The sequence below is a fragment of the Labeo rohita genome, chromosome 19, assembly GCF_022985175.1.
Source record: "Labeo rohita strain BAU-BD-2019 chromosome 19, IGBB_LRoh.1.0, whole genome shotgun sequence".
In the NCBI taxonomy this organism is placed as follows: Eukaryota; Metazoa; Chordata; class Actinopteri; order Cypriniformes; family Cyprinidae; genus Labeo; species Labeo rohita.
In genome coordinates, this window is record NC_066887.1 from 9386117 (window position 1) to 9458205 (window position 72089).

The 72089-nt window shown below is 35.0% G+C and overlaps 1 long non-coding RNA gene across 1 annotated transcript; it reads right to left on the bottom strand.

Moving 5' to 3' along the window:
- Positions 1-6019: 6019 nt before the first annotated feature.
- On the bottom strand, positions 6020-10110 carry LOC127181344 (uncharacterized). The gene is made up of 6 exons (XR_007829764.1): positions 9838-10110; positions 9326-9421; positions 9176-9249; positions 8311-8471; positions 6527-6584; positions 6020-6408 (listed from the first exon to the last, which is right to left on the bottom strand). It is a non-coding gene; the product is annotated as an uncharacterized LOC127181344 (long non-coding RNA).
- Positions 10111-72089: the final 61979 nt, after the last annotated feature.

Consider the following 72089-nt stretch of genomic DNA (forward strand, 5'->3'; position numbering starts at 1 on the left):
CAGAACCTAATAGGATGTTGCGCATGCGCGACTGAACGAATCACTCCCCGAGACGACTCGTTCTTCCCGAGTCACATTAAAGATTCGTTCAAAATAAAAGAATCGTTCAAGAACGACCCATTATTAATTCGTAGCATCGTGGATGCGCATCCCAGAGCCTGTGCTACACGAGCTTTTGTGCTTAAAAAAAAGTATATACATTTTTATTTTTTAAAAAAAATGACATTTTGCTAGATAAGACCCTTCTTCCTCAGCTGGGATCGTTTAGAGCCCTTTGAAGCTGCATTTAAATTACATTTTGGAAGTTCAAAATTGGGGCACCAATGAAGTCCATTATATGGAGAAAAATCTTGAAATGCTTTCCTCAAAAACCATAATTTCTTTACGACTGAAGACAGAAAGACATGAACATCTTGGATGACGGGGGGGGGAATTATTTGTAAATTGTTGTTCTGGAGTTCTGCACTGTGAACTAATATAAGCAAACTATGAACGACTGTATTTTTATTAACTAACATTAACAAAGATTAATAAACAGTGTAATGAATGTATTGTTCATTGTTCGTCATGTTAGTTCACACATTAACTAATGTTAACAAATGACACGTTATTGTAAAATGTTACCAGTAAATTTAAAACTTATCTGAGATACTGTTCTATTGATTGCTTAAAAACTCCAGTCCTAACTCCTCATAACTGCATGGAAAAGACTGACCAGCACATTCATCAAAATATCTCTTTTTGAAATAAAATCATACATGTTTGGAATAATATGAAGATGAGTACAAAATCCTTGGTCAACCAGCTTCAATGATGAAATCAACATGGCCAAGCTTGTAAAAACCTGTAACAAGCAGCATAAACTAGCCTGAAAATCCATCCTGGTCTTTTTGGCAGGATTACCATTAGGTTAAAGTGAAAAAGAGAGGCAGAGGAGGCAAATGTGGCCCATGCTTCAAACAATCACCATCAAATTGACTCCTAAAGACTGCCTGTCATCTATCCAAACCACAACTTGGTTTTAACCTTTCCACAAAAACATTATGCTCCCACCAACGAAAAACATGTTTGTTCTTGTTTAAAGAAGGACTAAAAAAAAGCAGAAGCGCTGATATCAATCTCTAGACTCGCTGCTCCAGTGAGTAAGCAGTGTACGATGGTAAACACACACTTAAATAACCAACTAATGTTACCTAACGGTTATGAGTGTATCCCTAAGGTAAGGCCAGCTTTTGTTTGTCACAGAAAGCACGAGGGTGGGTCATCTCTGGTGTCAACTGTCCATTAGCAGGGTGGAGGACAGACAAAAAGAAGTACAGGTGCTTGTGTGCATGACTCTCAAGCATGTGCTTCTGGGGTACAGCAGGGATATAAGGAGACAGAAGGACTCAGAAACCGATCCAGGCTGCAGGGAGCTGACTCACCCTCTCAAATGGCAGTGGGCTTGGTCTCTCTGATAACCGAGCCGAGCGAGCTTTGTGAGGCTGTGAGAGGAACAACACATGTCGCTCACCTGATAAGCATTGGGGAACTTTACTGCAGGACACAAACACCGACGAAACACCTCCTCTCCGCCTGTTCAGCAACCTGACACGGTTGGGATCGGTACTGTACTTGAAACGTCAGACTGGTGGTTCACTCACACTGACGTATCAAGCTTTCCAAGAATGCACCAGTATCTGAAAAATTAATTTGTTCTCAACCATTTGATTTGAGTATCAACACTGTTTCAGCTGTTTCTCTGAAAATTTGTAGGAAGAAATAAAAATAGACACAAATGAGACAACCGTTGACATAAAGTAAGAGTACAGAGCAATGACATTTTAATGTGGATCACATAGTTCAGATAATTCAGTCTTGGAAGAATTTTATGAGACATGATTGAGTTCAAAATGAGATCTTGGACTTTTAATTGTAAACTTTCAAAAAGATCTATGACATTTTTGTCAAGAGAAACATTTGATAAGGAGGTCATTTCAAAAAGTCTCAGTGTGCTCTCCATTTATTCTAATGGCTCTCTGTGAGAAACATTTGAGATATTAAAGCTCTCATTTGTGATTGGCTTTTCTTCAGGTTGGTATATTGGCATTCCAAGTATATTTTGAGACTTTGCTGAGATTTCTTCTTTACTGTGTCCTTGTTGAATAAAAGCATTTATTAATAAAATAAAATAAAATGTTTGATTTTAACATTAATTAAAATAAAATGTCTATTTTAATGATTTTAATGCTATACACAATCCCTATATACCTGTATATCACACACACTACAGGTCAAAGGTTTTTAATGTATTTTAAACAAGTGTTTCTGCTCACCAAGGCTGCAGTAATAGTAATATTGAAAATGAATAGAAAGTTCAAAATAACAGCATTTACTTCAAATAAAAATCTTTTGTGACATTATAAATGTTTTACTGACACTCTGAATCGATTGTGTCCTTGCTGAATAAAAGTGTTTATAAAATAAAATAATATAAAATAACACAACATGAATAAAATAATAAAACAACATAAAATAAAATATAAAATAATAAATAAAAAAATAATATAACAAAATAAAATTAATTAAAATAACAACAGAACAAAATAAAATAACAAAATAAAATAACATAAAACAACATGAAATAAAAAATAACATAACATAAAAGAAAGTGAAAATAATATAACATTAAATAAAATAACAATATAAAATGACATGAAATAACACAAAATAAATAAAATCTAAAATAATAAATACAATAACATAAAAACATTTAACAAATTAAAATTACAAAATAATATAAAAAATAAAATAACATAACATAAAATGACAATATAAAATAAGAAAATAAGAAATAACATCAAATATAAAATAATAAAATAAAATAAAACAACATAATATAAAATAACATAAAATAAAACAACATAATATAAAATACAATACAATAACAAAACAATAAAACATAATAAATAACATTAAATAAAATAACAAAATAATATAACATAAAATAACAAAATAAAATAACATAATATAAAATGACATGAAATAACACTACATGAAATAAAATAAAATATAAAATAAAAAAAAATACAATAAAATAGCAACATTTAATAATATAACAAAATAAAAAAATAAAAAAACACAACATAAAATAAAATGACATAACAAAATAAAATAAAATGACAAAATAACAAAAATAACATAACATCACAACAAAATAAATAAAATAAAATAAGAAGAGAGCTAATAATTTGAGATCTAGCTTTTCATTAGGTAAGTATATTGGCAAACCTGAACACAGTTCGAGATTTTGTTAAAATCAAATCTGAAACTAGTTTCTTATTGTCAAAAGAAACATCTGAGAAGCAGACAGAAGTCTCAATCTGTTCTTCATTTAATCGTGTGGCTGTTTATGAGAAACAACTGAGCTATTAAAGAGATCTTACTTGTAAATAGTCTTTGGGTTGGCACTGTAGGTTGGCAGCCCTAAACCCAGTTTGTGTCACTGCTGAAATCTCTTCTGAAACACACAAGATCGCTGCAAACTTTTTCTCAAAAGAAATATATGAGAAGCAAAATAACTTCAAAAGTCTCTTGATTTAATCTCATTGATCTGTAGGAAAAACAACTGAAATTAAAGTAATTCATTTGTGACTTTCCTATGTTTGTCCTGTACAAATGAAGACAAACAACTACGAGGAAAAAAATGAAAATGGAAAAAGAGTGCATGGGGACAAAACAAAAACACCAGTGTCGCTTTTCAATGACAACAGATTAATTCCTCGTGGTTTGTTGTTATATTGAACCTCGTGTGATTCACACTCAGCAAAAAAAAAAACACTGCATTAGTACACTACAATTAATAAGCAGGCTGTTTGCGGCAACACCTACATAATTATTTTCTCTGTTTATTATTTTAATAGACTCAGATAAGGTGATAATTTTCATTTGGCTGAGCATGATGAGAGCCTGGACGGATACAGTGGAGGTGGCTAAAAGGCCCAGAAATACATGCTGCAATACCTTTCTTTTAGGGTGAAAACAGAGGAGGTGTGCTTCTCTCTCCCAGGGGCGTTATAGCCTTTCATCAGCACTGGGGCACAGGCTTCACTTCAAGTATAGAAACGTACCCTTATTTTCAAGGGGGGTCCAGGGCCATGGTCCCATGTGAGATTTATTTTCTGCAAAAACAGCACAAAAGCAGTATGAATCCCGGTGACTTTGGAAGCATCATTTTTTACACTTTCTTCAGTACTGTTGTGTCACACAATACTGTAACTATGGGTTACGGAGGATTTCACTAGTTCAGTGTCTTAGATGTAACTTAAATATAATTTTAAAAAGCCATTACCATACAGATAGACACTAGAGTTTGATTTTGACACATCTACACTGCAGATGATATCTGTTTTCAACAATGATAACAATAATAAATGTTTTTTGAGCAGTAAATCAGCATTAGAATAATTTCTGAAGGATCATGTGACACTTAAGACTAGAGTAATGCTGAAAATTCACCTTTGCATCACAGAAATAAATTACATCTTAAAATATGTAAGGAATAATTGACTCCGCTTTGCCTCATGGCTGCATCACCACCTCGGGTGTGCATTATTTGCTAAGGATTCAATGGACCTAAGTCAGTTATTCCTCTTATACTATAGTTAACGTTACCACACCTCAAGACATCAAGCACATGATATATTTCAAGGCATTCATCCGGTTTTAGTCCTCAAAATGCTATTGTGAGCAGGATTAATTTCTTACTCATCTCATCCAGCGCCTCTGTTGCTAATTCCAAAACATCATTTTAGACCTAGTAATGACTCTTGAGCCATTGATAGCAGACTAATGCAGGTAATAATAAAGTTTGGACAGACAGGCAGACAAGTTCAAGTTAAGTTCAAGTTAAGTTCATTTTCTTCAGAAACAGCGCCGTTGTTAACTCGCTTGTGAGAAATGTCATGCAGTTTTTAAGTTGTTAATCAAGCAGCGCTAACAACATTAGCGCGTATGCTAACATGTGCAAACTGCATGTGTGTGCGTCTGTAAAGGACAGAGAGTGGGAAAAATAGAGTATGTGATTTCCGTTCACAATACAACGCAATTCTGTGGCACAACCATGGAAATAACCCGTCATTTTTATCCTATTGTTTACTGTATTTATTTATTTGGCCAGTGTCATGTGGCGAAGTGATATAGAGATGTACTGCGGTCAAGAGCTGACTGGAACTATGTTCGCCGTGCGTTTCCTAGTGTTGCCAAGTCCGCGGTTTTACAGCAAAATTGGGCTACTTTAACCAGGGTTGCCAGGTTTTCACAACAAAACCCGCCAAATTGCTACTCAAAACTAGCCCAAAAGTAGCCCAATCACATTCCAGGGGGTAAAATACATGTTTTGTGGTGGGTAGGGTGACCACCTGGCAATAGGGCTGTTGCAGGACATAGTTGTGATTTTGCGGGGCACATGTGAGACTGATACATTTTCTACTGTTATGTAAATACTGATTACATCCGTTGTCATATGCGCTGATCTGTGTTTCTGAGTGCGCACAGACAAACGAGAGAAAGCGCGTCTTGTTTATGAAAGTGAAGAGAATCCACCTGCACTCAAAAAAATGATTCTTTAAACCTACTTAATTCAATTATGGACAGTGGTTCCACACAACCAAATTGTTTTTGATGAACATGAATGGAATTTTTTGAATCTATGCAAACTCTTTGTGTTGTGACAACACAGCTGAATGAGGAAGAATTTATGTGAAATAGTAATGTCCAACCAACTCAATTTATTCACTTCCCTGTAACTTAAACCGGTTAAGTTTAGTGAACATGTTTTGGTTTATTAAAAACTGGCTAAATATGTTTCACTTTATCAACATAAGGAAGTTTGTTTCAGACAACTCATTTAAATTATGGACAGCGGTTCCATCCAATTGGTTCTAGTTACTTTAACTAAATGATTTCAAGTTAAAGTTACTCCCTTCAACGAAGCATTTTTTGTGTGATTATTTTGCAATGAATCACAAAAGACAAGATGTCACAAATTATCAAGTGTATTTGTTAAACAAGAGCAACAATTACAGTTACAACCACATTACAAAATTACAGAAATATTAAACTACTGTCATTTTCTAATTGGCATATAAAGGTAACCAATCAAACCTTAATCCAGGAACAGGAACTGGCTCCAGAAATAACTTCTGCAATACTCCAAATGTGTACCTGATTTCAGGAGTTCAAGTTTAGTCCATATATCAGTCCCAGCAACATGTTTTTTCATAGGGTTTACTGCTAAGGTCCTGAAGAACTTTATCTTCCAACACTCCAACATCTGCTGTGCTGTCTTCAATGTCTGCACCTTCAAATCGTATGACATAGATTCCCATGATTCCTCTGGATCACCTGAGTGCTGCCAACGTCTGTATCCTAGAGAGGATATTTAAAAGAATGGAGTACTCAAATTCTTGCGTATTAAATTTACCTTACCATTTATCATCCTTGAAAATACCAATAAATAAATAAATTAATCAATAAAACAACTTACCATATACTCCATAATAACACTGCTAGTGTCTTCATTTGGGTACTTCAACGTCATTAGTCTAAAGATGCAGACAACAACAAAATTCATGAGATTTAGCCTTTACATTTTTCTAAAAAAAAAAAAAAAAACATTTGAAAAATGTCATTATTATTCTGTCTGATCATTTCCTTACGGGAAATACAGGCAAGCAGTTCAGATGGAATTCTAACTAACATTACAGTGGAAAATGAAACTATAACAGTACTGGACCAGATCAGCACAGAAAGTCACTGTCCTGCAGAGTTTAGCAATATTCCCAATTAAAGGGATAGTTCACCCAAAAATGAAAATTCTGTCATTAATTACTCACCCTCATGTCGTTCCAAACCCACAAGTCCTTCATTCATCTTCGGAACACAAATAAAGATATTTTTGATGAAATCTGAGAGCTTTCTGACCCGGCATAGACAGTAATGCAACTGAAATGCTCCCAGACCCAGAAACGTAGTAAGGACACCAGTAAAACAGTGTAAAAATCAGTGGTTCAACCATAATTTTACAAAGCAGTGAGAATACTTTTTGTGTGCAAAGAAAACAAAAATATTGACTTTATTCAACAATTCTTCTCTAAATTGCGTCTTCTTCCATTATCGAGAGTACCTCTTTGCATAACGCATGCGTGTGGTTCTGCTGACGTAGAACATGTATACGCTGGGCCTTGTTTGCTTGCAGAGGAAAGCAATGTGCATGCATCGTGATACTCTCCATAATGGCAAAATATGTGATTTGGAGGAGAAGAATTGTTGAATAAAGTAGTTATTTTGTTTTCTTTACCCATAAAAAGTATTCTTGTAGCTTTGTAAAATGGTTGAACCACTGATGTCACATGGATATTATATCAAAGTCCTTACTACGTTTCGGGGCTTGGGAATATTTCAGTTGTGTTGGTGTCTATGCAGGGTCAGAAAGCTCTCTGATTTTATCAAAAATATCTTAATTTGTATTTTGAAGATGAACAAAGGTCTTACAGGTTTGCTAATCAAAGTTTTACTAAAAGTTCCAGGCAGGGGTGTTGGAGCTAAACTCCAGAACACTGGCTCTCCAAGAGCAGGTTTGACACGCCTGCCTTGCTTTAGAATGTATTGTTTTTGGGAAGATAATGTATTCGCAATATCTGTCAGTTTACAGTAATACCATATATTTTAGATTTACTATATTAATAATCCAATTCTTATTATATCTGTCTTTTTTGTTAATGCCTATGACCATAACCCTAAAACTCAGTGGCTGGTGAAACAATGTTTTAAAGGGGTCATCTGATGCAAAACTCACTTTTACATGTTGTTTGAACATATATGCATGTTGGCAGAATGTGTACACAACCACCCTATGATGATAAAAATCCACCCAGTGGTATTTTTTAATCATTATAAGTAATATGCCCTTTTTCAAATCAGGTCATTCTCAGCTTCTAGTTGGTGTGACGTCACACCGATCAAGGCTGCTCCCACAATAGTTGATTTACATGAACGTCTTATCTTAGACCTGCCCTAAATGAGCCGAGTGAGAGCTGAGAACAGTCTGACCACCATTACTGTATTTAAAGGAACATGCAACAGAATGGCCCACTCTGAAAAGGGCTGATTTTGATATGGTAAAATGGGTGTTTTTTACACTACCACTGAGAAATTTTAACAAAAGTATGCTATGGACTTCTCATTTAGACTCTAAGAATCATATCAACAGCATCTGATGACCCCTTTAACATGATTACAAAAGTTTTTGTTGAGTGTAGCTGTTCTTACCTGTGTAGTGGGGACCAAGAGGGTTTAATGCTTTGTCCAAGGACTGTTCTTCGGTTTGCAATCATCTTCATAAGTTTTGCAGTGTGGATCCACCCATTGGCAAAGACAGTTGACACTAATGGGCCTATGGTTATTCTGCCTGTCTCATATTCTGCACAAATCTGTAAACACATGAAGTACAATTTGTTACAAGAGCACCCATATATAGTTTAACAGCAAAGACAAATTCAGTGATCAAAACATTTGTGTGATTATTGTCATGTATATTATTCCAAAAGGGTGGACATGATCTGGAGTATATTTAAAGTCATAAAATGACTGTAAAAAGCATGATTTATAGTTCAGGCACAGCTTTTCACAAAAACATTGAGTTTATAAAATGATAAACATTACATTTCTGCCTTCAAACCATTTTTAAGAAAAGGAATGAGTCAAAAGTACCCATTAAATACACACACACACACACACACACACACACACACACACACAAACAAACATATACATATGAAGAGTTCATTTGCAAAAACAAATAAATCCGTTTTTATTAATATTTATCAATATTTAATATTCATAAACATGTTTTTTTATTGTGTGTGTGTGTGTTGTTGTTTTTTTTGTTTGTTTGTTTGTTTTTTGTGTTTTATTGTGTTAGTTAGCTGTATTTTTGAGCTATTAATATTCATTCAAAATAAACCAACCACAGTTTGATTGATATTACTTGGAATGGAGAATAATTATTTAAAAAAAAAAAAAAAAATTAACTCTTAATATATACAAATATACACATGAACTCTTCATATATACACACACACAAATACATGCATACATAAATTTATTAACATATCAATATATCTTAGTGTCTTACTTGTTTAGATTTCTAGAAGACACATCAGCTTCTTAACCATCCACCAGTTCACATTTACAACTGCGTGCATTCCTCTAAAACAGAAAATGCAAAATACCCTTATTACTTTTGTTTATAAAGGATGAAAAGGCAATACAGCGGTTCACTTACCTTAGCCAAAACTTTTTTTCTCCGTCAGTAAAGTTGTGACATTCCTTCATTTCGCCAAAATTAGGCAGCGATGAAGAAACCAGTGATCAATGTATGCTGTTATAAAAACGAATAGCAAATAAAATGTTAAAAGTATGCAGCAGTCGAATGTGGCATTATTTGTACTTGCTTTCGTGCTTTAGCTAACGCTAATTTTACTTGGACTTGAGTAGCCTAGAAAGAGCACAGGAAGGTTTTATTTAACTGCCTATATATCATTAATAAGACGGAAAAGCTCTAATTTTAATATTTCGCTAATTTTAATATTTCGCCGCATCCTCTGTTCCACAAGCACACGTACAAATACACTACAGTCCATATGCGCGTTCACATCCCAACCGCACGAAATTATCTATTAACGGCGCAATATACCAGTTACACTCGTCTGCAAAACAACACTAAAAGCAGACTAAAACACTTACAGAAATAAAAATTTTTTGACTTAACACAAAGAAGTCTTTAGATTTTCTTACCTGACTGGTACTTCTAGCTCCGACGCCATGATACACCTCCTTCGCGCCGTCTTCATAAAATGCGTTGGAAACGTCATATCCGGTTTTTTGAACGGCGAAATTAAACCGTTTACGTTAGTTTAACGATTGATAATCAAGTAAAATGGAAACTTAAACAGTTTAAATTAATAGAGCACAATACAATAGTGTTTTGGTGGAAAAAGAAATACACTTGTGTTGTTTTAACAATAAATACCTGGGTAAAATGAACAGTGGCACAAAACCATTTTTTTGAGTGTGCGAGAGAAGAGATTGGTGCTTGCGCATTTTGATGCATTACAATAATGCGCTGCAGACATTTGCCATTAAATCAGCGCTATAGAAACCGCCTCAGACGAACTATTAAAATAAGAGGAAAGTCACGTCTGAAAGCTGCATTGATTTTTTTTTTAATTGGTTAAAATTAATGGAGAATATCTTGTTTTTCCGTGTGTGCTCGACCATTTTTCGTCGGTGGTTCTAGATCACTTAATGAGATCCGCAAATCCTATGCTGCAAAAAGAATAAATAAAAAGCTTTCTTAAAAAGGCAAAAGAACACATGGACGTTTTCTTAATATGATCATTAAAAACCAAAAGACTGATGAAAATGCGGGACATTTTCTCAATATGCGACGTGTGGGACAAAGGGTGAAAATGCTGTGCGGTACAATGCAAAGCGGGACAGGTGGTCACCCTAGTGGTGTGGTTCCTCTGGTAAAATGAGCATTCCAGGGGGTAAATATTACATTATTGGGGTCGCTTCAACTTGCGGACATGAAAAATCAACAACCAATGGCAACAGTATGAAAGTAGCCCAATTCCAGTGTAAAACCGCAGACTTGGCAACACTGACTTTATCACTGTTGCCGCGGGTTAAAGCGACCCCAATAACGTAATATTTATTCCCTGGAATGCTCATTTTATCAAGGGAACCCAGTCAAAAAAACGTGTATTTTACCCCCCAGAACGCAATTTTTAACAGGGAACCCCCTCAGAATGCCTTTGGGCTACTTTTGGGCTGGTTTTGAATAGCAATTGGGCAGGTTTTGTCGTGAAAACCTGGCAACACTTTCCCTGAAAATTATGCATACCTTTAGAACGTTTGTCAGCCAATCATATTCAAGCATTCAACTGCCTGTAGTATAAAATAAATTAGAAAAAGTTGGTCTAAATTGTAATATTTCACTATTTTACTCTTTGTACTGTATTTTTAATCAAATGCAGCCTTTTTCTTTCAAAAACATTTAAAAAAATCTTACTAAACCCAAGGGAAAGCTAAAGAGAATAGAGGTGATTGTTTATATGACTGTATCTGTTAATTTGCAGAAATGTTCACCTCATGTTCAAATATATGTAAGGTCAGACTGTGCCTGTCCTTTATATATTCTCTATTTACCCATTTATCCTTATCTGACTCCACTCCCACCCTGCCCTGGATGACTTTGATCCAGCTGTTGTTTTGGAAACCCTCGCCAACTCTATGGTTTGGATAGAACGAGAGTGAGAAGGAGCGAGGGAGGGGGTGAAGCACGGAGAAAAGTAATAAAGAGGGAGTTCACTTCAGTTCAGCGTTGTTGTTTTTTTTTTTTTGTTTTTTTTTGAGACACGAAGCCTCTGTGAGAAAATGAGTCAGCGTTGAAGTGAGTGAGTGGGATAGAGAGAGAGAACAGTGAGAGAAAGCCGAAAGGAGGTGGTGAAAAAGAGAAAGTGGCATTTCAGAAGTGACAGATCTGCTGAAGCTGATTGGCACATGCTGTTAGCAGCCGCAACGATGGTCCGCTCTCACTCGGCAGACGTGTAACTGCTCATATTAAAAGCCTTACACAGTGGAAAAACTGCTGAGGGCTGACGGTGCACGAGTTGTCCTCAAGTGACTCTGTAAACATTCACTTCCTCTCATTACCTACAGACATTACAAATTAGCGAAAGACCTGGAATATTTTAAGATTACCAAAAGGTCATGGACTTGAAAATATCATTGTATAAATGGAGGAAGCTAAACATGGCATGTTTACATACGGATTTATGGCCTTTATTGTGTCTCAGTCTTGCAAAAGGGCCAGCCACAGTCCATTCTGATGCCAGATGCACAAAAAAGCACTTAAAATATGATATGATCTGTTTTTACAATATGTTTTTACACAGACTGTTAAAACTGCACATTAATGTCATCAGATCTGATTTTTTTTTTTTTTCTGTTAAAGGGATAGTTCACCAAAAAATGAAGATTATGATTTACTCAAGCCATCTCATGTGTATATGTCTTTCACCTTTCAGATGAATTGAGTTATATTAAATAAATATCCTGCTCTTTCAAGCTTTATAAGGGCAGTGAATGGGTGTTGAGATTTTTAAGCCCAAAAAAGTGCATCCATCCATCATAATAAGAGCTCCACATGGCTCCAGGGGGTTAATAAATGCCTTCTGAAGTGAATCAGTGCATTTGTGTTAGAAAAATATCCATATTTAAAATGTAATAAACCGTAATCTCTAGCTTTTGCTTACTGTCGTATACACGTTCATGAGAGAGTAGTGTTCCACGTAGGACGTACTCACCCCCTTGTTTAGAAAATTACTGACTAGACCCTTCTTCCTTGGCTGGGATCATTTAGAGCACTTTGAAGCTGCATTTAAACTGCATTTTGGTAGTTCAAACTTGGGGGCACCATAGAAGTCCACTATATGGAGTGAAATCCTGAAATGTTTTCCTCAAAAAACATAATTTCTTTAGAACTGAAGAAAGAAACACATGAACATCTTGGATGACAAGGGGGTGAGTAAATTGTCTGTAAATTAATTTTTGCTTTTGGAAGTGAACTTCCCCTTTAACATATATGTCAGACAACAGCGTAAAAAATGTGAACATGAAAGCTCATTTTACAAATTAGAATTAAAAAAAAAAAAGTATACATTGACGACTTATTAGTTTTACCTATATTTTTCTGATATTTAAGCATTTATCTTTAATTGGATGTTTTTTTTAACGTCAGATCCACCAATAAATGCCTCAGGAATTTCACACTAGACTGGCATTACAGCACTGTAGGTGGGGTAAAATGATAGTGTTCATAGGCGCAGTAACTTAGTTTGCTTCATTTATTAAACTTTATTCAACTGCCATTCATACTCAAATGAAACGTGTTATATAAATGATTGATATGTAGTTTAAGCATGACGCTTGACTGAGCAAACACACTGAGTCACATAGTGTAAATCAAATCTGTCAAAGAAACAGAGGCAAATTCACAGAGTCACATATTGGAAATCAAATCCGTCAAGGTCCTAAAGACTAACTTTACTTTACACTGATGAAATAAAAGAGCCATGGATGAGTGCATATTGGAAATAAAAGAGTTTAATTCAATTCTGTCTGTTGCCTACACTCATTAGTCTGGTAAAGCTGCACTGCTATGCTGCCATTCACCAGGTTCACCATGTCAGGGATCTTGGCCTCAACAGAATGGCCTGCCTGTGTGCTTTTAAGATCTACTCATTTAAACGTTCCTAAATAATATCAACATTTACTATTTATTTCACTGTAATTCATGACGTGTACTTACACCTCTGTGAAAATGAGCTCTGTCATCTCTGTGAGTGACTGCAATGACGTTCAAGTAAAGATTCTCACAAAAGCTTGCACAAAAATATTCTTGTAGCTTCATAAAATTAAAGTTGAACCACTGATGTCATATGGACTGTTTTATCAATGTCCCTACTACCTTTCTGTTTCAGTAGAATTGTTGTCTGTCAGAAAATCAGAAAGCTCTCGGATATCATCAAAAATATAGCTATTAACAATCGATCCTCGCACACCTGAAGACAATGGGTAGGTGTGTAGGAGACAAAGACCAACAACGGTCAAAACCAAAAAACAAAGAAAAATCCTGCACAATACCAATACTTACAAAAGTATAAAAAAGTTTTATTTACAGCATTTCAGTCTTATGACCTTCATCAGGTATATTTAAATTATATTTTAAAATATATATTCAAAATATATATATAAAAAAAGCAATTAACAGTTTTCCTTTAGGCTTTATGGGATTTTGGGTCAATTTGTACAGGCCCCTCTTCTAAACAACCGCATTATAGCCTCTAAAAAGGTGATTTTTCAACATTTTTTGATAATTATTGACCTAGAGAGTTTAGAGAATTGTACTGCAGTGTTTTTTTTCTTTTTTCTTTTTTTTCTTTTTTTTTTTCAAGACTGAGCAAAAAACCTATAGGACTGATTTGCAAAAGTAGGTTTTTGACATCTTCTCAATCATTTACCAAATGATTTGATTGACAGCAGTGGTTCTAGAGGCAAAGTTGTCCGGAATGAGGAGTTCTATCATATGATGCAAATATCTTGTGTATGTGCGAAAAACCAAGCAACATACAATTGTTTACGCACTGGTCTCAAACTCCATTCCTGGAAGGCCACAGCTCTGCACAGTTTAGCTCCAACCCTAATCAAACACACCTGATCCAGCTAATCAAGGTCTTCAGGATTGCTAGAAACTTAAGCAGGTGTGATCTGGAGCTGGTTGGAGCTAAACTCTTTAGAGCTGCGGCCCTCCAGGAATTGAGTTTAAGACCACTGGTTTACGCCCTTGAAAAATGTGATATCAAATGTGATATCAAGTGGCTGATTTATTTATTTCAAATTTCTCTCAGACCTTTGGAGCTGTGAGTCAAACAGGCCCACTGAGTTTCATTTTGATTAGCCTCCATTAACCTTGACTAACAGGTGATCAAATTTCATTGGTCAATGGCAGCCATGTTTTTTGAGATACACAAATGTCCTTATAGACACTTGTGGCACTTCGGACCAAGACCGTGCAAACCAATCTTCATGCTGAAAGGACAAATGGTTGCGCAGTTATAGCCATTTTTATGTTTTTTCCCCCAAATAGCACCACCAAGTGGCCAAGTGCCACATTTTTTCTCTGTGACCTCAGATTGAGCTCTAACATAAATGTTTTGAGTTTTGCGAAAATGTGTGCGGAAAACCACACAGCGTACAATCATTTACGCCCTTGGAAAATGCAATATCGCCCCCCAGTGTCTGATTTTATTTCAAATTTCTTTCAGACTTTTGGGGCTGTGTGTTGAACAGGCCCACCGAGTTTTGTTACGATTGGCTTCCGTTACCCTTGTTTAACAGGTGCTCAAAATTCGGCCAATGGTGGCCATGTTTTTGGAGATACGCAAATGTCCTTATAGACACTTGTGGCAGTTTGGACCAAGACCATGCACACTGATTTTCATGTTGAAAGGACAAATGGTTGTGTCAATAATTAAAAAAAAAAAAAAACTTCCATTTTCAAATTTCTCTCAGACCTTTAAGGTCATGAGTCGAACAGGCCCAGTGGGTTTCATTCCGATCAACCTTGTTTAACAGGTGTTCAAAATTCATCGGCCAATGGTGGCCATGTTTTTGAGATACGCAAATGTCCTTATAGACACATGTGGACCAAGGATGTACACATCAATTTTCATGTTAAAAGGACAAATGGTTCTGCAGTTATAGCCATTTTTTTCTGTAATAGCACCACCAAGTGGCCAAGCTCCCCCTGTGTCTTCAGATTGAGCTCTTACATAAGTGTTCTGAGTTTGGCGAAGGTATCTCATTCCGTTCAGGAGTTATAGACATTTTACTAAAAGTGGAAGTTCAACTTTTTTTATAATTATTGATATTCACTCTCCAGAGATTCGTCCTGGACTGGTTTGGTTTCGATCGGACGAAAAACCTAATACTAGCTAGTTCGTACTAGTACATATTTACATCTTGCTGCGGTTGACATAAAATACGTTCTCCTAATGTCCATTCATGTTTTTTTCGTGCTTTAAGTAAAGAAGCAAAGACGTTCCATTCATGTGTCATTGAGTTTTTGTGAAGGGTCAAGGTTCAAGCGTTATACCCCTTAATATCTTAAGTTGTGTTCCAAAGATAAATGAAGGTCTCACAGGTTTGGAACGACAAGAGGGTGAGTAATTAATAACAGAATTTTCATTTTTGGGTGAACTATCCCTTTAATTCAATATCCAGATCTATTTCAGATAAACCCACCCCTAAACAACACTTAAAACCAAAACAAACCATAGATAGCTGCTTTACATGTCAGTCAGCCAGTCTGTTCCTGTCTAACTGGGAAGTTCATGGCCAGAACGAGGTGCAGTATAGTCTATGTTTGTCTATGTGAGACAAATGGCCTTTCGTAAGTGTCTCACACCACGACTACCACATGTTTATAATGCTGTGTCAAGTTAAAAGTACTTCAGTCTGTTGCTCTCCGTCTGGCTGCATTTAAATGCAACAATGCCTCCAACACAAGACTATGCAAGGCCTCCTAATGTTACTGAAGCACAACAAACTCAATGACTCCAATAAAGTCCCACCACAACAGCCGTGTTTACGCCCCTCCGTCCCCCTGATCTCTGGCAAATCCTCTCATGACCCATATCTGTGGAGTCAACATCCTCAGAAGCCCAATTGCCCTCTCTCCAGCTCAAGAGCAACAGAGAACTGCCCCCATCGCCACCCCGCCGTGGCCTCCAAACACCAATCTGGAAAAAGCCTGGGGATCCGTTCCAAACACACGCTGCTTTGGGAATGTCCCCTCTGGTTAGTGGAGGGACAGGAAGACCTTCAGGACCGGTTTTCGAGCGAGAGGAGTGGGGGGTAATGGACAAGCGTATCGAGACGAGATGGGGACGGTTGGGGTTCAAAGGGCGTTTTCATGAGGGACGGATATCCTTTTAAAATAAGCCACCGGAACGTACATGAACGCTGCTGGAGTGGCTTACGGGTAGCATGGAAGACGTGTGGTTTGTTTACAACCTAGACATTTCTGCGACAGATAAAATCTAAAGAGGGCACGTGACTCGCTATGATATCTGACTGGGTTTTTAAGGTCCTGCCAGTGGTTTGAGCGATGGTCTTGGAGGCTAAGTAGCCGTCCTCTCATACGCCTGAGGGCAAACATCTGGATCCAAATCTGAGACCTGACACACTTTAGATGGAGAGGAATCAGGTCACGGTGACCCACGCAGGGCACAGATCCAAATAAATAAATTAGTAGAGCAACAAGGCCACAAGACTAAACCAATGTAACCACTGACCTGCTTGAGATAAAAATGGTTTTTGAATCTACCGAGACGTGGATGAAGATCTGATTTCTCAGAAGTAAAGAATACAGTGCATTTAATTTCAGGCCAGACTCTCTTGTAACCGTATAACCGCAGAGCATGCGATTCTTACGCCATAGTTAGACCCAGCCAGACCCAATTAATGGTCTTATTGTATTAGCCTGCGTGCTGCGCTGTCCATCCCAATCAGCCCAGAGTGCATGTAATCTGATATTCTCTTTACATGCATGGTGCACGCTGTGCGCCCGCCACTTTTTAGCATCGCTAAACAAAGCTCACTCTACTACCGAAACGTCACAAGGGGTTACGTCAATCAACGCCGCAGCGTGGCAGGTAACGTGGAATAATTCATACCCGCACACTGATATTCCACAGAGAAAGCTCTCACACACACATGCATGGTGCGCAGATGTACAGCTCCAATACACAAATCTCAACTTGGAGAAGCAACAACAGTCGACATCTGTCACTATTATAGGACAAGCAGTGTGGGGGAATAACTAACTAAAAGTAGTTTCAGTATAGAGTGACACTAGCTCAGCTGTTTTGAAAACAGTAAGTTTTCAGTAACAAGCTACTTTTTTTCCAATGAGTAGTGGAGTAGTGTGACAATGCTACATTTCTATTTTTGTAATATTGCATACACATATTTTCAGTAGAGCAAACTGAGGTGATATTCAAACACGCATGCATAAAATGGTGACTGTCTTGCATATGAATTAAAAAGTTAAATTATTTTAAGGCAATTGATTTAAGACAAGTTGCCATTTTTTTGTGGATTAAAGGTTCTGTAAATACTTAATAAATATAAAATAAATATTATATATTATATAATTTATTGCTGTTATTGTTGTTTATAATTTATAGCACATTTGCAATTTATATAAATATAATTTATAACATATTTTCTATATACAGTCCAACTAAAAGTGCTTTACAATTTTTTACAAAATTCTAAATATAATAGTAATAATAATAATAATAATAATTATTATTATTATTATTATTACTGTTGTTGTTGTATATACAAAATGTGCTATAAATATATAAATATAATATAATGTAATAACAATTATTATAACAATTATTAACAATTATTATAATGTTGTTACTGTTATTATTACTTTCATATTGTAAAATACAATTTTTAATAATAATAATAACAATAACAACAACAATAATAATACTACTAATAATTATTATTATTATTAATATTATTATTACAAATGTGCTATAAATATATACATAAAATACAAAGTAATAATAATTATTATTATTGTTGTCGTTACTGTTATTATTTTCATATTGTATATAAAACGTTCTGTAAATATATACATAAAATACAATTGAATAATAACATCAATAATAATAATAATAATAATAATTATTATTATTATTATAATTATTATTATTATTATTATTATTATTATTATTATCATTATATTTTATGGAAAATGTGCTATAAATATATAAATAAAATACAATTTACTACTAATAATAATTATTGTTACTATTTTTATATTGTATACAGAAAATGTGCTAAAATATATAAAAAATAATACAATTTAATAAGAAGAATTATTATTGTTGCTGTTGTTGTTATTATTATTGTTATTATTATCATACTGTGTATAGAAAATGTACTATAAATATATTAATAAAATACAACATAATAATAGCATTATTTTATTATTATTATTATTATTATTATTATTGTTGTTGTTGTTGTTGTTGTTGTTTTGTTATTACCATATTGTATATAGAAAATGTGCTATACATATGTAAATAAAAAATATATATTATTATTATTAAAGAACATGTTATAAATATATAAATGAAAATACTTTTAATAATAATTGTTGTTGTTACTGTTATTATTATTATTATTATATTGTATATAAAATGTGCTATAAATATATACATAAAATACAATTTAATGACAATAATAATATGTAAATAATTTGTTTAATTATTATTATCTTCATTATAATCACTATATTGTATAGAAAATGTGCTATAAATATATAAATAAAATACAATTTACTAATAATAATATTTGTTATTTATTTTAGAATTGAGCTGTGAAGCACTTTAAGCTGGACTGCATTTAGAAAATGTGCTATAAATAAAATTTAGTTTTAAAGTGTGCAAGTTTTAAAACAACAGTTCCTACGCCTCTGTAAGAGTTAACATGTAGAAAGGTGACAGAGGAACAGAGAGCAATCAGTCTGTAAACCACAGGAATCAGCCGACAATACAGTACAGTGCCCTAAAGCTATGACATCCGTTATGTGACAAACCTCACATCGTTTCAGACTTTACCTATTTAACTGTTTACGCTGCAGGAATGTATCCTTTTTTGTAAACTTCAGACCTGAGGATAACAAACAGTAGCAGAGCGTGGGTAGAATAGAAAGTAGGCCAGATAAACAGTGTTGCAGCAATAACATGTCTCGTTACATCACATTCATACATAATGTCATTTAAGGTTGCGCCGGTATCCTGTTTATGTTTTCATGCGGCTCTTGTCTACGGTGCTATAAAGCTGCTGGCTTAAGCTGAGATTTTCCATTCAAATGTCAAACGCAAGAGCGTCGTTCCCATTTCTGGCATTTGTCACGTCATATTCAGCAAATATAGAGGGTGAAATACGTTGCGTCCAAAGAAAACAGTCATTAATCCAAGAGGCACAGATGCACGGAGAGGACCGGGAGATGGATAGGAAAATCAGCGGCACTATATTTGAGCTAATATAAATTAATAGCTACTGGTACAGGTCTCACTGGAGTTATCAATGGGACCGAGCCGCTTTCTCTGGGGGTAACAGACGTAAAGAGAGCGAGAGGCTGGGAGTCTGGCACCAGCCGCTGTCTGTCTGCTCAGACAGAGTGAGTTATGCTTCCAAGATATTCTTTGCCTACAGCTATCCTTTATCCCAGAATATAATAGGGTTGTTAGATGCAGAAATGGCTCGTCTTGAGCATCTACTATTTGTGTGAAGGAAGCTGAAGTGACAATTAAAATGATTAATATTAGTCAGACCTTGAGAATCAGAAGACCAGGATATAAATACAAAGGGAGACAGAAAAGACCAAAATACATATGAGAGGAAAACAAAAAAGAGGGAAAAAGAGGCAGCTGAAGGCAGACCTTGACTAAAAGTACTAAAAGTAGCGATGCTACTAAGTACATTTTTCATTATTGTGACAGCAGCTTAGCTGTTTTAATAATAGTGTCGCTTTTTTAGTAACAAACCATTTTTTTATGTAAGTAGCGGTGTAGCATGACAAACTGTCTGTAATGTGTCAAAGCGCATTACAGACAGGTGAGCTGAAATAATAATCACAAGTGCTTTTCTAAAATATCCACTTTCTCTAATAGGAAATGTTCAGATGCTTCAATTAAATGAACCAGCTCAAATAAACAACTCACTGAATTATGAAGCCCCTGAGGAAAGTTCCTGCACCTTTGATTTTATTGCAAAGTCTTTAGTTAATCTCTGTTCTCACCTTGTACGGTTGAGGTCAAAAGTTTACACCCCCCTTTTAGAATCTGTAAAATGTTAATTATTTTACCAAAATAAGAGGGATCATACAAAATGCATGGTATTGTTTGTTTAGTACTCACCTGAATAAGATATTTCACATAAAAGACGTTTACATATAGTCCACAAAAGAAAATAGTAGTTTCAATTTATAAAAATGAACATGTTTAAAAGTTTACTTACACTTGATTCTTAATACTGTGTTGTTACCTGAATGATCCACAGCTGTTTGTTTTTTTAGTGATAGTTGTTCATGAGTCCCTTGTTTGTCCTGAACAGTTAAACTGCTTGCTGTTCTTCTTAAAAATCCTTTAGCTCCCACAAATTCTTTGGTTTTCCAGCATTTTTGTGTATTTAAACCCTTTCCAACAATGACTGTGTGATTTTGAGATCCATCTTTTCACATTGAGGACAATTGAGGGTCTCATATGCAACTATTACAGAAGGTTCAAATGCTCACTGATGCTCCAGAAAGAAACACGAAGGATTGAGAGTCAGGGGGTGAAAACTTTTGGAATTTGAAGATCAGGGTAAATTTAACTTATTTTGTTTTTTGGGAAACATGTAAGTATCTTCTGTAGCCTTTGAAGGGCAGTACTAAATGAAAAAAAAATATTATATTTAGGCAAAATAAGAAAAATGTACACATCTCCATTCTGCTCAAAAGTTTTCACCCCTGGCTCTTAATGCATGATGATCTTTGTAAAAATCAAAGCGTTTCAGAAAGGCAGGGCAGAGAGGAGCAACATTAACGTATGTAATGTACGTGAAAACCTTAAACCGCATAAACACATTGCATTACACCAAATAAACAAAATAATGTTCTTTTTAACAACATCATTTGACCCCTTTAAGTGGAACTATTGCAAGTATACTTTAGATACACGTTAAATATTTTGAATTTAAAGACTGATATTATTTAAAGATCTAAAGATTTAAAGATACAACTTTAATTTTTTAGAATTTGTATATCAGTAAGTCTCAAACAATATGTCAGTAACTATGTTAACAGATTTGAAAAATAAATTTTACATCTATTACTTTTTAACTAGGGAGGTTTTGTTTACTATAGCAAAACCATGGTTAAAATGTGATTACCTTAGTACTGTAAAAACTATGTTTCTTATTTGTAGTAAAACCACGTTTAATTTTCGTAAACGTATATATGTAATTAAAACATTATGTTATTGTGCTAAGAAATGTAGGTGAGCAATCTTACCTTGCGCTGATATTACAGTAGCTACAGTTTGAGCAATATGGCTCTTAATTTTATTTTTTTATTTCTTTACCAGAAGGCAACACATCGAAATTGTGCGGAGTAATAAGAGCATATACAGTAGTTCACGTTGGCAAAAAAAAAAAAAAAAAAACAAAAAGAAACACGTTCTGAAAAATTATTACAGAAGTTGTGTGAGAAAAAAAAACAGACTTGGTAGATTCAGACAGGGTTAAAATCACAAAGTTTGTCTGTGAAACACAAATTCCTCTAATGACCCCCTAAAAAACTAGTCCCATCCGAATAGGGCTTAATACGAATATCTGAAAAATGCGGCAAACATATGTTTTAAAGTAACATTTGGCAACTATAATAACTCAGATCGGCTATTTTTAGGCAGGCAGTAACTGGTTTAAAGACTAGAATTGTTACCAATCTTACCAAGTCAAAGCACAGAACATGTGATGCTATGCAAACCATGTTGATTCATGTTTTATTACAGACATTGCTTTCCCTTTTTTGGAGATAGTTGCATGATGTTCCTGCTTGTTATTTACATTTTGTTCATTTTAAACTAAAAAAAAGTTGATGGTAGCCACTAACTAGCCTAGTAAAAAAGTGGTATATATTTAAAATACAATAATTTCATACTAAGTATAGTTGAAATCTTCATATTTGCAACATATTTGCTGACATATCGCTTGAGTTTCTCATATAAAAATCTGAATTAAACTTTATTTAAATAACAACTTGTCCACAATCCACATTTCTTAATATTAGCCTAAAATTTTAATTTTAAGTGTTTTAATGTCACTAAGATTGTATGATCTTTAATAATATCAGTCTTTAAATGCAAAAGCGTACCTAAAATATATTTGCAATAGTTATTAAAGTTATATTCTTAAGTATATCTTTAGTTGGACCTCAGTACTATTTCCACACAATTAAAAAAAAAGTGTATTCAGCACAAATTTAGCTGTTCCAGTTTAGGAGACGTTAAGTATACCAGTTTAGTTTACTAAAAGTACAATTCCAGGGTATTTATATAAATACAGCTGAAGTCAAAAGTTTACATACGCCTTGCAGAATCTGCAAAATGTTAATCATTTTACCAAAATAAGAAGGATCATACAAAAATTTTTGGGACCCTTTCCAACAATGACTGTATATTGAGATCCATCTTTTCACACTGAGGACAACTGAGGGACTCATATGCAACTATTATAGAAGGTTAAAACGTCCACTGATGCTCCAGAAAAAAAAAAGCACGCATTAAGAGCTGGGGGGGAAAACTTTTGAACAGAATGAAGATGTGTACATTTTTCTTATTTTGCCTAAACATAATATTTATTTTTATTTAGCACTGCCCTTCAGACACCACAAAAGATACTTAGATGTTTCCCAGAGTACAAAACAAGTTAAATTTACCCTGATCTTCATATTCCAAACGTTTTCACCCCCCGGATTCTGCAAGGTGTATGTAAACTTTTGACTTCAATTGTATGTAAATGTATTTGCAGTATACTTAGCATAAAACAAATGTATTTCAAATATATATTAAAGTATAATTATTTTTTTCACTAGTGTTCCATAGCCATATTTTACCCCATAATATAGAAAATCAACGGCTACCATCAACAGTTTCGTTAGCAACATACTTAAATATCTAACAGAAGAAAGAAACTCATACAGATTTGGAACAACTTGAAGGTGAGTAAATGATGACCAAATTTTAATTTTTGGATGAACTATCCCTATAACTACTGTATATAATGACTAGCTTGTGGTTGTGGAAGCTACAGTTTAAAGAAGCTTCCACTAAAGTAGACTGTTTCAGATGGTTCATGGTGTCTGGATTTGATTGTCAAGTGTGACAAACTCTGTGTGTGTCATTCCCTATTTCTATCACACACTGAAACAATGGCACTTTGATGAGGAGCAGTCACTCTCTGAAATTCCCTTCGAGTGAAGCCAAATACACTGTGGTGACAATTAGCCACGCATCTCACACGAGGAAATCAGCAGGGCTAATCTTAGAGTCATCTCGTATCTCAATGGGCATGACCTCAAAGCACATATCTCTCTCTTGGGGCATTTACAGTAAGTCAAAGCCAAAATTTATACAGAAACACATAAAGTGACTCAACCACCACATTACAGAAAGACAGCAGCCTGAAACCGCGATGTGGAAGACATTGTGGAATGGTGGGTTGGGGAATCGAGAGGGTAATGACTAGGTCCAGAGCGCAGTGACATGAAAAACAGGCCTTGACACATCAGGGGAGGTTCTGCTTTTGTTGTAGTGTAGCAGCAAAAGGTTACAGGAGGGAAAAAGCACGATACAGAAGAAGGATCAAAACTAGAGCGAGTCACACAAGTCAAGACAACCTCACTAGACTGATCAAACATCCTTCCTCCCTTACAACCATGTGCACAGGTACAAACACACACTCGCACGGACGGTCTGAACCACAGAAGCAGACAGTAATTAAAGCTGTGCTGGAAGGCCCAGAAGGCTCACAGGAGATCACTGTTTCTATGTTTTTTGAAAAGGAAGAAGGAGAACTGAGATAACTGTCTTATTGTTCACTTGAATAAGTCTGCTTCTTGGCTTTTAAAGCTGTCAGCTGCTGTTTTGAACACGCTTGCTGATCTCTTGAACATGGCGAAACATTCCCCTCTGAAAAAAGTTTATAAAGTGTTTCAGATATGAGGTGAAACACCAGAACATGATGATACAAAGTACCTGTCAAATTTTACTTCACTAGATTCATGTTAAAAGTAGTTCAACCAAAAATGAGAAATCTGTCATCATTTTTACTCACCCTCATGTCCTGCAGGACACAGAAGAAATTTTGAAGGATGTTTCAACTGTCCATATAATGAAAGTCAGTGTGGTCAGAAACAAAACTGAATTTCATTGACTTTCAGTGTTCAGGCTGTCACTAACGATTATTTTGGTAATCAAGTAATCTGTCAATTATTCTGAATATTAATCAAGTAATCGGATAGTTATAATTGATTTTTTTGTAGTAATAAAAATAGACCTAACTGAACAACAGCCTTTAAAATTACTTTAAATACATATATAATAGCCGGCAATAATAATTAGTTCAAATAAAGTATCAAAAGCAATCATGTTTTTTTTGTTTGTTTTTTGTTTTTTTTCCACTAGTCATACAAGTTTGGAACGACATGAGAATATGAGTGAGAATATGAATAAATGAATTATCACTTTAAGATGTTTTAAACGTTTTACCTTTACATTGCTGTACAGTTTTTTTAGGGTGTGCTAAATGATTGCTGGAGAATTAAGTTGGATTTAAGGTGGTTCTTTCTGTTCACAAGTCAAAAGAGCCTCGCTCTCCATGATTCTCTGTGATATTCTGGTCTCTAGATATGGCTTAGCCTCTTTTAATGTAAATCTTTTGGATTTTTCTCTCATTTTATTACATGGTAGCTGAAAATATTAGAAGTAGTTCAGTGTTTTTGTAAGGAGTCATCTAAATAGTGTACACCAGGAATGCCCAACCCTGTTCCTGGAGATCGACTTTCCTGCAGAGTTTAGATCCAACCCTAATCAAACACACCTGTCTGTACTTATCAAGTGCTTCTTGACATCCTAATTAGCTGGTTCAGGTGTGTTTGGTCAGGGTTGGAGCTGAACTCCATAGGAAAGTCGATCTCCAGGACCAGGGTTGAGCACCCCTGGTGTACACTCACATGAGACCGAAAATTAGAAAGTGGAACACACTTATTATTGGGCTTTTTACAGCAGAGACATTAGGAGGTCCAGTATCTGTATGGATGAAGAACACAGAAAGACTTCTGAAGATAAAAAGAAGCATTAAAATCGGTATAAAACTCAAGGATGATCATGCTGATCCATGTCAGTAAATGGCAATATAGTGTTATGGTTAGCAATGCTAAATCTAGCTAAAGAGCTACTAAACGCACCTTTAAAGTTCATTTGATTTTTTAGGATCTTAATAAAAAATCTATAACATGCTTTGTTTAAGAAATCTCAATGGTAGTGTAACACAACACCCTTTTTACCTTGTCAAAAACAGCTCTGTTCACAGCGAGCCATTTCAGTGCATGTCCCTAATGAGCTCTGCTTACCCCGCCCCTCTCTTCCGTGGGGTAACAAGCAGTTTTCTGAGACTGCAAATTTTAGCCACATTTAGCGGCGGAACTTTTAGCGGCGGAACTAACTGGCACATTATTAGCAGAACTGATTTGCAAAGATTCATAAAAACCTTATACTCACTTCTTCTGTAGGTGAAGCTGGATCACGAATGATTTATGTGAACATAGACACATTTAGGTAGATTGGGGGACGCATTCTCTTCAAAAACCAAAATAATCCACTTAACCTACAGTGGCTTAAATGTCGGAAGTAAATTACGACTGCTATCTTCATTGTTACATCCAACAACAAAACACCTCGGTCGCTTAGGAGACATTCTTGTCTACTCCTGCTCCAGCGTTGAAACAATGGCGGACAGTTTATAGCTCACTCAGGGCGGGTCTAAGGTAAGCCGGCTGTGATGATCAACTTTTGTAGGAGCAGCCTTGGTCTGTGTAACCAAGAATCTGACAATGGCTTGATCTAAAAAAGTGCTAACGGTTTATAGGGATAAGAAAAAACAAAAAAACAATGGGTGTATTTTTATCATTATAGTGTGGTTGCGTATAAAAGTGAATTTTGCACCGATGACCCTTTTAAGTCTGATCACTTTATGTTAGTACCACCAACAATGCAGGACGAGAATTTTTCACAAGTGAATATGAATCTTTAGGGTCTTCATAAAATGTCTGCAACATACTTTGGTTAAAATTCCTCAATGGTCATGTACACCCTTTTTACCTTGTCAAAAAAAACAGTGAACTGTTTCGGTGCATGTTTCTTTAAATGCTAATGAGCTACTGCTCACCCCGCCCCTCTCTTCTGGTTTTTGTGTATTCGGTGGCACGTTACCATCAAAAACAAAACTAATTCACTGCGCCCTCAGTGGCTCTGATGTCGAGAGAAAATGAAGGGTCTTATGTTCACATTTACACCCAACTACAAAACACCTGCATTGCTTATGAGACATTGTTGTCGCTACAGCTGCTCGACAAGGAGAAAATGGCGGACAGCATACAACTGGCTGAGCGTGAAAATATGTTAATACGGGACCGTCGTCAGTGGTTGTGGGCGGGGCTTGAGCAGTATAACATCATACTGTTCAGAAAATCAGAACGGCTTGATAATTGAGGGGAGGTTAAAAAAAAAGAAGTAAATTAATTTTTATCATTGTAGGGTGGTTGTGTCCACACACTGCTGAGACACATTTATATCTAAACGCCCATTAAAAGTGAATTTTGCATGTGATGTCCCTTTTAATACTTACGTTAAAAAGGTATAGAAAAGTCAGTAGTAAGGAAACCTGCATTAGAAAAAACTACTGAAAAACAAACATCCAATATACAAGCACAATTCATGTTCTATGTGTCATGCATTTACAATATTAATCACCCATTTAAAACTGCAGGACTCTACGGTTTCATTCCAGCCCAAGGGTCATGGTAAACCTCCACTCATACTGATCCAAGGCTGAGTTGTTTACCTTCTGGCTAGGTCCCACTTTTACAGCTTACCTCACTTTAGAGGAATGACAGCATTTTCCTTTCTGAATAATTTGGATTGTGTATGTGTATGCACGCACGAGTTTGTCTGTGGAAACGGCACACGCTGGGATGAAAATGAGCTGTATTGTGGCAGCCAGGGCTGGGGGCCGTGTAATACAGATCGGTGTGGTGTTGTGGCCTCCTGCAGGGGCTGATGGGAGGAAACAGCTGTAAGAGCCAGAGGGAAAGAGCGAGGCATACCAATACTCAGCGCTTCCTGGAGAACAGCAGGCTCACTCCAAAACAACAGACTGCTAACTCTCCTCTCCCTTTCAATACACCTCTTCTCTTGTCTTCTCTTAGTTTTTGTCTCATCTCGTCTCAATTTATCTAATTTTTTCTCATTTGACCTCTGTCTGCTTCTCTCATTTCACTTTCTTCTGTCCTCTTCTCCATTTGTCTCAGCTCATTTGCCTAATCTCTTCTGCCATGTCACTTTGTCTCATCTTAATTCACTTAATATCAAGTCATGATTTCACATCTTACTGTCTCTTCACTCCTGAATTAAAATTTACTCACCACCATGTCATCCAAGATGTTCATGTCTTTTGTTCTTCAAGATTTTTCTCTGTATAGTGGACTTTAATGGGGATCAACAGGTTGAAGGTCCAAATTGCAGTTTCAGTGCCGATTCAAAAGTGAATCAGTCAAAACTGTAAAAAATAAAAAAAACACAATTTGTTGAGTCAGATTAAAATAAGTTGTTACCCCGCTGCCTTAAAATTTTAAGTTCAGTCAACTAAAATAAGTTTAGTCAACTTGAAATATTAAGTTGTACTAAGTAACAACTTAGATATTTGTGTTTGCAAAACTTAACAGATGGGTAAATAACCCAGCTGCCTTAAAATTTTAAGTTGATTCAACTCAAATATCTAAGTTGTAACTTAGTATAATTTAACATTTCAAGTTGACTAAACTTAAAATTTTAAGGCAGCCAGGTTACAAATTATTTTAAGTTGACTCAACAAATTGTTTTTTACAGTGTACACAATCCCAGCCGAGGAATAAGGGTCTTATCTAGCGAAACGATTGGTCATTTAAAAATAAATAAATAAATAAATAAATACAAAAACTGTATATACTTTTTAACTACAAATGCTGATCTTGCACTAGCTCTGGAATGCGTGTTTACAACTTCACGCATTACATAATCACATTGGAAAGGTCACGTGTGGTTAGTTTTTTGTCTGTGTACTTGTGCTTTCCATCTACGTCACGTGTGACCTTTTCAATGTGATTACATAATGTGTAAAGTTGTAGACATGCATCACAGAGCTAGTGCAAGATGAGCATTTGTAGTTAAAAAGTATATAATTGTTTTTTTTTTTTAGAAAATGACCAATAGTTTCGCTAGTAAAGACCCTTATTCCTCGGCTGGGATCGTGTAGGGGCTTTTAAAGCTGCATTGAAACTGCAATTTGGACCTTCATCCCATTGATCCCCAGATGGTGCTTCCATCTACATCACGTGACCTTTTCAACGTGATTACGTAATGCGTGAAGTCAAGCTAGTGCAAGCTAGTGAGCATTTTTGGTTAAAAAGTATATAAATTGTAATTTTTTTTTTTAGAAAATGACCAATCGTTTTGCTAGACAAGACCCTTATTCCTCGGCTGGGATCGTGTAGCTGCACTGAAACTACAATTTGGACTTTCGACTCCTTGATCCCTATTAAAGTCCACTACATGGAGAAAAATCCTGAAATGTTTTCCTCGAAAACCTTAATTTTTTTGCGACTGAATAAAGAATGTACTCACCCCCCCCTTGTCATCCAAGATGTTCGTATCTTTCTTTCTTCATTTGTAAAGAGATTGTGTTTTTTGAGGAAAACATTTCAGGATTTTTCTCCATATAATGGACTGATATGGTGCCCCGAGTTTGAACTTCCAAAATGCAGTTTAAATGCAGCTTCAAACGATCCCAAATGCGGTTGTAAAAGATCCCAGCCGAAGAAGAAGGGTCTTGTCTAGCAAAACGATTGGTTATCTTTATAAAAATAATATAATTTATGTACTTTTTAATGTCAAATGCTGTCTTGCTCTCCCTGAACTCTGTGTATTCTGGCTCAAGACAGTTAGGGTATGTCGAAAAACTCCCATCTCATGTTTTCCCTCAACTTCAAAATCATCCTATATCGTTGTTTTACCTGTTTTGTTAAGGGTGTTTGATTGTTTCTTTGCATGTTCACTTTGCAAAGACTGGGTCGGAACTTCTGCAGTGATGTAGGATGATTTTTAAATGATTTTTGAAGTTGAGGGAGAAAATACGATCTGAGTTTTTCGACATACCCTAACTGTCTTGAGCCAGAATACACAAAGTTCAGGGAGAGCAAGACAAGACGAGCGTTTGACATTAAAAAGTATTTAAATTGTATTTTTTAAATGAAAATAACCAATCGTTTCGCTAGATAAGACCCTTCTTCCTCGGCTGGGATCGTTTACAACCACATTTGGGATTGTTTGAAGCCGCATTTAAACTGCATTTTGGAAGTTCAAACTCAGGGCACCATATCAGTCCATTATATGGAGGAAAGTCCTGAAATTTTTTCCTCAAAAAACACAATCTCTTTACAACTGAAGAAAGAAAGATATGAACATCTTGGATGACAAGGGGGGGTGAGTACATTACCTGTAAATTGTTCTGGAAGTGGACTTCTCTTTTAATCTCATCTTAATATAAATCATTTCTTCTCATATCTCTGTCATCTGTCTCATCTGATCAATTCTACTTGATTTTTCTCCTCTTATCTCATCTCAGATTGCATAAGTCTAGTCTTACCTCACTTTTATCTCTTCTCACCTCTCTAGTCTCATTTCATCCCTTCTATTCTCATTTTGCCTCTTTCCTTTCTATGCTTGTTATGTCTCATCTCAATTTGTCTCATCCCTCCTGTCTCCTAACCTCTCCTCTTAGACCCCACTAATCTGTCCTCACACTGCTTGTTTATCTTTGCTCTTAGTGAAATGCAGAAATCTAGAGTCAGGGAGGGAGGAAAACAGGGAGACGGAGGTCAGCGAGTTTGTCTAAGCTGATGTTGCTGTCATAACCGTTTCCCTCACAGCAACACTGAGGACGTACATAAAGGTTTCTGCTTTCAAAACATGTCCTGGATCAGGTGACAAGGTCAGCGTGGCTTGTCGGGGTGTGGAGGTGTAAGAGGTGGCTCGCACAGATTAAAACCATGCCCCTTCCTGACATTGTTGTCACCAGAAAATGTTGTAAACTTCATACCTTCGTAGTCAACAGAAGAACAAAGCTGTGATTGCCCACATGAAATATAAAAACATGGAACCATTTACTTAAGGGCTGACATCACTGTCATCTGTTTAGAAGCGAGGCTCAAAGAAAGCTTAATTAACCCAACACACATCCCCTCTCAAGCAAACAGTGCTACCCTACACTGAAATCAACATGTCAGATTTCAAACAGGCTACCCAGAGTTCCCTACGGTAGACCCATCCTCATTTTCCTGCTTGTCTGTGGCATCAGAAAGCTGGAACGCTAAACTTCTCAATTCCCAGTGAGAACTGGCACGGTTTGAGATCCGAAATTACACTGTTTGTCTGTAAATTATCCCTCAGAGAGGGGGAAGATGGCATGGCTGAGATGTGGTACGGTCTGGTGTGGCGGTCCCTCACTACTCTCTCTAGGGGGCTTCGACACACCGCACAAATGCAGCAGACTAAATTAATCTAATCACCACCAGATTGCTGCTAATTCATGTCCCACAAGTAAGGGTGGGTGATATACAGTGCCTTGCAAAAGTATTCATACCCTTTCTTTCTTTCTTTTTTTTTTTTTTTTTTGTTGCACGTTTTATGTTGCAGCCTTATGTTAAACTGCTTCAAATTACTTTCTTCCCCACATCAATTTACACTCCATACACCATAATGACAAAGCAGAAAACAGATTAGTGACACAGTGCAAGTTTATTGAAAATAAAACACTGAAACAATTTTATTGCATAAGTATTCATACCTGAGTACTTACTTGAAGCACCTTTACAGCCAAAAGGGTTTTTGGGTGTGATGCGACAAGCTTTGCACATCTGCATTTGGCAATTATCAGCCATTCTTCTCCTCACCTCTTCACCTCTCAAGCTCTATCAGCTTGGATGGGGTCTGGTAAACATTTTCAAGTTTCTCCAGAAATATCTGATTGGGTTCAAGCCCAGGTTGTGTCGAGGACATTCACAGAGTTGTCTCTTGCTGTGTGCCTAGGGTCATTGTCCTGTTGGAAGGTGAACCTTCTGCAAAGTTTAAGGTTCTGAATGCTCTGGATTGGGTTTTCATTAAGGCTATCTCAATATTTTGGTGCACTGAGCTTTTCTTCTACTCTGACGAGTCCCTCAGTCCCTGCTGCAGAAAAACAGCCCCACAGCAAGAGGCTGCTACCAGCACATTTTACTTTTGGGATGGTACTTTACAGAGGATGAGCAGTGCCTGGTTTCTTTCAAACATGATGTTTGGAATTGAGGTTCATCAGACCGTAGAATCTTGTTTCTCAGTCTGAGGGTCCTTTATGTGCTTTTTTTCAAATTCAAAGTGTGTTTTCATGTGTCTTCACTAAGGAGGATTGAGTTTGGACACGCCGCCATAAAGCTTAGATCGTTGGAGTGTTGCAGTGATGTTTGTCCTTCTGTAGGTTTCTCCCATCTGAATATATGATCATGGAGCTCAACTAGAGTGACCATCAACTTCTTGGTCACCAGTCTAATCAAGGCCCTTCTCCATCAGTTGCTCAGTTTGGCCAGGAGCCCAGCTCTAGAAAAAGACCTGGTTGTTTCAAACTTCATCCATTAAGGGTAACAGAGACTACATGCTTCTGTGAACCTTTAATGCTGCAGAAATCCCCAGATCTGTGCCTCGATACAATCCTGTCTCGGAGGTCTACTGACAATTTCTTGGACTTCATGGCTTGGTTTTGTGTTTTGATATGCATTTTCAGCTGTTAGACCTTTTCTGAGAGGCACTAAACCACAGTTAACCACTAATTAAGACACAATTAACCAGTCAAGGTTTTCTAACTATTTTCCTGCTTTATAGGCCTTGAAAATGCCTGTCTTTTGCAAGTATTCTTGTAAACACAGTAATTTAAGTCTTGAGAAAGTTGAAAAAGAAAGCACGTGTAACAGCATATTGGATCCGGGCAGCTCTTAAAGTGACAGCAGTCGAATATTTCTGCTGTCTGTCATTCATTTTAATCAAACAACAAAAAAGAGAAAATCTCTCACTGCTCTTGACTAAATCACTTTAGTAACTTTAACAAGAAGAAATATATATTTAATTTATGTAGTGAAGAATATGCAGTGTTTTTACACATTTGATTCCTTTATACAATGTATGCAGCATTTTTTATTTATTTGTTCTACTGTATTTTTTTTTTTTTAAATCTTATTTAATCGCTGTGAAATGCCAAATTCTAAAGCAGAACTGCTTCACTGTCCAAAAGGAGACTCTTTTCAGCAAAACAATGAATCTGTTATGGGAAAGACCTCCATTTGACATCTGCTCTGTGTGTTTTGGCAAAGCCAATGTCTTTGAATTAATTTATAGACTTTTATTTTTCAATTCCTGGATTGTAGCGTACTAACGTCATTCCAGCTATAGACAAAAACTTCTTCCTGAGTTGAAAAGCAGGTCAGGTCTCTCACTAAAATATCGCATGAGTGAAACATGTTGTGGAGGCAGACCGTCCACATGAGTCTGAATATAAATACGGTTTTAAATAGAAAACCCAGAGATGGTCAGTGTTTTGCAGGAAATGCAGTGCGAGGATACGGGGCTGTGTGGAGGAGAGGATAAAAGGAGCTTTATGCAGCTCTGGCTTTACCTTGGTGCTGTTGGTGATGATACAGTTGCTGCTCCCCCATAAGCCTCTACTCCCCATCTCTGTACAGTCAGCATTGTAAACACATTGCTGCCGCAGGCAACCAAGCCGGTGACTCGGTGGGTGTTTTTTCATGCATGACTGACAGTGACTCGTACCTCTCCTACAATTTTGTTCCCCCTCTCCCTGTTCTCCTCCAACACAATGCAAATCTGAATTGAATGCTCTAAATCAGCCTGCAACACAGCGCTGCCTTCTCTTCTGAAATAGAATAAATATAACCAAGTTATTTCACAAGTTAAACTCTGCACACACTCACATAAAAGCAAAGAAGTCACTATCAACAGTGATGCAAGTGCACCTTTCTCATAAATAGATAGATCAACTTGATATTACTTAGTGGTTGACTGATCGGTCCAATGCCAATATCTTAGAAATCAGGGTGGCCCATGGCCAATATAAACCTAATATAGGACTATATGATTTTACACTGTAATTTGAACAGGTTTATAATTTAGCAACTTCTTGATTCTGTAATGAAGATGAAGAATGGAATGCATTTAACCCAACATTTATCGGCTGATGACAATAATAAAAAATAAATTAATTAAAAAAGGACGAATATTATCCAATAACAATGGCCATGGCAATATATGGGTCGACCACTATCAATTCTTCAAATAATTTATTTCAAATAATATTTTAATCTATACCTTTTCAGTAAATGTATACATATTTTGACAAAATTAATTAATTAATTAATTCTGCTAAACTTAGCTTCTGCTAAGTTTACCAAATCAAATCTTTTGAATGAATTAAACAATTGATAAAACTGCCAGAACTGAAGCGTAAGGGAATATCAAGACAGAATATAAATAAATCAGAATCAACTTTATTTAAATTTCACTTAATTAATTTTATTCAGATTCTAAATTCAGATTCCCATTCACATTCTAAATTTGAATTTAAATTCACATTTGGACTCAGATTCTGCATTTGAATTCTGACTCAGATTCTGCATCCTGGTTTGCATTAATTCGACTGATTTTTTATTTTTATTTTTTTGATAAGATATCATTTCGATGCCGATATTCCAGATATTCCATATAAACCTGATATAGGCCTATATGTGTTGCTGGTTTCCTGTGTTTCCCTGAGTTTGTGTTCATTTGGATTATTTAATAAAGCCGCATTTGTTGGATCTCCGCTCTCCTCCTGCGTTATTCCCCGCACACAACGACATACCTGTGACAATATGATATCACACAATTTAATTTAAAATAACACATGCAGCAATTTCTGCAAAGCAAAATGTTTAAATAAATAAATCTGTAACTTGAACAGATTTATAATTTAGCAACTTCCTGATTCTGTAATGAAGATGATGAATGGAATGCATTTAACACTAGGTTTTCATGGATGTCAAAAAAAAAAAAAAAAATGCATAATCCGACACTTATCAACTGATGCCAATTATTAAAAATAAAAAAAAAAGGACAAATAGTATTTGATAACAATGGCCATGGCAATATATTGCTAGACCACTAATGTCAATTCTTCAAATAATTTAAATATTTCAACCTATGCATTTATAGTGAATGTATAAACATTTTTACAAAAAAGGGAAAAAGGGCAGATGTTGCATAATTTAATTCTGCTAATGTACCTTACTTGGAAACTCAGTTTAAAAAATCAAATCTTTTAAGTCAATTAAACAAACTGCTAAAGAACTAAAGTGTAAGGCATATCAAAATAGAATCTAAATAAAATCAAAATCAACTTAATTTAAAGTTGATTTAATTCACTTTGATTCAGATTCTAAATTCAGATTCATGTTCACATTCTAAATTTGAATTCTGACTCAAATTCTGCATCCTGGTTTGCATTAAGATTTTCATTAAGAATCAAAATTGAATACTGAATCAAGACATTATGAATGCAGGGCTCACAAAATTTCAAAATCAATGGTAGCCCTTCAGGCAGGCATGAGATGAAACTTATACAAAACAATAAACTGAGAGATCGATTCAATATTACTATGTGGTCAATTGATTTTTTTCCTTTACTTTTTTTTTTTTTTTTTGCTTATTTTTTTCCTGACTGCTTTTATTTATTATATTATATTATTATATTTTATTACACTTAAGTTGTTGTTTTTTTGTTTTTTCGACAAATATTATCCAATAACAATGGCCATGGTGATATATTGGTCGACCACAACCATCAATTCTTCAAATAATTAAAATATTTGAATCTATGAATTTTTAGTGAATGTATAAATATTTTTACAAAAAAGGAATATGTTGCAGATGCAGCATAACTGAATTCTACTAATTTATTGTACTTTACTGTGGAGACCAAATCACGTCGCTTGAATGAATTAAACAAGGGCTACAACTGCTGGAACTGAAGCATAAGGGCATATCAATATAGACTCTAAACAAAATCAGACTCAACTTAATTTAAATTAGAGTTAATTCAATTTGACTCAGATTCAGATTCACATTTAGATTCTAAACTTGAATTCCGATTCACATTTAGATTTACATTCATTCAGCATTCTAATTCTAACTCGGCTTCAACATCCTAGTTCGCATTAAGACTTTCAATCAAAATCGAATAGTGAATCAAGATATTGTGAATGTGAATCAGGAAATTTAAAGCTTCTGTGGATGTAAACACTTGATTTATCCAGACATCACATAGCATTGTGTAAAAGCATGAGTCAAAAAACATTTATATATACCTGACATATGGCCACTTTATGGATTGACTTACGGTTCAGCGAGCTTAAATTTGTAGCCACAAGCAGACGGAGGTACAGAAGCAACACTAGGCCCATTAAGACATAAAACACCATGCTTCAGTCATTCAACCAATCAGAGCTCTGCCAGAGGGTGTTAAGACCTGTCACAACACATGAGTCCTCAGAAAACCTGTCATATGGCTGATGGGCTTTTTATAAAAATTCCCTTTGAAATGCTATATATATGATGTCTGTTTGAAGTTTAAGTTTCCATGTGTGAAGATGGGTCTGTACTCGATATTGCGCGCCTCATCTCATCTATACTTAACGCCCTCTCTGACCCAAGGCATGGCCTCAGAAGGTTGAATGGGCTTTTGGGTCAATGAGAATCTGTGAGGGGAAAACCTGTGAACACATACATACACGTTTAAAGCGAAGTGTCACTGGCCGTGACTCTCTCAGGCCCAACGCTGTGATTCGTTTCTTGATAAATATTTAATCTCATCTACTTTCTTCACTTATGGTCAAATGTAAACACTCTAATCCAGCCGTCATAGACCAACCCGGTTTTAAAGAGTATCAGATGGGCTCTGCACTCAACGCTGGACCACCTCGGGCGCAAAAAAAAAAATCCTTTGATTACACTTCCACACTTCTTCTACCCATTCCACACTTCACCACTGTCCCCAACCCCACAGGTGAGAGTTACATGACTAAATGGGATTTCATTCAATGTCCCTTTCGGATGTTGCCATGGAAACCCTGACAATAACAGCATGCGGAGTTACATGTGGCTTTGTGTATGCCGGTTGTCGCTGAGGCATCATGGTAGAGAAAAACAGGAGGCTATTGTGCACAGCCCTAGGGAGTGGCATTGACATTTGCTTTTGCAGGATGCACTCTCAGCTCTATTATAACAAGATCCATGGCAGAGTGCCTCAACACAATACCAGCCTACTTCTATTGAAGACTTGTTGTCCAGGAGTGATTCATCACCAAAACTGTGGGGACTCACTAGGCACAAGGTGGACAAAGCTAAGCAGGACACAGCCTTGGAAAAAAAAAAAAAAGAGGTTGGAAAACTAGGATTCCTAAAGAGAACGTAATTGGAATGTCTTACCGATGTAAATATACAGCCGGTCTGGATCACCTTCCAACGGATGTGTTGGCTGCATGCCGTAGGGTAATTTCCTTGTGTTGCTGGCTGTGTGTATGTGTGTGAGTGTGTGTCTTCACAGATGCATCATTACAGTCGGGGTCACTGCAGAGCGAAGCAGGGGACTCCTTTTAACAGACAGACAGCCACTGCTCAGGAACGCCACCTTCATCCACCTCAAACTGGAAGACCTCATCTCTGCCTGCTGCCCAGACTAACAAGCTACAGTGTGCTGGAATATAAACAGGAAAAAGAGCAAGACTCAGGAAAGAGAACAATAGTGTCAAACCAAGACAGTAGTGACTGAAACTCTGAATTCTAGAAATTATTTGAAAACTATGTGCTGTACAACTGCAAGTAGAAGAAACAATATTACCTGATGGATTTTTCTTGTTTTGTCTGAAGCACAAATAAGTGATCTTAAATAATGGTGCTTAAAAACTAAATTAAAATACAACTTGAAAATACAATTGAAGGGATGGTTTACCAAAAATTGAAAATTCTGTCAATAATTACTCACCTTCATGTCATTGCAAACCCGTAAGACCTTTGTTCATCGTCAGAACACAAATTAAGATAGTTTTGATGAAATCTGGGAGCTTTCTGACCCTGCATAGACAGCAATGCAACTGACACGTTCAAGACCCAGAAAGGTAGTAAGGACATTGTTAAAATAGTCCATGTGACATCAGTGGTTCAACCGTAATGTTACATAGCTACAAGAATACTTTTTGTGCGCAAAGAAAACAAAAATAACAATTTTATTCAATTTTCTTCTCCATGAGTACCACAACGCAGACATGGGAGAGACACGGAAGCAAAGACATTATTGATGAAAGTCGTTATTTTTACGCACAAAACGTATTCTCGTAGCTGACGTCACATGGACTATTTTAACGATGTTCTTACTACCTTTCTGGGCCTTGAAGGTGTCAGTTGCATTGCTGTCTAAATGTCTTAATTTTAAAATCATCAAAAATATCTTAATTTGTGTTCCGAAGATAAACGAAGGTATTATAGGTTGACATGAAGACATACTACTAAATACTACTATATTTAACAGTAAGCATACTACTAATAAGCATAATATGTGACCCGCAACCACAAAACCAGTCGTAATTCACATGGGTATATTTGTAGCAATGGCTAACAATACAGTGTATGGATCAAAAGTATCTTTTTTTTTTTTTTTTGAAAGCCAAAAATCACTAGGATATTAATTAAAGATCATGTTTCATAAAGATATTTTGTAAATTTCCTATCGGAAATATATCAAAACTTAATTTTTAATTAGTGATACGCATTCCTAAGAACTTCACTTGTACAACTTTAAAGGTGATTTTCTCAATATTTAGAATATTTTGCACCCTCAGATTCCAGATTTTTTAAAATAATTGTATCTCAGCTAGATATTGTCCTATCTTAACAAACCATATATCAATGGAAAGCCTATTTATCCAGTATAAATCTCAATGAAAAACACCCTTATGACTGGTTTTGTGGTCCAGGGTTAAATATTAGATTAAAAGCCTATATTACTTTCTACGAATATATGAAAAAACTAAAGCACTAATAACTAAAAGTAATAGTTTAACCTCACTGTAGCGCCATTTTGAAGCATATCCCCTGAACGCAAATGGCATATGCTGTTTTGTGTCAGCTGCGCCACGTGGATACGTTTTCTACATTTATTTACGCTTTGATTCGAATGAAAACAACATATTCGTGTGTTGTCGTGCGGCTGACACAAAACAGCATATGCTATATGTGGTTAGGGGATACGCTCCAAAATGACGCTACGGTGATGCGGAGGAGACAAATTGTTGAATAAAGTTTTTTTTTTTTTTTTTTTTGCATACAAAAAGTATTCTCATAGCTTCGTAAAATTACGGTTGAACACCTGAAGTGGATTATTTTACTAATCTCCTTGCTACATTTCTGGACATTGATTGTGTTAATTACATTGCTGCCTGTGGGAGGGTCAGAGAGTTAGAATGCATCTAAAAAATATCTTAATTTGTGTTCTGAAGACGAATAAAGCTTTTACGGGTTTGGAAAGACATGGGGGTAAGTGATTAATGACAAAATGTTCATTTTGGGGTGGAGTAACTCATTAAACATTTGTTTGTCCTATATGGAAATGTCTGAAAAAAACTTTTATTAGTTGAAGGACCCCATTCATGGTCATGTTACTGAAGCCCTTTGTCAAGGCCATAACATTTGCACATGGTCAATTTTTTAAATTAAAAACTGTATGTTAAACTACATAATCATAGAAAATTATGCAAAGGTGTCTTGCAAACCGCTAATGACAGGTTAGCTCGGAATAGCAAGGTCATTAATTGACACAAAAGGCTGAAACGTCCTATGGTGTGATGGTGTGACGCCTGTACTGTCACACCATAAGACAAAGATGTCACACCAGAGGACAAGATCTCTTTAAAAAGCATTTTAAATAATTAAGTAAGATTTGTTTAAATCCTTTCCATTCTTTTTTGATCATTTTCAGTGTTCTTAAATGCAATAATTACATTAATGAAACTCTTTTCAGATGTTTTTGCAGAAAACGTTTTTGTACTGTTATAAAGTGTAATGAAAATAAGTGTAAAATGTAATACTTTGTTTTTGAAACAAAGAACTGAGACAGAGAAATTAGTGGAAGAGAGAGGACATGGAAATATACACAGAAAATTAACAGAGATCCACCAGAAGGAAAGAGATCCTAAAAGAATGATGCAGAAAGTCAATAGTATCAAAACCATGCCTTAAAAAGAGTAGCTAAAAAATTTATTCACATCTTAATTAATATAGTTTGAATATCAATCATATTTAGCTGTGCCGCACATGCTGCAGGGGGGCTAGAAGAGTTTCAGTAACATACTGACTGACTACGAGAATTGAATTTTGATGAAAATGATATTGTTTATATCAAAATTAAATTTTCTTTTTCATTTGTACAAAATTAAGTACAAATAATTTAATGACTAACATTTCTGTCCTTTAGTGTGACGTAATGTCCTATGGTGTGACACACATAAAAGAACCACAGATTTGTTTTTAATTCAGGTTGAGTATTACAATAGGGATGATAGAAATATCTCTTAAAATTGTTTAATTTTCAGCAGTTTTGAACAGATGACAGCAAAGTTTGTCCTTGTTGTCAAAGTTTGTCTTGAAATTGTAGTAAGTGTCCAACAATGAAGATAAATATCTCTTATGCTATTTATATATTATTAAGAGTTCTGAGTTTTTTTGTTTGTTTGTTTGTTTTCTTAATGTTTGCTATTTCACACCAAAGGACAAATTTATGGTACAGTTCAGTTAAAAAAAAAAAAAAAAACAATGAAAGAATTGACAAAATGAGGGTCCCTTTATATTTTCGGTCTTTTACAAAAAAAAAAAAAAAACATTTTTACTGACTATTTGTGAACTACCCATATATATATGTGTTCAAGAGGGTCCAACTGAGATTGCCATACTAGTAAAATAATTCACAATAAAAAAATCATGCAATATTAAATTACCTTATTTTGTAATTAGTACAAAACATTAGACCCATATACTTAATTTTTAATGACCTGATCTGATGTCGACATGCTTTGTTTGAAACAAGATCAAAGCAAACTAATATTCAACATCTAAAACTGTGTTTCTAGGTTTATTTGTGTAGCCGAATACCTTAAGGATTCTGAATAAAAGAATAAAAAATACTATGCAGCAAGAAAAACATACTAAACTGACCCACAGGGAAACACACAGCACATTTAACATACACCACAAATCTCCAGACTCTTCACAGTTGGTTTAGGCCGGTGTCCAGACTGCACTCGCCAGACCTGTCACTCCCAGCATTCCATACTGCTGCCATGACAACCGGTTGTAAATGTCTTAGACCCCTGGTGCGCGAGCATTGCTTTGTGACCCCTGTCCTGTCAGGGGTCAGTCTCACTACACATCATAAGTAAAAATGGAAAATTGAGCCATGGACAGACATGTCTGAGAGAAGGACACAGCAAGAGAGTGATCGAGCCGGCCCGCCCACTGACCGCTCATCGACTGTCTGAGGCATATTGCACACAAAAATGGCAATGGCTGTCTCAAAATAACATGAACCAATCCGACTGGCCTACTTTATACAGGTTTTTTAAATCACTCTGCCAATCAATTTGTGAGGTTGATGATATCAACTTTAAAGACATTCAAGAATTTAGTTTAAGACCATCTTCTCTTAATTGGTTTTCTTTAATGTTTTAAGCATTTTTATTGTGTTAATTTATGCTTTTTATTTTCTTACACTTTTAAATTTATATTATTCTCTCTTAATATTTTCTTCCTGTTGATTCAATAAATTATATTTCAAACATTTTTATTTTTGAGGTTAAGTATTAGTATGTTTTACAAGAAAATACTATTTCTACTTTAAAATTTCATGTTTAATTCAGTGTTACTTTCTTGTAATTAATTTACTAGCAATTTCCGAATGAAAAAATATTATTTATTTATTTTTTGTATTTGTGTTTTTATTTATCTTATTTTATTTAATGTTTTTAATATGCATTCTATTTTTTTTTTTTTTTTTTTTTGATGTTGTTGTTGTTGTTTTATATTATTCTTTTTGTACTATTCTTTCCTGTCTAAGTAAACTATAGATGTCACATGTTGTTTATTTATTTATTTATTTATCATCATATTTTATTTAATGTTTCTTTTTTAATATTCATTCTATTTTATTGTTTATTTTTATTTATTTATTTATTTATTATTATTTTTGTTGTTGTTGTTGTTGTTGTTGTTGTTGTTTTTTATATTATTCTCTTTTTTTGTACTATTCTTTCCTGTCTAAGTAGACTATAGATGTCACATGTTGCTAAATTTTGGCCAAATTTAGATAAAATGCAACTGTAAATTGGGCGACATAAAAACATTTATTTATTTATTTATTTATTTTTTATTTTTTACTATTCTTTCCTGTCTTAGTAGATGTCACATGTTGCTCAGTTTTTGGCCAAATTTACATAAAATGCAACTGTAAATTGTGTGACATAAAAAATTAATGAATTAATTAATTAATTTACTTATTTATTTATTTTTATTTATCTTGTTTTATTTAATGTTTTTAATATGCATTCTATTTTCTTGTTTTGTTTTTTAATTTTATATTTTTCTCTTTTTTGTACTATTCTTTCCTGTCAAATGTTGCTAAATTTTGGGCAAATTTACATAAAATGCAACTGTAAATTGTTTGACATAAAAAATATTAATTAACTTTTTATTTATTTATTTATTTATTTATTTAGTTTTGTTTTGTTTTTTTTGGAAGATGTAAATTTAACAAAGATTACTGGAGTATGTTTTTTAAGAAATTACTGTTGTTGTTGTTTTTTACTTTTTGCTATGTGTTTTAAGCATTTTCATTGCATTATTTTTGTATTTATTTTATTTTCTTCCTCTTTTAATATATATTATTGTCTCTTGTTTATTATTCCTTCCTGTCTAAGTAGACCCTGGCTGTAACAAGTTACCCAATTACAGCCTAATTAACATAATATAAATGTAAAATGTACACTGGGAAAAAAAAAAAAAAAAAAAAAAACAAATTCTTCATTTTACAAGAAAATACTATTTCTACCTTAATTCTCATTTTAATTAAGGTGTTGCTTATACTGTTTCTGTGTAACTACTTGTAAAAATGTCTTATTTCATTTATTGCATTATTTTTTTATTTATTTTTTTATTTTGCATTTTATTTATTGCATTTTCTGTACTTTAAAATTTCACATTTATTTTAATGCATTACCTATTTCTGTGTATTTATTTGTGAAATTTAGTAGCAATTTCTGAGTGAAAAAGTAGATTTTCCCCCCAGTATTCTGTATTTGTCAGACAAATCCTTAAACATGCAAGCAGTTTAAATAGTAATGGTTGAGTGCTTGACATGTCACTCAGACTGTCTCTTCCTGTCCAAGCAGAAAGTTTTAGACCATAATAAGCTGCAGCGTGACCAGACCGACTACACTGCCAAGTTTTATTGAAAATATGAAATCAAATTCTCCCCTTTTGTATGTTTCTGTTCAACCCGCATATTAAAGGCTTCCACCTTTCAAATTACAGGTTACTAAAAACCTGATTTCCCACAGCACGTTAATTACATAACACCTCATATATTTGGCAGAGCACACAGGTGGTGGACAGCCTCTTTATTATTAAGGGACTTAGCTAGAACGAGGCGAGGTGTGTGTCTGCTTCACCGAGAGGCTTATGAGCTGTAAAGACAGACTTTTATACAAGCGGTTATTGAACTCTTCTCATCAGATGACTCCGGGCGCCAGCTGTCTCTCGTCTCACCTTAGTGTGGACAGGTGTGGGGCCACCTGCCATGCACCTGCTCCTCACACTGTCCTGCCGTGCAGGTGCGCTGCCACTGGATGAGAATAGGCCTACTTTCACTCTCTCACTTTCTCCGGCACTTGCTTTTGCTCTACCTGGAAAGATGAGGTGATTATATCATATTGACATCTAAAATTCACCTTCTGATCTCTGATGTTCTCTCTTTGGTGTATCAGAATTTGCATAGCACATACTTACAGAAACACAGATGTCTGTCCACCACACAGATGTCCCAGGCCACCTCACACAGATGTTCAGGTACAGTAGACAGGGTCACTCAAATGAGAAAGACTGGTCAAGCTGGCATTCAACAGCTGATGTGAAATCCCACACGTTGTTCGCTCACACCTGGTGCTTCGCAAATGGATCAGCTTTAGGCAAATACACAATTATGTGAAGAAAAAATACTTAATCTAAAATGTGTGAGCTATTTCAATGCTAATGAGGGTGAATATAAGTCCTGTGTTTGAAAATACGCACTGTCCTGCAAAGCATATTTAAACCTTCTATAGCCCTCAAAGGCAGTTCATATTGATTAAATGATGGAGAAAATCAATGCAAAACATATGTCAGTAATGTGTTAGAATCATAATTTGTCAAGGCAGTGAAGCTTAATCTAATGCTAATAGCATCAACAATTACATAGCGCTTTTTCTTTGAAGAGAAAATGAAAATTCTGTCATGAATTACTCACTCAGTGTTGTTCCAAGCCTGTATGCTGTTGTTTTTTCATTGAAGAAAAAAAAAATCTGTAAACCAATTTGAAATGCTTTAACACTGAATTATATATAAGTTTTCAGTAAAATACTTTGCATGCAAAAACTATAAACCACCATACAATTAACTATAACTATATATATATATATATATATATATATATATATATATAGCAGAAGAGAATTCTTTACAAAACATTAAACATCTTACTGTGTTCAAAAACTTTTGACTGGTAGTGTACTGTGTGTGTATGTGCATATATATATATATATACATTACACTACCAGTCAAAAGTTTTTGAACAGTAAGATTTTTAATGTTTTTATCGTCTGCTTACCAAGCCTGCATTTATTTGATCCAAAATATAGAAAAAACATCAAAGAAACCTGAGAAAAATCAACTCACCTGTTTTCAGCATAATAATAACAATAAGTGTTGTTTGAGCAGCAAATCAGAATATTAGAATGATTTCTAAAGGATCATGTGACTGGAGTAATGATGCTAAACATTCAGCTTTGAAATCACAGGAATTAATTATATTATAAAATAGAAAAGTTATTTTAAATATTAAAAATATTTTAATTTTTTTACAATTTTAATTTCTGCTGTACTTTAGGTCAAACAAATGCAGACTTGGTGAGCAGAAGAGACTTCTCTAAAAAACATTAAATTATTATTATTATTATTATTATTATTTTGCACCACATTATTGTGGTTTTGGTCAGTTACAGATAACCGATTGCATGTAATCTGGATTACGTAATCAGATTCCAAAAAATTAAGTACCTGTAATTAGAGTAAATTACATCTTTAAATACTCATAATCAGACTACAGTTACTTTATTTATTTATTTTTATTGATTACATGATTACATATTATACACACAATAGCAATAAATAATTCATTATTTATTGTTTTTCCCTAATTCCTCTTTTTCATCTTTCAGATTTTCCTTTCTAAAATAACCTACTACTTATATTCACTCAGAAAGTCCAGTTTTGTGGACATTCACACATAGACTAGTCATTATATATTTGACCACTGGATTTAGAAAAAATCATACAATTACAATTACATTACAATGAATGGAATATATTTTCTTACTCTTTGTATTTTTACATCAATATGGCACAAGATTATCCTACATAAATCAATGTGACAAACAAGGTAGGCCAAAAGTAACCTAAAAGTAATCAAAAAGTAGTCTGATTATATTACCTAAAATGTGTAATGTAATAGATTATGTCCCTAACTACAATTTTTGTTATGTAATTTGGAATCAGTAACAGATTACTATTTGTATGTAATCTACCCAGCTCTGCTAACGATCACAGATCACTTGATAAACATAGTTATAATTTGCCATTCTGTAATACAAGAAACATCATCATCATATTTTTTATGGTTTTTATGTCTTTTTACTATAAATTACACAGGACATTATACAGTGCATTCTGTGTAGAAATTAGGAGAAAATAACTGCAAACTGGTTTGGATTTACTAGTAGTGGACTACAACCTTCATCTGGTTCACAACACATTCAGCCAGTTCAAATTCACATGTGCATGCATGCACACACACACACACACACACACACAAAACAAAAGAGCAATAGGCGTAAATGGTTCACAGAGGTAGAACAGCCCCAGTCTGATCATTAACCAAAAAGGGGAATACCAGATGACTTCAGTTTCGTGACAGACAAACAAATGTATGAAGTCTCCCAAAGTGCAAACAAAAAATAACGTCATCCATCATGACATGACAGGTCAAAAGTGTTTCTGTCAGCATTCTCAATTCAAGGCTTTTTATGCTAATAAGCCCTTAAGGATTCAACTGATCACAGAGGTTTTAGGATCTAAAGATCTGAGGGGGAAATGTGAGACATGTAATTAATGAAGACTGGACCATAATGTTATTTTGACAGAGTGGAAGACACATTTTGGTACTAATAACACAATGAGCTTTATTTGGAAGCACATCTCTTCTCAGGTATCATTCACGTCCATAGTAAACCACTTAGGGTTAAGGGCTTGTTCAAATCCCCAGTGTAAGTATGAGAAATGGTATTAATAATAATTTTTTGGGGAAAAGTACTAGCTTTGGCTTCTCTGTGCTAAGTTTAGCAGGGAGACATCTGAAGCCAGTCTTTTGTTCCAGTCGTTTAAGAAAAAAGTGACCATCTTGTCAAAAGACGCCTTTTGTTTTAGTGTTTAAAAGAACATGGACTAGTTATGACAAGCTGTCAAGACACACTGCGTTTGCTCAAGGAAGAGAGTGCTTAGCTCAGCATGTGCACATGCTGACATCAAAACCTCTACTGCCACCTATAGGATGACTGGAGAACTGCAGTAAATAGAATAGTGAAAAAAAAAGTGTAATTTAAAATCACACTGGGATCTTCACCCTGTCAGTCACCTTTGATCACAAAACTATTTCAGACTAGATTTCTCTTAGAGGTGTTAATTTGGAAGCATATGCAAATCTTTAAAGCTCAAAATGAGTGAATGTGGTTGCATGCAGAAAGAATAAGTGTTAGCGAACAGGGATGTAATTAGATGAATGAGTGCATAGCATGTATAGCATTATTGTTTTAAAGGTGATATGGATAGACAGACTTTGTTCAGCTCTCTGAGAGACATATTAGATAACTGGATGTGAAACCTCTTTTAGCTCTGACAGTCATAATTAATCATATAAATTGGTGTTATTAACAGCTATCTGCCGGAATCTGGCAGGAGATGTAGAGATAAGAGTGGCAGACATGGAAATAAACTCAAACATCACAGTCTGGCATGCCTGATTGCCTTGCATCATATTTTGTCTGGCTGCTTAGTCTAAAGGAAGACAAGAGCGTCTAGCATATTAAACAGAGCAGAGTTCTCGTCAGGTCAGTTTGAGCCGTGTGCAGACTGAGTCTTAATGACACACACACCTCACGTTTAACTCCCTCCACTGCAGTAATAAAACACACCCAGCACCATTAACACTTGCTTATGGGAGTGTAAACCAGTTAAATGCTGCAGTGCTGGAGCACATCAAGCCTGACAAACTGCATGTAGTTACTCACCACCATGTTGTTCCAAGCCTGTATGCTGATGTGTTTTTTAGTTGAACTCAAAAAGGAACATTTCAGAGAAATCTTCACGTTGATCTTTTCTGTAAGTGATCACGGTATGTCAAGCTCCAAAAAAAAGAACATTCAAAAAAGAAAATAAATCAACGAAGCATCATCGTTTTTTTATGGTGACTTGTGAAACCATTAATCACTCATAATTCAATAATTAACTAAATGAATATGCCTTTATAAAGCATTCACCCACACTGGTATCCATGATATATCTAAATTATAGCCTTCCTGTAGCTTAAACAGAAGAGAATGACGTTAGCAACACCAAGGTCATGGGTTCAGTTCTCTGTTTGACTGATTTACTAACATACTTGATTACTTGTAATTTACTTATTTATAGGGCTGCAACAAACAATTATTTTACTAATCGATTAATCTAATGATTATTAGAATGATTAATCAGCTAATCATTGACTATTTCACTGATTAATCAGTTTGATTAAAGGGGTCCTATTATGCTCTTTTACAAAGTCTTGATTTTGTTTTGGGGTGTACAAGAACATGCTTTCATGCTTGGTGGTTTGAAAAACACATTATTTTTCACATAATCTACATTATTACAATACCTTTCTCCCAGCCTGGCATAAATGGCTCAATTAGTTCCGGTTTTGATGAAGGCCTGCCTTCCGAAAAACAAAATGTGTTGTGATTGGTTAGCTGTCCCACTGCGTTGCGATTGGCGAACAGCTTAGATGGGGTTTTAGTACTGGCACGCCCCTTATCAAAGCAGCAAGGTTCATGTACAACTGTTAGTGCAAGCTGGATTAATGTGATTCTTACATTTTAAAGGAACACTCCACTTTTTTTGAAAATAGGCTCATTTTCCAACTCCACTAGGGTTAAACAGTTGAATTTTACCATTTTCGAATACATTCAGCCGATCTCTGGCTCTGGCGATAGCATTTTTTAGCATAGCTTAGCATAGATCATTGAATCAGATTTGACTGTTAGCATCTCACTCAAAAATGACCAAAAAATTTCAATATTTTTTTGTATTTAAAACTTGACTCTTCTGTAGTTACATTGTGTACTAAGACTGACGGAAAATAAAAAGTTGTGATCTTCTAGACCGATATGGCTGGGAACTATATACTCTCATTCCGGCGTAATAATCAAGGAACTTTGCTGCCATACCATGAAAATAGTCTCCCTGTGCAAGCAGGTGGTCACATTGATTATGTTGATGGAAGTTAGCCTATTTTCAGGCGCTGCGTAATATCATTGCGCCTGCTGCACCCATGGTACGGCAGCAAAGTTCCTTTATTATTACCTCGAAATGAGAGTATAGTTCCTAGCCATATTGGTCTAGAAAATCAAAACGTTTCATTTTCCGCCAGTCTTAGTACACAATGTAACTACAGAAGTGTCAAGTTTTAAATACGAAAAATATCAAAACTCTTTGGTCGTTTTTGAGCGAGATGCTAACGGTCTAATCAGATTCAATGATCTATGCTAAGCTATGCTAAAAGTGCTACCGCCAGACCGGTGATCGGCTGAATGGATTCAAAATGGTAAAACTCAACTGTTTAACTCTAATGGAGTTGGAAAATGAGCCTATTTTCAAAAAAAAAAGTGGAGTGTTCCTTTAAATAGGGATATTTTTCTTACAAAAACACATTGATTCATTCGCTACAGGCCTTTATTGACCCACCGGAGCCGTGTGAGGCACTTTTTATTATGGATGGATTATTAAGTAATCACACTTGCAACCAGTTAAAATGGAAAAAAGTTGACTCGACCTTTGTGTTGTGTGTCATGCTGAGCATGGAGATAAAAAGAAGTGTAAAGAGTTGTCTGTGGATTTGAGAGAAAAAATTGTGGAAAAACATGGACAATCTCAAGGCTGCAAGTCCATCTCCAGAGATCTTAATGTTCCTGTGTCATCAAGAGGTTTACGGCCCATGACACTGTAGCTAACCTCCCTGTACATGGACGGAAGAGCATCGAAGAATTGTTCGAATGGTGGATAAAGAACCCCAATTAACTTCCAAACAAATTCAAGCTGATCTGCAGACACAGAGTACAACAGTGTTAGCTTGCACTATCTGTCGCCATCTGAATGAAAGGAAAGCTATGGTAGGAGACCCAAGAGGACACCACTGCATAAAAGCAAGACTGGAGTTTGCCAAAAATTATGTGACAAAACCACAATCCTTCTGGGAGAATGTACTGTGGACAGATGAGACAAAAGTAGAGCTTTTTGGTAAAGGACATCACAACACTGTTTACAGAAAAAGAAATGAGGCCTTCAAAGAAAAGAACACAGTCCCTACAGTCAAACATGGTGGAGGTTCAAAAATGTTTTGTGGTTTCTGGATGCCTTGACTGTGTGAACGGTATCATGAAATCTGATGATTACCAAAGAATTTTGGGGCGCAACGTAGTGGCCAGTGTCAGAAAGCTGCGTCTCCACCAGAGGTCACGGGTGGTCCAGCAGGACAATAACCCGAAACACACTTGAAAAAACACTCAGAAATGGTTACAAACAAAGAACACCTGTGGAGAGATCTCAAAACAGCAGCTGGGAGAAGGCGTCCTTCAAATCTGAATGGCCTGGAGCAGTTTGCAAAAGAAGAGTGGTCCAAACTTCCAGTAGAGAGGTGTAAGAAACTCATTCATGGTTACAGGAAGTGATTGATTTCAGTTATTTTTTCCAAAGGGGGTGCTACTAAATATTAAGTTAAGAGTGCCAATAATTTTGTCCACTGCATTTTTTGGGTTCTGTGTGGAATTGTATCAAATTTGACTTTTCTTCTCTGTTTTTTGTGTGTGTGTGTGTGTGTGTGTGTGTGTGTTTAACCTTAATAAACATGCAAGGACCAAAACATTTGCATCTACAAAATTTTCTGAGAGAAGGACTGTATTTTCTGACAGAATTGCAAGGGTGCCGATATTTTTGGCCATGACTTTATAAGAATCATTAACATTTGTTGGTCACAGAGCTTATTTTCTACAATAATCCAAAAGCCAATGGAAAAATCCAAATGGGTTTTTGTCATCATCTCTCCAGCACTCTATTCAAGGGAAGGAATAAAGAAACACTGGTTTGGTGCACAAATGACAGAATCTGAACATCATAACATTGGCTCTAATATTTATATTGCATATTTTATTATGATGTTCAGTCCACACTGGCAGAAGAATGCAGATATTCAAAGGCATTTCTGAATGTCATTTGGCTCCAGTATTATTTTAAAAATGGAACCAGTCTTCAATTCCCAATCCTTATGAGACTCTCTCCCTCCTGGTCTCGCTCTAAACCACTTAAGATGATTGTTAAATGCGACTCTTGCCAGCGATAATACAATAAAAAAAGAATGACTTAGCTAAACAAAAATAAAACAATATACTCTAGACAAGCAGTGCCTGGCGCACTGAGATTAGGAGTGTGTGTAAAAGTTGACAGGAAAGAACAGAGGAAAAGGAGGGGGACTGAGGTGAATATTGCTCCCAATCTGTTCCTGTTTGTCATTAGGCTGTATTCTACAGTACGTGTTTATAGTTTATGAGTACTGAGGTGCATATGGGGCAGATGTCTAAGCACTGCTGGGCTGGAGGGAAGCAGATGTCTGTGCATGGCAGAGCTCAAAACTTTACCTTACCTCGGCAGAATCCCCGTCGCTGCAGGGCCTGAAACTGGCATGTTTGCATACACAGCATTGCAGCTACCAGCATCAACATATAAACATACACCTCCAGGCCTCGTCACTTAACGGTCACAAGTGTGATTACATCATGTGCTGCTTCAGCAGCAGCCCACACCTCGGATTTGATACGCTCACTGGTCTGGTCACCATCTATGGGTGTCATATAACACCCAAACAGGTTTCAAACAGGTTTCTAAAATATGGCCCTCATCTACTACTGGTCAGACAAACAGGAAACCCTGTCGGAAAAAAAAAAAAAATACATCAGTGGTTGAGCCAACGATGTCATATCAAGATGGTTGGGATAAGTAAATAAACAGAGCGATCTTCAAAAACAAAACTGTTGATTGTTGACTGTTGATTTTTGTATGGATATTTGTTCAACAAGCACAATTCCATTTTGAGAGTGATGAACATAGTTTATCAAAAATGCAGTCAAAAAATATGTAATAATAGCAAAATAAATAAATAAATAAAAACTAAATTAACACATTTTAATTAATTGGAAAATATAATAAAAATGTAACTAAAACTAAAATACAGTTTCATTTGTAAACTTCTGCCACTGAATAAGTAAATAAATAAATAACAATTAAATAAATGTTATTGGGATTTTTATGTCACAATTCTGACTCTTTCTCAAAACTCCATGATACAAACTTCTGATTTTTACTTTTTTCTTTCAATTTCGCAATTGCAAGTTATAAAGTCAGAAATGCGAGATATAGTCACAATTCTGACTTTTTTCTCGCAGTTGTAAGTTTGTATCTTGCAATTCTAACTTTTTTTTCTCAATTTTTAGTTTATACCTCATAATTCTGATCTGACTTTTTTCTTAGAATTGTGAATTTATATCTTGCAATTCTGACTTTTCCTAGCAACTGTAAGTTTATATCTCACAATTCTCATTTCTTCTCGCAATGCTGACTTTTTTTTGCAATTCTGACTTTTTTCTCTCACAATTCTGACTCTTTTTTTGCAATTCTGACTTTTTTCCTCACAATTCTGACTTTTTTCTCGCAATTTTGTTTATATATCGCAATTCTGACTTTTTTCCTCACAATTGTGTTTACATTTTATCATTCTAACTTTTTCTCTCAATATTGAGTTTATATCTCGTAATTCTCTTCTGACTTTTTTTTCTAGCAATTGTAAGCTTATATCTCACAATTCTCATTTTTTTCCCCGCAATTCTGACTTTTTCTCCTCACAATTCTTACTTTTTTCTCGCAATTTTTAATATTGCAATTCTGACTGTTTTTTCTTGCAGTTGTGAGTTTATATCTCACCAATCTGACTTTTTTCTTGCAATTCCGACTTTTTTTTGTCTCAGAATTGTGAGATATGTACTCACAATTGCAAGTTATAAAGGCCCCTTTTAAGGGGAGGACTGATATATTCTCAGAATTTTTAGTTTATATCACAATTCTGACTTAATGTCTCAGAATTGTGAGATATAAACTCGCAATTCTTAAAAAAAAAAAAAAAAAAAAAAAATCAGAATTGTGATTTTGTATCACCCAGTTCAGAGAAAAAATGTCAGAATGTAAGATGTAAACTTGCATTTGAAAAAAAAAAATCTGAATTGTGAGATAAAAAGTTGCAATTACCTTTTTTTTATATTTTTAGTGTTGAAAACAGGCTTCCATAGTTTCATGACTCAAAAACTAAACATCAACAACAATTAATTAGTGGTAATATTTTTATTTTATTTTTACTCAGTTTTTGGGAAATATTAGGTATAAAATTCAATCTTTGATTATTATTGGTGTATATTACAAAACTCATTACATGTGAAAATGCCACTAGACTGTGCTGAAAACACTACTTTTTGTAAAAGTACTTTTAAATAAACTATAACTCTTACACTCAACAATGCTGCATTGTTTTTTTTAAATGCAGTAAAACAGATATTGTGATATATTATTACACTTGTTTTCTAAGGGTAATATAGAAAAAAAATTATATATATATATATATATATATATATATATATATATATATATATATTTCTTTAATGCATATTATGCATATTAGATATCAGATAAGAATTTCTGAAGGATCATGTGATACTGAAGACTGGAGTAATGACGCTGAAAATTCAACTTTGCCATCACAGGAATAAATTATATTATAAAACATTAAATTAAATATATTAAAATAGAAAACTTTTTTTTTTTTTGTCATAATACTCCATAATACTGTAAAATAAACTAAAACTAAAAAAGAACAAAAAAGAAAAACAAATAAAAACTGAAAATAAAATGAAAGAAATTAAAAAAGTTAAAAACTATAATAGTCCTGGTTTGTATACCACATTTGATATGTCATAATTAAGTCACTAAATCACTAAAAAGACATATTTGCATTTGTGAATATTCAAATATGGTTTGCACAAACACGAGCCCCAGGGCATTCTGCTTAAGTTCTATATTTGTGTTCCTCAGAAGAACAATATGAAGAATTAATGATCACAGAATTTTGGATTAACTATCCTTTTAATTCAATGCATTTCACAACACCAAGAGCAAACATTTCCTCTCTGTGGTAAAGATATTCATGAGCTACAATATTTATGCTGTTTTAATATAGAAAACTGGTCCCACTTTACTACTGCTACATTACTATACTGTACTTACATTTAATATTACATTTATACACTGACCAAAATTCTAAACGCAACACTTTTGTTTTTGCCCTCATTTTTTATGAGCTGAGCTCAACGATCTAAGACTTTTTCTATGTACACAAAAGGTCTATTTCTCTCAAATATTGTTCACAAATCTGTCTAAATCTGTGTTAGTGAGCACTTCTCCTTTGCTGAGATAATCCATCCACCTCACAGGTGTGGCATATCAAGATGCTGATTAGACAGCATGATTATTGCACAGGTTTGCCTTAGGCGGGCCACAATAAAAGGCCACTCTAAAATGTACAGTTTTATCACACAGCACAATGCCACAGATGTCGCAAGTTTTGAGGGAGCGTGCAATTGGCATGCTGACTGCAGGAATGTCCACCAGAGCTGTTGCCTGTGAATTGAATGTTCATTTCTCTACCATAAGCTGTCTTCAAAGGCGTTTCAGAGAATTTGGCAATACATCCAACTGGCCTCACAACCGCAGACCACGTGTAACCACACCAGCCCAGGACCTCCACGTCCAGCATCTTCACCTCCAAGATCATCTGAGACCAGCAACCCGGGCAGCTGCTGCAACAATCGGTTTGCATAACCAAAGAATGTCTGCACAAACTGTCAGAAACCGTCTCAGGGAAGCTCATCTGCATGCTCGTCGTCCTCATCGGGGTCTCGACCTGACTGCAGTTCGTCGTCGTAACCATCTTGAGTGGGCAAATGCTCACCTTCAATGGCATCTGCCACTTTGGAGAGGTGCTCTCTTCAGGGATGAATCCCGGTTTTCACTGTACAGGGCAGATGACAGACAGCGTGTATGGCGTTGTGTGGGTGAGTGGTTTGCTGATGTCAACGTTGTGGATCAAGTGGCCCTTGGTTATGGTATGGGCAGGCTTATGTTATATGTTATATGTTATATATGTTATGCTTATGCATTTTAATGATGGCATTTTGAATGCGCAGAGATACCGTGATGAGATCCTGAGACCCATTGTTGTGCCATTCATCCACAACCATCACCTCATGTTGCAGCATGATAATGCACGGCCTCATGTTGCAAGGATCTGTACACAATTCCTGGAAGCTGAAAATATCCCAGTTCTTGCATGGCCAGCATACTCACCGGACATGTCACCCATTGAGCATGTTTGGGATGCTCTGGATCAGCATATACAACAGCGTGTTTCAGTTTCTGCCAATATCCAGCTACTTCGCACAGCCATTGAAGAGGAGTGAACCAACATTCCACAGGCCACAATCAGCAACCTGATCAACTCTATGCAAAGGAGATGTGTTGCACTTTGTGAGGCAAATGGTGGTCACACCAGATACTGACTGGTTTTCGGACCCCCTCAATATAGTAAAACTGTACATTTTAAAGTGGCCTTTTATTGTGGCCATGCAGCCTAAGGCACACCTGTGCAATAATCATGCTGTCTAATCAGCATCTTGATATGCCACACCTGTGAGGTGGATGGATTATCTCGGCAAAGGAGAAGTGCTCACTAACAAAGATTTAGACAGATTTATGAACAATATTTGAGAGAAATAGGCCTTTTGTTTACATAGAAAATGGGGGCAAAAACAAAAGTGTTGCGTTTAGAATTACAGTGTTAACCCATCCCTTACACATTAACCCACCCATAAACCTACCTATACCACCAAACCTGTCCCTAACCTTACCCATATCCCACCTCAATAGCAGCAAAAGTGTTTTGCAACACATTACAAACATAATAAGTACATTGTACTTATTTTTTTTTTTTATGTAAGCGGGACAGAAAACTGCAATACCAACAACAGAGGCTTTAAATGTTGGCCTTTAATATATGGTTCACATGTAGCCAGTGTTCATTGTCTTTTAAGCTTAATCCAACTCAACTAATCTAGACTTCTTCAGTCTTTCGATCAATACGCTTCACTTCAAAACTTGAAAAGGCAGGTTTCCCCACTGTGATTTCACAGAGAGAAAAAAGCCTAAGTTGCTTATACAAAGAATCATTAATTAAAGAGCACAGGTACTAAATAATTCAAGCGTACAGAGGAGCTCCTGGCGTTAGCCCTCAACCTCACATATAGCGTATGCCAAACTGTGGTATGCATCTAAAATCTCCCACGTCAACACAGCTCAGGGTTACACAGGAAGTTCAAACATTCCATTACAAAATGCCCTTTGTTGGGGAACAACACTCGGGACCTGTTTGGATGAGTGCCGCAGACTAATGTAGGGAAATTTTCAGGAATTTTCCACGACTCACCAAGCACAATTCCACTCCGAGAGTTCTAGCCAAGTGCAGCACAAATTCATTCACTCATGAATAGCCCATATATAATTTATTTTCACACATAAACAGCATCTCCATCCCTCTCCACTGAGCAGTTTATGTTAAATGAGCAATTCCATTAGAATAATGTATTCACAGATAATGTCGGAGCATTAGCATGCTAGCGAAAGCGAGCGGGGGGACGTGTCTTTGAAGAGATACTCTAATGAAGTCTAACCGAGGCGCGTTCGCATTAAAGCCAGAAGTCCAGAGCAGTCAGTCAGTCGAGTGCGCCCGCGTCGGGCTTCAGATCAATACCCCGACCCACACATCCCCGTTCGGCGAAACCCGGCAAAAGGCACCCCACTGCTAGCAAATTAATGAGGATTTTTCTCCCAACATTACCGTTTTGCAGATAAACACATGACAAACTCCAGAAAGAGGGCGAGAGGAGGGGAAAAATCTAGTAAATTCTTCATCAAAGATATCCCGCATACCAAAAATAATTGTAATTTTTTTGCAGGCCGAAGGGCTAATGAGAGTTGAGAGGGAAGAGATAATCCATGCTATGCCTTTTATGTCTAAGCTTGGATTTGTGGATGGGCAGCTATGAAAGAGGGAGAAAAAAGAAAAAAAGAAAGTAATATATATATATATACGCTTTAAGTCCGACGGCACCGGCTTAATCTGAATGCATGAGATTTTCTTGGCAGGGACAATGAACGCAATCAATCATTAGTCTTTAATGCTACAACTCTTTGAAACACTGTACGTCCATAAAGTGTTGATGTGGAACATTCATAATTGAATGGACTTGCGATCAATGGCGGTCTGGAGTGTACGGCATACTTAAAGACAGTGGATCGGCTTTGCTGGACTGATTGATTCTCATATTGATTGATTGACTGAAGGCTTCTTAGTCTCTTGAAGCGTGCATCTGAAGGGCCACTTTACTTACTTGTTAGGACTGTCTCATCTGCGGCTTAAAAATAAACAGCTGAGGGAAGCTTAGTGCGTCACTTGAAATGAAGATGATGAAGATCATGGCCTTATGCGCATGTGTGAGCACTGAAACGGTCTGATTACTTGAAAGGCTCATTTTGTCACTTAAAAACAGATGATTTCTGTAAGAAATGAGAAGAATTGCATGTCATTACATGACAAACTTTTGTCCACAAAGTCATGTTGTGCAACCAACTTGCAGTAAAAAAGGTGTACGTCAAGATCATTTACCATTTTATGGCAAAAATAATTCCCCCAAAACATCACATATTAATTATTAATTAATCATTAAAATAATTAAATACGTAACTCTTTACTTTGAAAATGTATATTTTGTAACTTTTTTAAAATAACGTAACATGTATTTAGGCTGTAAGGAAAATATGAGTCGTTAAATTGGAATATTTCAGTGAAAGTTTTTCAAGACAATATAAAACCAACATGAAAAAAGAGAGAACATTTCCATGCAGCGAAAAACAAAACAGGAAATGTTATCATCAGAGAGACTTCATGAGAGTAATTTAATTTAATGGTAAAAAAAAAAAAAAAAAATCCCAAAACCTAATGACATCATAAAAATGTATTCATCTATCTATCTATCTATCTATCTATCTATCTATCTATCTATCTATTATTATTATTATTATTATTTACTTTAAAATACATATATGTGACCCTGGACCACAAAACCAGTCATAAGGGTGAATTTTTCCAAATTGAGATCTATACATCATCTGAAAGCTGAATAAATAAGCTTTCCATTGATGTATGGTTTACTATAATATACCAATATTTGGCCGAGATACAACTATTTGAAAATCTGGAATTTGAGGGTGCAAAAAATTAAGTTTTGATTTACGGTATGAATTTTACAAAATATCTTATAGAACATGATCTTTACTTAATATCCTAATGATTTTTTCCATAAAACAAAAATCAATAATTTTGACCCATACAATGTTTTTTTTTTTTTTTGGCTATTGCTACAAATAAACCCCAGCGACTTAAGACTGGTTTTGTGGTCCAGGGTCACATATTTAAAAATGTTATGCATATGTTATGCAAGCTATAAAGAAAATACGTTATTACTTTTTATTTGATGGTTACACCACATTACATTTATAGAGTCATTAAATTGGAACATTTCATTAAAAGTTTTTTTATAAACCATATAAAAAAACATCATGAATAGAACGAGTACATTTCCATGCAAAAAAAAAAAAAAAAAAAGCGGAAATGAGAACAACCCTTCATGAATGATAATAATAATAATAATAATAATAATAACAACAACAACGACAACAACAACAATAATTAAATAATAATAACAAATAATAAATCAACACCACCACCAATAATAATAATAATAATTATTATTATTATTATTATTATTATTATTATTATTAATCTAATAATATTAACAATAACAATAATAATAATGATATAACATGTTTTTCGTACACTGTGAATACATGTAATCATATTCCAATAACAATAACAATAATAATAATAACAATAATAATAATAATAAATTTCTTACATTGTAAATAAATGTAATCATATTTCAGTCATTATAATGATAATAATAGTAATAATATCAATAATAATTATTGTTGTTATTAGTAGTAGTAGTAGTAACACCACCACCACGACCAGTTATAATAATAATAATTAGTAGTAGTAGTAGTAGTAGTATAAATAATAATTAATTTATTATTATTATTATTATTATTATTATTATTATTATTATTATTAATCAAATAAAATTATTAATCAAATAATTGTATTAATAATAATACTAACAACAATTATAATATAATAATAATAATAATAATAATATGTTTTTCTTACATTGTGAATACATGTAATCATATTTCAATCATTTAATTAAACAATTTATAATAATAATAATAATAATAATAATAATAATAATTATTATTATTATTATTATTATTATTATTATTTCTTTCATTAACTATTGAAATAGGATTACATATATTCACAATGTAAGAAAAACCTGTTATTACTTATAATAAAAAATAGTATTACTAATAAATATTTATACTAATACGAATACTAATTACATAATGATTGAGGTGTGCTCACATGTATTCACATTGTAATAATTAGACAACAACGATGTAACTAATTAAACTGAATTAAATTGAAACGTATTTATTAATTAATTTATTTTTCATTTTATTCAATTTATTTTAAATTAATTTTTACTTTATTTTTTTATTTCATTACATTTGAATCATCATACAAAACCAACAGAAACACAAAAGAGTACATTTCCAAAATGATGGGACATGAATTTCAAACTAGAATCAGATCGCAACCATTATCTGTCTCTTAAAATAGGAGAAAAAAAAAAAAAAAGATGTTGACACAAATGTTGAACAAAGTCCAAAATTTTTAGCTTTAACCCAACCATAAAATCTGACTGGCTGATGGGACGAACAAGGATGTCAATATGTACAGCTGCAGCTATTAGAGACGGAAAGAAACAATAATAAAAATTATAATAATGACAAACTGTAGGATATAAAAACAGTAAGATCATCTATCAAGACGCTTTCACATACTGACATGCACATCAGAGTGTGCGAAACAAAAGCTGTCAGTTTGAGAGACGGGGTGAGGGAGGTTGTCAGAAGAGGATGCTAAGCAAGCATACAAGGAAATGAAATAGCGTCTCACAGACAGAAGACAAAGGTTGCTGAAAAAAAAAAAAGAAAAACATCAAACTCTCCCTGGAGGACAAGAACACACACAGGCATCTGAGAAGAGCAGTGACCCAATTATAAAACAGAAGAAAAAAGAGCATTCAATAAGGCCTTGAGAGACAAGCCCTGAGTCCTGAAACATTACAGCCCTTCTTAACCCAGCATGCTAATTGAGCTGGCTTACTTTAAACTTCACTTTCTCCTGAGTGTGCTTTAAATACAGTCTCTCTCAGCAAACTCACATGAAAGGTGACGAAGAGCTGTACCGTATATGCACTTGAAGGAACTCCTTCTCTCCCTTGCTAATTCTCACAAACACTGAACTATCGCTGTGAACTGTACTGCGAAAATTAACATTCAACCCACAAAACTCAGAATCTCTGCATGTACATTTAAAAAATAGCTGATTTGTTTTAAGCTTGCTTTATCCTAAATTTCTTTGTCTTAAAGTAGCAATCTAAATATCTTAGTTTAAATTAAAAATGTTCAAGCTGTAAATTCATTAACCAACATTAATCCTGAACTAACGGTTTAGATGATTGTTTTTTAATGTTAATTAAATATCTTAGTTTATAAAAAGTAACTAATTACATTTTAGTTAGATATTATAAAGTGTTATCTTTAATGATTAATAATCAAATTAATCATACACAGTATACACTGTAAAAAACAATTTGTTGAGTCAACTTAAAATAATTTGTAACCTGGCTGCCTTAAAATTTTAAGTTCAGTCAACTCAAAAAAAAAGTTTATTCAACCTGAAATGTTAAATTATACAAAGTGACAACTTAGATATTTGATTTGAATCAACTTAAAATTTTAAGGCAGCTGGGTTACTTACACATCTGTTAAGTTTAGCAAACACAAATATCTAAGTTGTTACTTAGTACAACTTAACATTTCAAGTTGACTCAACAAATTGTGTTTTTTATTTTTTACAGTGTATCAATATTTGTAAAAAATAAATAAATAAATAAATACTCAAATTAATATATGTATAATACAGATATACTGTACTGTACAGTACTGTAGATGGGTAAAATGTTAAATAAACAATTGAAAAATGATGGATGGAAAAATGTACGGATTATTATGTTTTATGTTTTAGGACTGTCAGATAATTAAAACAATGTGTTGACATGAATTATACTGAACCTGTGCTAAAAATTCTTTTTTAAATTTGCATTCTTAATAAATAAATAGATTTTGTTACTAACCTGCAGCAGGCTAGTGCTCACCTTCTAATTAACACAATTTTTCACTTACTTGATTGATCTAAATCCTGTTTCCATTTATAAATGGATTTGACAAAATAAACAGGATTTATTATGTGGGTTGCTCTTATTCAAGTCTTTTTTTACTGAACCCAATACCTTTTTGAAAGAAAATAGCAATATTAAGCATATTTAACTCGTATTTTATTTCTTAAACAGTAACACATTGACACCGCTATGAAAATTAAAGGGATAGTTTACCCAAAAATTAATTAATTTGCGTTCTGAAGATGAACGAAGGTCTTACTAGTTTGGAACGACATGAGGGTAAATAATTAATGACAGAATTTTCGGTTCATTTTTGGTAAATTACCTACAATTAAATGATTGCCAATGCTAAAAAATACAGTATCTCACAAAATTGAGTACACGCCTCACATTTCAGCAATCATTTTAGTATATCCTGTCAAGGGACAATACTATAAAAATGAAACTTGGATATATTTTAGAGTAGTCAATGTGCAGCTTGTATAGCAGTGTATATTTACTGTCCCCTGAAAATAACTCAACATACAGCCATTATTGTCAAAATAGCTGACAACAAAAGTGAGTACACCCTAAGTGATAACAGCACTATGTCATTTAACCATGCAAAGCCACATGTCCTATTCATCATGTTCATGTTTTTGTCTGCTTGACAGGTCCATACACAGTTGTGTATCTTATATTAGAGCAGTTATTTGGTGCTTTGAGTACAGTTCTCTCATACTGAACACTGGATGTTCAACAAGGCACCTCATGGAGAGGAACTCTCTGAAGATTTGAGAATCAGAATCGTTGCTCTCCACAAAGATGGCCTAGGCTATAAGAGGTTCAGTAACAACCTGAAATTGAGTTACAGTGTTGTGACCAGGGTCATACAGAGGTTTTCCAAGACGGGTTCCATTCGGAATAGGCCTTGCAAGTGTCGATCAACGAAGCTGAGTGCTCGGTCTGTGCGTCAGGTGAAGAACCTAGCTTCAAAAAACAGATGCATGAGTACTGCCAGCATTGCTTTAGAGGCTGCAGAAGTCGAAGGTCAGCTTGTCAGTGCTCAGACTGGGGACAATATTATAGAAATGAAACTTGGATATATTTTAGAGTAGTCAATGTGCAGCTTGTATAGCAGTGTATATTTACTGTCCCCTGAAAATAACTTAACATACAGCCATTATTGTCAAAACAGCTGACAACAAAAGTGAGTACACCCTAAGTGATAACAGCACTATGTCATTTAACCATGCAAAGCCACATGTCCTATTTTATCATGTTCATGTTTTTGTCTGCTTGACAGGACCATACAAAGATATGTATCTTGTATTAGAGCAGTTAAATTTTGGTGCTTTGAGTACAATTCTCTCTCACTGACCACTGGATGTTCAACACGGCACCTCATGGCAAAGAACTCTCTGAAGATTTGAGAATCAGAATTGTTGCTCTCCACAAAGATGGCCTAGGCTATAAGAGGTTCAGTAACAACCTGAAACTGAGTTACAGTATTGTGGCCAGGGTCATACAGAGGTTTTCCAAGATGGGTTCCATTCGGAATAGGCCTTGCAAGGGTCACTCAACGAAGTTGAGTGCTCGTTCTGTGCGCCAGGTGAAGAACCTGGCTTCAAAAACAGATGCATGAGTGCTGCCAGCATTGCTTTAGAGGTTGCAGATGTCGAAGGTCTGCTTGTCAGTGCTCAGACTGGGGACAAAACTATAGAAATTAAACTTGTGTATATTTTAGAGTAGTCAATGTGCAGCTTGTATGGCAGTGTATATTTACTGTCCCCTGAAAATAACTCAACATACAGCCATTATTGTCAAAACAGCTGACAACAAAAATGAGTACACCCTAAGTGAATTTGTCAAAACTGTGTCCAAAGTGTCAATATTTTGTGTCAAACCATTGTTATCTAGCACTGCCTTAATCATTCTGCACATGGAATTCACCAGAGCTGAACTGGTTGTTGCTGGGATGGCCCATAGGTGCTCAGTAGGGTTCAAGTCAGATCACCTTCACCTGCACCTTCCTAAGCAAGGCAATTGTCATCTTGGTGGTGTCTTTGGGGTCATTATCATGTTGCAAAACTGCCGTTCGGCCCAGTTTCTGAAGGAAAGGCATCATATTTTGTTTAAGAAATGTATAGTATATAAGGAATCCATGTTTCCCTCAATGAACCGCAGCTCCCCAGTACCAGCAGCACTCATGCATCCCCAGACCATGATGCTACCACCACCATGCTTGACTGTAGGAGAGATACAATTTTCTTGGTACTCCTCAACAGGGCATCACCACACATGCTGGACACCATCTGAGCCAAACAAGTTTATCTTAGTCTCATCAGACCATAGGACATGGTTCCAGTAATTCATGCTCTTGGACAGGTTGTCTTCAGCAAACTGTTTGCGGGCTTTCTTGTAAGCCAGCTTCAGAAGAAGCTTCCTTCTCTGATGACGCCAATGCAAACCGACTTGTTGCAGTGTGCAGCGTATGGTCTGAGCACTGACAAGCTGACCTTTGACTTCTGCAACCTCTAAAGCAATGCTGGCAGCACTCATGCATCTGTTTTTTGAAGCCAGGTTCTGCACCTGACACACAGAACGAGCACTCAACTTCATTGATCGACACTTGCGAGGCCTATTCCGAATGGAACCCGTCTTGGAAAACCTCTGTATGACCCTGGCCACAGTACTGTAACTCAGGTTCAGGTTGTTACTGAACCTCTTATAGCCTAGGCCATCTTTGTGGAGAGCAACAATTCTGATTCTCAAATCTTCAGAGAGTTCTTTGCCATGAGGTGCCTTGTTGAACATCCAGTGTTCAGTATGAGAGAACTGTACTCAAAGCACCAAATTTTACTGCTCTAATACAAGACACACAACTTTGTATGGTCCTGTCAAGCAGACAAAAACATGAACATGATGAATAGGACATGTGGCTTTGCATGGTTTAATGACATAGTGCTGTTATCACTTAGGGTGTACTCACTTTTGTTGCCAGCTGTTTCGACAATAATGGCTATATGTTGAGTTATCTTCAGGGGACGGTAAATATACACTGCTATACAAGCTGCACATTGACTATCCAAGTTTCATTTCTATAGTATTGTCCCTTGAGAAGATATACAAAAATGATTGCTGAAATGTGAGGGGTGTACTCACTTTTGTGAGATAGTGTAAATGAGGGCTTGATATAATATTATTCATCAAATGCAACTCCTACTGGCACTTGAGAGTCAAAAAAAAAAAAAAACATATACAGGCAAGACTAAATTAAAATAAATACCCCATGGCTCCAGACAATATATTGAGGTCTTATGAAATGAAACAATTAGTCTGTGCTAGAAACTGGACATTATGTATAATATTATTATCTGTAAGTATTCATTTTTGCGTGAACTAACCTTTCAAGTAAAACTTTAACAAATTGGTTTCGTTAACTGAAATAAATTTAAAATAAAAGATAAATAATAGATGAAAAACCTTAAACACCTAACCGAAAAAAAAAAAAGTACTAAAAATTACTGAAACAAAAATAAGTTAATTTCAATGCACATGAAAAGCACATGAAAAAGCACATGAAATTACTAAAATTTAAAGGAGTAGTTCAACTCCACAGTAAAAATGTACAGATAATGTATAGGGTGACTATTGTCATCCAAGATGTGCATGTCTTTCTTCAGTCGTAAAGAAATTATGTTTTTTGAGGAAAACATTTCAGGAATTATCTCCATATAGTGGACTTCTATGGTGCCCGCAAGTTTGAACGTCCAAAATGCAGTTTCAGTGCGACTTCAAAGGGCTCTAAACGATCCCATCTGAGGAAGAAGAGTCTTATTTAGCAAAACGATCTGTCAAAAAAAAAAAAAAAATTATACTTTTTAACCTCAAATGCTCGTCTAGCTCTGTGATGCACATGCGTAGTCTGTGTAATCCGGGTCAATACAGTTAGGGTACGTCAAAAAACTCATCCCATCCCATCCCATTTTCTCCTCCAATTTTAAAATCATCCTACAACCTAAACAGGCTTATTTTTTTTTTTAGAAAATGACCAGTTGTTTCACTAGATAAGACCCTTATTTCTCAGATGGGATCATGTAGAGCCCTTTGAAGCTGCACTGAAACTGGAGTTTGGACCTTCAACCCACTGAGTCCCATTGATGTCCACTATATGGAAAAAAATCCTGGAGTGTTTTCCTCAAAAACCTTAACTTCTTTTCGACTGATACAGAAAGATATGAACATCTGGGATGACATGGGGGAGAGTAAAGTATCAGGATGTTTTATTCTGGAAGTGAACTAGTTCTTTAAAATGTTAAACCGGTTTTAAAAAATGATATGCCTTGATGAATATGACGCAAAAAAACATTCTAAAAGAGACTTTTCTCGTCTTTTCACAGTTGGCCACATTGGAGTCTCACCTCCATAAACCGCTTCCATCATATCACACATAGACTGCATGGAGCCCTTCACATCCCTCTCAGGACAAAAACATGTTACATAAGCCAAAGTGAGTGCAGCAGATGCCATTTGGGACACATCTGTTGAGACGGATTACCTACCAGCCACAAACATCGAAAAAATAATACTGACATGTGCTGTGCTGCCACAAAGACAGACAAGGTGAGGTGTTTAATTCCTTCACAGAGACAGATAAAGACAGGCTGGACTATAGATCAATAAACGATTCAAACGGGTTTGGGGAATGGGAGAACTTGTATTAAAATCCCAAGCCGTGTCAGAACAGGGATTGCGGTATGGAAGAGCTTAAAACTGAGCTCTGAGCTTATAAGCATGATTTCATCATTTCCCATCAGCTTAGGCACCGTCTAACCAGTGACCTACTCTGACTGTTTGTGTGCGTGCGTCCCACTGAGCTTTCATAATAAACTCATGATGTCCTGAGATAAATACCTGTCAAAAGCTGGAATTACACGTCTCTAAGCAGGTGCGGCTGGGAAAACGGAGCTGAATATGGATGCTGGGTGACTAAAGGTTGACATGCAGCTTGCTGATTGGTTCAGGCAGATTAGAAAATTGATTTCTCCGCTTGCCTTACGCCCAGCCTTATATTCCATGTGCACTCATCTACATCTGGTTTAAATAATAGCCATTTTCCCACAACTGCTTTTAAATGTCTGGACATTCATGAATTGAAAATGTTGTTGCCTTGAGTTTTTTTTTCTTACACTGGGCCGGTGACAAGCACTGAGAATCATATAGACGTATAAACACGATGATTGAGACAAGACGCCCGCCCCGCATCCAAATGGTGCAATGGCAAACCACCGATGACAAATACTTCAAACAATATTACTTGAGTTAATCCAACATCACACGCTAAATCTAAAATCAATCTCCTGAGTACACTTAACTGTAAAGATTATGTTTAGAAAAACAGATGAGCATTAACTGGGAAAGTATGTTGGCAGCAAAAACGTTGTTTGTACAATGAGGGATGGAATAAAATGTTATGAAAACATGGCTTCCCTATCAGATTTTCTGTCTGATCTTCTTCCCCACACCAGAGTGTTTACACATTCACACATTTAACATGTTGGCCATTCTGTTAAAAAAAAAATGGCGTTAGAAAGTGTTTATACAGTAGATACCAGATGAGTAATAATACTAGCGCCCTATGATGCAGCCAATCCAGTCATAAAATGGGATTTACTGTATAACGTGGAATGTCACGGAATTTGGATGAATAAATGACGTGAACACAAGAACATCGTCTCCAGGACTGCTAAAAGTCACTTTTTGACAGGGAAGCACAATATTATCGGACCAATATTGGAATTGGACGATAAAGGCTTTAAATGTAAATATCTGTATCGGCCTGATATTAAAAATTATTCTCATATATCTTGCCGATAAGAGGAACAACTCATACATGCTCAGGGTGTGCTAGCGATTAGATCACGTTAGCAGTGTGGCTCATTCTTGAAGTAAACTTTTGTCTGAATGATGATTAGATTCACTGTTTTGGATCACTGCATGATGTGTGATAAACAGTAATAGCACCTGCAGTGGCATCCCGGGTCCTAATGCCCATTCGGTAAAACGTTTTAATTTTGTAGGGGGCGCTGTTGGCCTACTTCGAATAAAATGAAAGTAAAATACGCAAATAACATACGTTTCAGATTAATTGATTTAAAGGTCAAATGATATAGTATGAATAAAAAAAAAAAAAAATCACAAACACGACACTTTTAAATAAAATTAAATAATTTTATACTGATTTATTCATTAATGTGTAACATGTTATTATTTTTTAACAAATTCTGAATTCTTACAACTCTTTTGCTTTGGACCATCTACAAATGTTTATTTATTTATTTATTTATAGTTATTTTCAAAGCTCCAATGTACTGTCAATATAAAAGAACTTCAGTATTGCTTATTTAATTCTAACAACAAGTTCTTGTTAAAAACTATCCAAACTTAAAAATAATGAACTTTTTTCCACACAGGAGAGACTTGGTGCTGTTTCCAGACAAAAGGAAATATATTGGTATCCGCATCGGCATCGGCTATTAGCCAAAATTAGTTGAAAAATATCAGCAAAAATCCAATATCGTGCATCCCTACTTTTTGAGCATTTGACGTTTAATTTTAGACTTGAAGAAGTAAAATGTACAGTAGAATGTACATCTTGTGTAATAATAATGTAATACTACTAATATTTAACATTTAACTTATTTTTTAAGGAATAATCACACAATTTTTATTCCATGTTTTAACAGTACTCCTGTTGTGCAGCACTTTGTTTGTCAAAAAATAAAAAATAAAACTTTAATTTTCATTGGATAACAAGAAAAAAATAATTCATTTTTTATGCCTCTTTTGATTACCAGAAAAAAAAGTTAAATAAAACATATTTCATAGGGCCCTAGAAAACTTAATTTTGTTAAACTTTTAATAAATTGCTGTTAACCTGTATAAGTTTCATGACTTCAAGACATTCTTTTTGATAAATAAACTTTTATTTAATAAAAATAAAAACTGAATTAAAAAAATAATAATAATAAAACAGATTTCCAGGGTTCCCACACCTTGGTAAACTTCAAATTCAAGGACATTTCAATGACTTTCCAGGTCCAATACACTGTAAAAAATGAAAAGAAGAAAAAAACAAATACACAATTTGTTGAGTCAACTTAAAATAATTTGTTACCCTGCTGCCTTAAAAATTTAAGTTCAGTCAACTCAAATAAGTTTAGTCAACTTGAAATGTTAAGTTGTACTAAGTGACAACTTAGATATTTGAGATGACTTAACAAAAAAATTGATCTGATAAACTTGAAAGCTGTGTTTGTTACCCAGCTGTGTATAATGTTAAATTTTATTATAGTTTAAAATAACTATTTTCTAATAAGCCGATTTGCTGCTCAGGAAATCTGTATTATTATTACTTATGTGGAAAACAGTTGTGCTGCTTAATATTTTTTGTGGAAATTGTTCTACAATACCATTTAAAATTTGGGGCAAAATAGATTTAGAGAAAAAAGAAAAGAAAAGAAAAAAGAAAAGAAAAGAAAAGAAAAGAAAAGAAAAGAAAAGAAAAGAAAAGAAAAGAAAAGAAAATACTTTTATGGCACAAGAACACACTGAATTGATTAAAAGTGACAGTAAAAAAAATAAATGTACAAATTATTTTAATTTCACATTAATTTAGTTAATTAAAAATTCTGCTCATAAAATAATCTAAGAAAGATTAATTAATTAATAAAATGTATACCAGTTTCCATAAAAAATAAATCAGAAATCATTCAGAAATCATTCTAATAGGCTGATTTGCAGAAATATTTATTATTATTACCTATGTTGAAAACAGTTGTGCTGCTTAATATTTTTTTTGTGAGATTGTGCTGCAATACCATTTAAAATCTGGGGTAAAATAGATTTAGAGAAAAGAAAAGAAAAGAAAAGAAAAGAAAAGAAAAGAAAAGAAAAGAAAAGAAAAGAAAAGAAAAGAAAAGAAAAGAAAAGAACATACTTTTCAAAGTGACAGTAAAAAAAATGTTACAAATTATTTTAATTTAAAATTAATTCTGTTAATTAAACATTCTGCTCATAAAATAATCCAAGAAAATCAATCAATAAATAAAAAGTATACCAGTTTCCAGTTAAAAAAAATAAATAAATAAAAATGGTTTCAGCATTGATAATAATAATAACCATAATTAATTAATAATTGAGTAATGGCTACTGACAATTCAGCTTTGCCATTACAGGAATAAATTACATTTTAAAATATAGTTTAATAGAAAACAGTTATTTCAGTTGTATTTGTTAAAAATGACTTCTGTGTCATCATATTTGGTTGATTCAGTAATATTGCTTAATATTTATTTTATTAAAACCAATTTATTTCAATTCAAATCAAATTTATTTGTATAGCACATTTGTATAGCACTTTTCACACTACAAATTGTTGCAAAGCAGCTTTACAGAAAAGTAAAGTTTCTGCATCATAGCAGCTGTGTTGGCTGTCATGATGTCCATATGGCAGAACTTTACAGTAAAAATCATGCAGTTAGTTAACGACATGTAATCAAACAGACGGTGAACACTATTAACAGCAACGATTATGTGTTGTGATCAAACTTGGGATAAAATTGGGTCGTTTTGTAAGTTGTATAAGGGTTCAGTGTCATCTCAGATCCAGACTGAAGCTTGTGTAATTCCTAGTTACCATGGGATGCCAATCCCACAGCAGAAAACCATTTAATTTATGGTGTAAATAAATGCCTCAAAGATCTAAGATTTACGCAGTGTATTACATTTATAAATATGTATACTCACACACACAGAATAAACTTTGCCTGAACTGTCCAACTTAAACTGTTATTCATCATGATAGTATATTCCTAATAACACATTTAGAAGCAGCTCAGCTTGTGTTTATATGGGTCTGCTGACTGGTGTCTACACAGCCTTGTTTGTGTCCAACAACAGAAGAACGTGTGAAATATTTGCCTTCGGTAGGCAGCTGGTCGAGTACACTATAGCACGAAATGTGACAGATTGCTGAAATGTTATTTGGATTACATTAGCTGCCCAGCTTAACTGTCTTTACATCAAATAAATATGGACGGGACAGCAAAGATGATTTCAACTCCCCGCAATCCAGAGGATTGGTGTCACATCAAAACAAGAATATGAATGGACACACACACACACACACACATCCCTTCAATCATAATAAAAACAACTCTCAGAGGTAGTAAATCTCTAATCCCGTTATAGACTACAACTATCAATCACCTACTGGGAAAAATCCCTTGTTTACCATTTTGTCTGTATTCCACATTTCATTTTTTTAACATAAAAAATATATATGTGAGCATATACAATGCAATGACAGATCATAAAATGAACTCTGAGAATAAAAAGAGGCAGCAGAAATGTCTGCTCCATCTTGAATTCTGACACACAACCACAATTATTCATTTGTGGCCTAAAAATATGTCCTCTTTCTTCTTTCAGCCTCCAAATGGCAGCCTCTATAAAAATCTGAATTGTGAGGCTTTTACAGACAGGCACACATTTTCAAACCCGCTAGCAGTCGAGAAGCTGTCATGGTGAACAAGGCGCTGCCAACGAAACAAAAGCAAACATTTTGACTGGAGATTACAGTTAGAGGCTTGCTGGAAGTCTGTCACCATGGCAACGCATGGAAAAGGGTTGAATTGCCCCCTCTGTGAGCGCTGAAGATGAAACAGACATTAAGCTAATCCTCCACCTTATTAAAATGTAAAGTCAGCAAAAGAGGAACACACGCCAGCTAAGACCGTCTCAATATTCTCTTCTCCTCCCCACCGCTCCATTTCATTCTGTATGTGTGAATATGTATATGTAGAGAATGACAACCTCTACAAAAACTAACTTACAGTGACACTCACTGTAGTATTTCAGTAGCATTTCATACTAAATCATCTATTAGGGGACTGAGTTACTTTTATTGCAACTGTGGACATATGACAGCTACTATTTTTCAAAACAAATACCGTTGTTTGCTGCTAATCATGAACCAGGATTTCATCTGTGGTTTTTAATACAAATACTACAGTTAAACTGATTACTATGAAGGCACGTAAATAAAACAACCTCAACCTCAATACTGAAAAAAAGGAGATGATTTAAAGGTCACATGCTTTCACAACCAAAATTTTTACCACATAGCATTAAATGAGTGAAAACAGAATATTCAACAAGGAAAAATGTAGGGCGATGTTAGATTTTATCTATCAGGATTTGACTGGATCGTAAAAAAATGGGCGTTCCACATTAGAGTGAAGTCAGATGTGGATCCAAGTTCGCAGTGGATCACATTTTGGCACAAGCTTTTGGCCTTGGGAAAAGGAAGTACATCTTTTAAAAGGTTTTATTATGGAAATACAGTACAACTTGCATGCCATGCATTTAATATATTTGTAATTACACGTTTGTAATGATGAAGTTGCAATTTAGTACATTTTAAGTTTTAACAGAATACAGGTAAAATTATAGTATGTGTTTTACATGTGCTTTAGTATATTAGTCAACACATTAAGTGAACTTCTTTAAAGCACAAAAGGATTATTAAAACAATTATTTGAAATGTACTTTGTACTCATCGGATGCAAAGTTCACTTTTACATGTTGTTTGAACATTAATGTGTGTTAGCAGAGTATGTACACATCTGTCCTATAATGATAAAAATCCATGCAGTGGTTTTTAATTAATCTGTAAATATAATATCCCCTTTTTAAATCGAGTCATTTTCACATGCCTGTCGTTGTGGCATCACACTCACAGAGGCCACTCCCACGATAGTTGATTGACATGAGCGTCTTACCTGAGACCCGCCTTACAACAGTCTGACCTCCATTGTTTCGATGCCGGAGCAAGGATGTAAGTTAGACAAAAATATCTCAGATTGAGCGATTGAGGTGTTGTGTTGCTGGATGTAATAATTAACGTGGTGGTCGTCATTTACTCCCAACATCTGAGCAGCTGAAGATGCAGTGGATTAAGTTTGTTTGTGAAAGGAATGCACCTCCCGATCTACATATATCCGTCTATGTTCACACGAATCATTTGTGATCCAGCTTCACTTACAGCAGAAGTGAGTATAAGGGTTTTTTTTAATCTTTGCGATCGCTTTTCCTAATAATGTGCGAGTTAGCAGGT